Raw genomic sequence first — 65,806 nt, 5'->3', positions numbered from 1 at the left:
GGCAGCTGCGTGACCGCGGCGAGGCTCCTGCCTCCGTCCAGGGCTTGGTGCGGTTCGCCAGGCGCCGCTGAAACTCGCTCCCCCTCCTGAAGGCTGGGTTCAGGGATCAGCGAATTGCGGGGCTGGAAGGGACCTTGGTTGGGCCTCTCGCCTGGTCCCCTGCTCTGAGGCAGGACCAGGCATTACCTAGACCCTCCCCGGCAGGCGTCTGTCTATAACCTGCTCTTAAAAACATCGAATGACAGAGACTCCGCAGCCTCCCTAGGTAACTGGCTCTGGTGCTTATCCGCCCTTGCAGTGAAGTTTTTCCAGATGTTGAACCTGAATCTCCCTTGCTGCAATTTAAGCCCATTGTCCTGAGGGGTTAAGGAGAAGAGTTTATTGCCATCCTTGTTATAACAACCTTTTACATGTTATGTTATTGTGTCTTCTCTTCTCCAGATTAAACAAACCCAGTTTTGTCAAGCTTCCCTCATAAGTCGTATTTTCTAGATCTTTAATCAGTTTTATTGCTCTCTTCTGGACTTGCTCCAGTTTGTCCACAGCTTTCCCGCAGTGTGGTGCCCAGAACTGGACATGGTATTCCTGCTGAGGCCTTATCGGCATGGAGTAGAGTGGAAGAACCACGTCTCATGTCTGGCTTACCACACTCCTGCTCACCTGGAGAGTTACTTTGAGTACGAGCTCTGCCCTGAAAGCCCAGCTCAAGTGCATGGCTTGGAATGATGCTGCACCTTGTTCCAGACCCACCTTCCTCTCCAGTGCACAGCTCTCAGGGCAGCAGTGCTGAGTCAGGGCCTTGAGGCCATTAGGCCATGGCAGTGATGCTCCGGAATTGCTTTCAGCTCCCTGCTCCCTAGGGTTCTCCTTGTCCCCCCTTTGTGTGGGGAGGGGATCCGAACCCCTTGGAGCTGCCAAATTTCCAGGGTGAAGTTGCTGTGCGAAGTCTCCCAGGCTCCAGCCTAGTGGAAAATTCAGAGCTCATCCCCTGCTTCCTGGAACTGGTGCTGCCGACAGCTGCTGCTGCTCTGCAAGCAGGATTGTTCTGACGGGCATTTTCTGCCTGGCTGGACACAGGCAGGTCTCCTTGCAGCAAAACACACCACCATTCTCCCCCCATGTCTGTTCAGTGAGCAGCACCTGCTTCCAGTTCTCCCCACTCTGCCAGGCACAACAGGAATCTGGGCTGCTGTAGAAAGGGGGCCACCCCTTGCCCGCACTGACCCTCTGGGAGGCTTCTCTGCTCTCCGGGATTAGGAGCAGTGAGCCACCCAGCCATCATTTATGTTTTTAATCCCTGGGGGACTTTGGTGGAGAGAGCTGAGGCTCCTAAACAGGGATGATGAAGGTGGGCAGGAGCAGGGCCACGATAGTCCCAAAACCCAACCCTGCGGCAGCACGTCTCAGACCTCAGCCCAAGCCTTGACACAGCTATTTTTAGCCCCACAGTTCGAGTCCCTTGGGCCTGAGTCCATTGACCGGGCTCTGTGGGTTTTTCTTTGCAGTGTAGACACACCTTAGAGCTGAGGGGGGGGCGGGAGGGGCACAGAAGTGATGCTGAAGTGATTTAACTGGAGGTCTCCCCCCACCAGTCAGGTGGGCCCAGCTGTGGCATTCCCATCCTTCCCGTGGCATGTCACGTGTGCTTGTCTGAACACACAGACAAATGGAACTTGCCCCTGGCCTTGGAAACCAGCGCCCGCCACCTGGCTCAGCTCAGCGAGGGCTCCGGCTCCCAGAGTTGCAACCATGAGTCAGCATTTGCCACGGGCAAATGGTGTCCGGAAAGGTCACTGGAAGCTGGAGTGGAATTGACAGAGACAGGCTGGGGGGGATCCAGCCTGGGGCGCCTCTCGGGATAGCATCCGAGGCACCTGGCAATACCCACGCCTCTCTGTGGGCTAGGGCAGCTTCCCACGGCCAGCCATGGGATGCCATTTATGTCACCCCATGGCAACATGAGCTGCTGCCAGCTCCCTCCATCTCCCACTGGGGAACGATCGGGGGGGGGGGGGAGTGGCTTTTTGGACAGACCCCACCCAACTACAGCAGGGTTAGGGCTGAGTGCAGTCCCCCATGGCCTCTGCTGGGAGTAGACAGAGTGAGTCTGCAGCTGGCAGAGGGAGGGGTTTCCCTGCAGGACCAGTCCTGTTCAGTCAGGCTCCACCATGACATGCTGGAAGTGCGGGGGAGACAGAGATGGGAAGAGGTGGGGGCAGGTCCACGCTGAGGGCTGGCAGCCGCAAGGAAGCTGTGAACTGACAGCTTTCCGCTTGGCTGGCTGCTTCCTTACAGGCAATGAATCAGTGCTGCTACCCCAGCCCTGGGCTCCCTCCACACGGAGCCCTACCAGCCCCCCATGTAACCCAGACATGCCCAGGCAGTTAAATCACACCTGTGTCCACCCAGCGCACAGGGGACAGCGTGGGGCATTTCCACCAGCGGGCAGCAGGGGTTGAGCGTGACCCAGTCCCCTGGCAGGTCTTCCACTCCCTGGGCTCTGCTACGCTTGCCAGCCTGGACAGGGAGAACCTGGTGCCCAGGTGCTGAGGCTGCATCCAGTGTCCCTGCCTTCTGCCAGCCCGGCCGTCCAGCAGCTCCACCCCAGTGCGGAGAGATGGGGGCGTTGCTCTGCCACGTGGGTACTGCCCAGCTTGGACAGCTCCCACGGCTCCTGCCTCACCTGGCCGAGGGGCGACACTCTCCTGCCAGCCTGAGCAGGTGCCATTGCCAGGGGTGGCTGCGTCCTCCAGCCCTGCTCCTCTCGGCGGTTCTCTCTCACGTTGCCTGGTGCCAAGTCTCTGTGCTGACGGGCCTGGTCTGCCAGTGGGACAGGCTGGCAGTGGTGGAGGGGAGACGAGACCTGGAGCTAGATACACCCAGAGAGGGAGGGGAGGAGGCGTTTGGTCGGCGGCGGGGCGGGAGGGAGCAGTCAGATCCTGACCTTGTCTGTGCAGAGAAAGGTCGCAGGAGCTGCTGGCTGCGGTATTGGAGTTTCTGTGTTCAAGGGACCTTGCCGGCAGCAGGGGGAGGGGGACGCCTGGTGCTGAGACTGGCAGCTTCACGAGCCACTGGGGAAGGATTTGTGACCAGCCACACAGACATGCTGGAGGCCCCTTGCTGTCACTCATAGGCCAGGCTCCCGGCACAGATCGGGGGGCCCCGCCTGGCCTGGGCCCTTCCCCGCCTCGCTGGGCCGGGAGCCGCAGGGCAGGCGGGAGATGATCCCACTGGCTGCTCCCAGCCATGAGCTGCACTGGCTGGCACGTGGCAACCTGGCACATGCATATGACGCCCCTTCCCCCGTGGCACAAAGCGAACCCCTCCCCCAGCAACAGTGCAGACACGGGCTCCGGCTCGGGGGTTTCTTGGTCACTTGCCCCAGAGGGTGGAGCCTGGGGCTGAATGAGCCTCCACTGACCTTGGGGCAAGGCTGGGAGCCCCCTCACTGGGGAGGTTTAAAACTAGACCAGAGCCTGGGAGAATAGACTGTAGGGACCGATGCTGCTCCTGGGCACGGGGTAGACGGGGCTTCTCTGGGACCCTCGGGAGCCCTGCCCTCCTTGATCTTCTGCATCTCCGGTAGGGAAACAGGCAGGCCTGGCACGGCCGTAGCATGGCATGGCTGTGGGGGAGCTTCCCCCCAGCTCCGCTGGGGATTCAGAAGGCCTGAGCCCATGTAGAAGGGCAGAGTGGAAACTGGGGACAGAGGGAAAACAATCCCGGCTCTGCCCCCTGGTGCTGAGAGCACCCTGTGCGCTGCTTGGCCTGGCCCTGCCCTGCTCACTTACCTGCCCTGGGTGAACCCGCCACAGTGCCCTGCCTGTCCCCATCCTGCAGCCAGCTCAGAGCCTGTCATGGAGTCCCCGGGCGATGCTCTGGAACAGCTCCCCATGAAGCCAGTCAGGACTCTGGAGCAGTCGCCTTTCTGTGAGCAGCCTGTCTGCAGGACACACAGCTCACCCGGCTTCCACCTTCCTGGGTCTAACCTTGGAGCATTCAGCCTCCTCTGCCCCTCCGTGCGCTTCCCACAGCGAGTCCGCCCAGGCAGGGCTCCTGGGGAAGCCAGAGGGTCCTGCCCCCCAACTCCGCAGTCAGACGTGACTCTCAGCCAGCCAGTAACACAGAAGGTTTATTAGATGACAGGAACATGGTCTAAAACAGAGCTTGCAGGTGCAGAGAACAGGACCCCTCAGCTGGGTCCATTTTGGGGGGCAGTGAGCCAGACAACCCTGTCTGCCCTTCACTCCATGTCCCGGCCAGCCCCCAACTGAAACTCCCTCCAGCCCCTCCTCCTCTGGGCTTTGTCCCTTTCCCTGGGCCAGGAGGTCACTGGATTCCTTTGTTCTCCAACCCTGTAGCTCTCACCTTGCAGGGGGGAAGGGCCCAGGCCATCAGTTGCCAGGAAACAGGGTGTCGGCCATTCTCTGTGTCCAGACTCCTGCACACACCTGCCCTCTAGGGCTCTGCAATGATCATACACCCTTACCCCACCCCCTAGATACTTAAGAACTGCCTAGGGGAAACTGAGGCACCCCCACACTATTCAGAGGAAACATTTGCAAAAAGAAAAGGAGTACTTGTGGCACCTTAGAGACTAACCAATTTATTTGAGCATGAGCTTTCGTGAGCTACAGCTCACTTCATCGGATGCATACCGTGGAAACTGCAGCAGACTTTATATATACACAGAGAATATGAAACAATACCTCCTCCCACCCCACTGTCCTGCTGGTAATAGCTTATCTAAAGTGATCATCAGGTTGGGCCATTTCCAGCACAAATCCAGGTTAAGAACAGTCCCACTTCGTCACAGAGCCCTTTACACATGTTAATGGAGGAGGCCTCAACTCCCCAAGACGGCATCATCCTACACATGGAGAAACTCACACAGACGGGATGGGACATCCTTCCAGGGCCCTGAGCGAGTCCGTGGCAGAGCTGCAAATGGAACCCAGGAGTCCTGCCTCCCACTCCCTTCTCACCCCCCCCCTTGCCTGGTCTATCCACTAGGCCTCACCATCCTGTGTCATGGGGCTCTGAGCTGCTTGTGCCCCTTGTGTTCTCCCCCCACCCCCACCCCAGCCCTTGCACCATCCTTCAACACCAGGGGCTGCTTCATGAGGAGCCCCCGGGGCAGGGGACAGAAGGACACAGGGCCTGGAGGGCGGAGCCCCGGCACAGGGGAGCACCAGCCAGAGGTGCTAGGCCAGGGTGCAATGCATGGTTAGGGGGAGCTGGAGGAGCCAGAGGAGGTGCAGCCTAGGCAGGGTCCTGCTGGAAAGGTGGCCCTGTGGGAGCCCACCCCTGGGCATGGCCCAGCCAGACGTGCCAAGTACTGTCTTATCCATCTTTTATCACCCAGCCAGTTGCCACGTCGGACCTGCACTCACATGCACGATGCTGCAGCTCTAGGGAGCTGAGCGCTGGGTGACTGAGCAGCGACTCGGAGGTGGCGAAGGGGGCAGCTGGGAGGAGGGCGCCAAGCTGCGTCTGGAGCAGGAGCCCGGCAGCCACCAGGAGGGGGGTCCCGTCTCCACAGCACTGAGGGGACCAGCAGGGTTCTGCTTTCCTCTGCCCAGAGGGGAATCAGCACGTTCAGAGGCAGGCGAAAGTGCAGGGGAGGAAAGAGGTAAGCACCAGCTTCTGTCTGTTGGGCCTGCAGGGAGGGGGCAGTCGCATCTGCCCAGGCATGTGACTCCCCACATTATTTGGGGCCCTGCCTGTGTCACCCCTCCCTAGGCCTGGGCAGCTCTCCAGGGTCGGCCTCTCCTAGGGCCCCTCGCTCCCTTTATCCACAGGAGACAGGGAACTTGGAGCCTGGGATCACGCCTTGCTGAGCCAGCCTCTCCCGGCACCTGCCTCACTGACTGACCTTGACTGACTGAGCGCACGATGCAGAGCGGTGGTGCCCCTGGCAGCCCCTCTCCAGGGACACGCCTCGCTCCTTTCAAAGGTGCTGCCCCGAGTCGCTGCCCCACACCCAGCACCCCCATTTTCCCAGCTCAGATGCTCCCACCCAGGGACACGGAAACACGAGGGGGCTGTATTGGAGGGAAAGGAGCAGCGCCAGGAGTGGTTTCCTTTCCTAGGCAGAACTTGACCCATAACCTAGAGGAAGAGACCAGTTCCCATTGTGAGTTGAGGTCACCTAAACGCCCACCAGGCAAAGGCTGAACCCAGGCCCGCTGGAGTCCCGGGATGTTTGTCATTGATGCCAGCAGGACCAGGATCGGAATTCAGATATCCACAGGCCACAGTTCTCCACCTGCAGACTGCAGCTATGACCCTTTCTTCCTCTGTTTTGGCTCCTTGGGGCCGGGAGTGCCTCTCACTTGGTGTCCACAGAGCTGACGGGTGGGTGCTACGTGATAGAAACAGATCTGAGAACGACACCATGGCTAATACTTCTAGGAGCCGAAAGGGTCTTAAAAGAGAAAAAGACGTAAGCAGGTTAGCCAGCCTTTGCGGGACCTGAGCCAGGATTCCACTGAGGGCAACAGGGATGGTGGAGGAAAGTCGGAGCCAGGGGAGGAAGAACAGTCCGGTGACTCACAGCGTGAGCAGGGCAGAGTGGAAGCAGTGGCAGATGGGAGAATCTTACCCTGACCAGCTGTGACCTGCCTTCGGGGGGCAGGGAAGAAGCTGCAGTGGGAAGCAGCTGCCTTTGCAATCTAGGGGCGGCACCTCTGCCAAGCAGGAGCTTGGAGGGTAATTGACCTCAGCTGCAGCAGGATGGAGCTGTGAAGTCACAGGAACCATCCTGATCACTTTCTCTCTGGGGTCACGTGGTTCCGATCCAGTCTGAAATCCAGCCCCATTCCAAAAAGTACCAGGGGCCAGGGCTCGTCACACCAAGAACATTCACAGAGTTGTGCCCGATCACTGTTGTGAATATCTGCATTGTGGTATGTTACAAATTATACCCGATAGGTCACGCACAGGAACTGCTGCGAATTATACCCGATAGGTCACGCACAGTTCGAGTCTAGGCTGAGGCACACGAACAAAGTCCACAACTGCAAAGTTCCCAAAGATACTAAGTTTATTACGCTCGAGCGTGGTGCCCCCCTGCTAATCAGGAGGGGACCCCGAATGCAGGTTATACAGAGATTATAGACCTTTTAGCAAAGTATGTTGCCCTCGTGCATTGGAAACCTTAGCCAATAGACAAACCTTTCCCTTATCTACCACCTATCCCTGCTAAGTGCACCCCTCGTGCTAAACCATTACTTCAGCTACACAACATGGTCCTAAAGCCATGCACCAGTAGCCTTTCTTAGCAGGATGGGAGGCTCACATCAAGGCCAGGAGGCAGGGAGTTAGGAACAAAGAACAGAAACCGGGAGTCAAGACAGGCTGGAAACAAGGGGAAGGGGGTTGGTTTTCACAGGAATGCAGTATCTAAGGAACACTCCTCCTGGTGCATGATGTATTTGCTTTTAGACAATGGTGGGCCCCAAACCAAAATGGAGTCACATATGCTAACTTTTCCTTAACAGGTAGCACCCAAAGACCCATTCGTACCTCACTGTGCTGGGTGCTGCAGTGACAGAAGAGAGGCAGCGGGCCAAGGATCCAAAATAGCATCTTTCGCCCACACATCCCACAGCACCAAGGCCCAGGTTATATAGCTTCACGATCCCCTGAAATGCAGCTGCCTCTGGGGTGGGGTGTGGCAACTGTTTAACAGCCACACTGCACAGCAGTTTAGAATATGAGCAAATGAGGCACACTCATGCACATGAAGCTACCTGGGATTTCAGGGAGGTGGGAAGCTGCTGTCCTGGTTGGAGTTTATCCAGGACACTGGGGTTTATGCCCAACCCTTGTGAAAAGCATCAGAGGATTTTTAAGATGGAGCAGTCAGGACCTGCCTTTCCTGTCCCAGCCCAAAGATGAAGCCTCTCCCGGCACAGCAGCCCCTTGCCCCATGCTGGGGAGATGGAGCCGTGCTCAGAGCACCCTGCTCGGGTTCCGATGAATGGACCATGTGACAGGTTGGATCACAGAAACCCCCTGGGGGCTGCCACCTGATGCATCAAGACCACTTCTTCACCTGCTTTCCTGCCCTGGCAGCTGAGGACTGCAGCGCCCTCCCTGGTTTGAGCCAGACCTGCTAGCCTGCTGCAAACCCAGACTTAGGTCTGAACCATGTCCCCTTACAGCTGTAGGCTAAATTGAAAGCAACTTAAGAAGTGTTCCTGTCTTTAACACTCAGATGCCCAACTCCCAGTGGGGTCCAAACCCTAAATAAATCCATTTTACCCTGTATAAAGCTTATACAGAGTAAGCTTATAGGTTGTTCGCCCTCTATAACACTGATAGAGAGATTTGCACAGCTGTTTGCCCCCCCCCCCCCAAAAGTATTAATACATACTCTGGGTTAAGTAAAAAGAGATTGTATTAAATATAGAAAGTAGGATTTAAGTGGTTCCATGTAGTAACAGACAGAACAAAGTGAATTACCTAGCAAAATAAAATAAAACACACAAGTCTAAGTCTAGTAATGAAACTGAATACAGGTAAAATCCTCACCCAGTAAACTTCCTTTTACAGACTAGTCTCTTTCTAGTCTGGGTCCAGCAATCACTCACACTCCCTGTAGTTACTGTCCTTTGTTCCAGTTTCTTTCAAGTATCCTTGGGGGTGGGGAGGCTCTTTCTTTAGCCAGCTGAAGACAAAATGGAGGGGTCTGTCAGGGATTTAAATAGACTTTCTCTTGTGGGTAGAGACCCCCTCCTCTCTCCTATGCAAAGCCCAGCTACAAAATGGAGTTTTGGAGTCACCTGGGCAAGACACATGTCCATGCCCTGAGTTCCTTACCAGCCAAGCCACATTCCTGGAAAAGCTCAGATGTGGATTGGCGTCTCCAAGTTCATTGTTGGCTTAAGGGCTTCTTGACAGGGCACTTACTGAGAATGGTCTTTTCTCAGGAAGCCGACCAACTGCTTCACTAAAACCTACTCAGAATCAGACAAGTACACAGCAAACATTGATAACTTCGAATACAACAATGAGACATGCACACAAATAGGATGAATAGATTCAGTAGATCATAACCTCTACAGAGATATGTTCCATGGCATATTTAGCACAAAACACATTCCATTATGTCATATATACATTCATAAGCATATTTCCATAAAGCCCTATGCGGGGGCACCGTCACAGTCCACAAGTGCTGAGATGACCTACCATGGTGACAGGGCGACGTCTGGTCCGCACTTTCCCCCACACTGGCACCAGGCAGTGCAGCAGAGGGTGCAGACCTCTCACACCGCAGCAGCACCTGGACCCAGCAATGGGGGCCCTATCCACAAACACCCCCCTCCAGCCCTGCCGCTGAGCAGGTGAATTTCAGTCTCATTCAGCCAAGGCAGCAGGCAGATGCAGGCAAGAGAACATGATTAACCCCATATTGAAATGCCAGATGATGTGAATTAGCAGGAAACCAGGCTCCTAAGCTGCAGGGCTGATTAATCATTAAATAGCAAGTACACCTGTAAACAGAGGTCTGAGCTCCTCCTGGCAGGCCCTGTCCCGTGTCCCAGCTGGGCGCTGGCAGGGCTGAGGGACAGATGCAAATGCCCTGGGGAGTGGTGCGAGGGCTCACTTGTCCCACCCGAGACTGGGGGACATGGGGAGCTTGCTGGGGTCTCTTCCCTGTGAGCACCTTCCCAGGAGAGCAATATCTTTCCATGAGGAACACCCTCACCCCACCCCACCCCCGTGGCTTGTCCCCTCCCCCTAGAACAGCCACCTCCCAGCTCCTCTCTGCCCTGGGCCTAAGAGCAAACCCTGGCGAGAACCGCCAGGGCCTTGGGCTGGTTTCTCCCCCCACGCTCAGCGTGCTCAGGACCAGGGAAAATACAGTCACTAGCTCCTTGGGCAGGTCTGCAGCAGGAGCAGATCAGCAGAACTCCTCTGGAGTCGGTGGGGCTCGGCTGGTTTCCAGCCACTGGGGAGCTGGCCCATGGTCTCCCCTGTGGGGCCAGGTGGCCCATCCCCTTGCACCCATGTGATGCGGGAAGAGAAAGGCAGGGGGCATCCAGCCGCACCAAGGGGTTCTAAGGCCAGCACAGCCATCTGTGACCACCAGGTCTGACCTCCTGTATAGCACAGGACTTCCCTGAATGAACTCTGCCTCCAGGCCAAGCGCTGGGCCTGCGCTAGGAAGTATCGTGTGGGAAAACAGACCAGCTCCATTGAAACCTGCCAGTGATGGAGAATCCCCCTGGCCCTTGGCCAATCATCCTCCCTGGTACAAAACTGCACCAGGAATCCAGCCAGCTCCAGCTTCCAGCCATTGGATTGTTCTGCGAGCCCTCTCCTTACCCAGCTGTACGTCAACACGATTGCAGGTCACGTGGCCTCTAGCAACCGCCATCGCCACGCTTGCTAAAACGAGGTCACAGAGCAGCGGGAGGAAGGGAGACAACGACTTCTCAGGCTGCAGGGCGGGATTAGCGATAACGAGGACGGCGGCCCCTGGTGAGCGGGGAGGAATGTGCTGCTGTTATTATTGACTGGTGTGGGGGCATTCAGAGTCGGGGGGCCCTTAGTACAAACACGTCAGAAGCACCATTCCCATCCTGGTCTATGCTAGAGTTTTCAGGCAGCTTGGCTCAGTGGCTGGGACATTGCACAGAGAAGCAGGAGGCTGGGGTTCTTCCCTGCCCTGTTGGGTGACCTTCGGCAAGTTACTTCCCCACTCTGTGCCTCAGTTTCTCCTGTTTCCCCTTCGTCAGTTTTGTCTATTTAGACTGTGAGCTCTTTGGTGCAAGGGCTCTGTGCCTGGCACTACAGGGCCCAGATCCCAGCTGGGGCCTCTAGATACCACTGAGCAAACCACCCATAGAGACACCCCCCTCCCCATAGGCTGGTAAGGGAAGCCTGGCCAACAAGGGGTGTGCTCTGCAGGAAGCAGCCAGACCTGGCCTGTGGCTGGACCACAGAGCTGGTGATTCCACACCTGATGCTAGGGACATGCCGGGCAGGTGATGCTTAAAGGAATGTCACCGAGTGGCAGGGGAAAGGGTGACCGGGACATGCTCCGCAGGAGGGTGTGAGCACCCCAGATGCTGTGCGGGTGACCTGGGCCCTGTGCAGCCAGTTAGCAGGAGGCCTTTGCACCAGCCTGTCTCAGAAAGGGGTGGGTTTGTGCTGGCCCCTGCCCAGAGACAAAGCCTGCCTGATAGGCATGAACACAGATTGGCTTGCTATTCTGCCTCCCGCGCCTTGGCCTGCCTCTCCTCCAGCTCTGCCTCAGTGCCCGTCCCCCTGGTATCTGAGCGCTCCCCAGGTGACCAGCCCAGCAGGCTGTTCTCCAGGGGAAATGCTGTAAGATTTCGCTGCACTATTTCATATGTGGCTTTCAAAGTAGGGAGCATCCCCTGCCCCCATCGTCGTAGCCAGAGCCCTGCGGAGCCCCCCTGTGCTAGGCCCAAAATTACCCTGGGAGGAGGAATGTGGCAAAGGGCCAACGAGCTCCATGAGTTTCTGCCCCATAAACACGCTTCTCCTGCCGGAGGGTGCCGCAAACCTCCCTCCCCTGGCTCCAGCCCTGCATTTGGTGCTGTTTGCAGGTAAGTCCTTACAGGAAGCATTTCACCAGTGCCAGCCCCCTTCCCCCCCCACAATTGCCCAGCCGAGCCCCATGGGGGCTTGTTTGTGCCATGCTCTGGGAAGCCTCCCATTGCTGCCTTGTCTAGTGTGTGAGCCCGGCTGACACAGCCCCACTGACCTGCACAGTGACCTCTGGGCGAAGCAGAAGCCGGGTGGTGCCCAGACAGCATGGGGCACCCTGCACCCACTGGAGTAAATGACAGCCCCGAGCGCCGAGTCCCAGCACCCCAGGGTGTTGTCTGGTGCCCAGAGCGACAGGACCAAGTCAAAGTCAAGTGGGACATGAGCAATGTAGGTGGGTCTGTGGGGCACGCATGCCCCCCCATACACACTCATATTCACACCCACACAATCAGTGATCACACACATAGTAATTGTATGCACCCCCTCATGCAGTGATCACAGGCATAGTGATCTCACACACGCACACACACTGATCTCTCTCTCTCACACACACGTGCACACACACTGATCTCTCTCTCTCACACTCACACGCACGCGCATCCCCGTGTGCTCAGCCCCCTGCCAGCCGGGGCGGGGGCCGCCCGCCCCATCGCTGCTCCGCGGAGCGCTCGGTCCCCAGCACCGGGCAGGGCCGGTCCCCGCCCCGCCGCAGCCGCCCTGCGCAGGCAGCCGCTGGCCCGGGCAGCCCCGCTCGGCGGCCGCGCAGCGCAGCGCAGCGCGGGGAGGGGAGCCCGAGCGGCTGCGGCGCGCAGAGGGCGGCGCACGGGGCGGCGCAGGCAGCCGGGGTCTGAGCAGCGCCCGCGGCCCCGCCGACTTCAGCACCCGGGACAGAGCCGCGCAGGGGCCGGCGCAGCCGCTTCAGCACCGGGGACAGCGGCCGCTTCGCGCCGGTCCGCGGCCCGGGCCGCCCCGCTCCAGCCCGCAGCCGGGTCCCCGCCGCGCCGCCCGGCCCGGCCCGGCCCGGGGCCATGTCCCGCCGCCACGGGAGGATGCAGCCGCCGTCCGCCCCCCTGGCTTCGCTCCTGAGCCTCTGCCTGCTCGGGCTCCTGCGAAGTAAGTGCCCGCCGGGCCCCTGCGAGCCCCGGCCCCGGGGTGGGGGGCCGGGCCGGGCGGTGCAGCCCTGGGCCGGCATGGCCCCGTTTGTGCCCGGGCTGGCGCAGGGTGACCGGAGAGCAAGTGGGGGAAATCGGGAGACTTTTCGGGGCTGAGGGAGCGTTGTGTATATAAGAGAAAGCCCCTAATAACAGCCCCAGCCCAGCCCGGTGGGTACAACGGGCCCCTTGGGGCTCCCATTCACCAGGGGCTGGGGCTGACAGGGCCTTTCCTTCTCTGCGTGCCCCCAAAGGCGGAAGCTCACCTGCCCCCACCAGGCTGGGCTAAGGGGGCCAGGGCTGAGAGCGCCTTGGCCTCTCCGCCTGCTTGGGTTGTCCAAGTCCGCTTTGTCTACCGGGTTAGTCCCAGCTCCGCTGCCCCCCGTGCGGGGTGGGCGCGTGTTCCCAGCGGGTGTAAAGGGCCATCGCTCCATGGCTCTCCCCTGGGCTCTGTGCACCCCTGAACTGCTGGTCTTGGTTAGCTGCCTGCCTGTTGCTAAAGAGAATGGCGGCGGCCCATGAGTGGACTTGAATTTTCCAAATCTCCTCAGTCCAGAAGAATTGACTGCCAGGGAATGTTTCCAGTTCTAGAGCGTGTGTGTCTAGCGGGCGCACACCCAGGCCCACAGATACACCCCCCCCAGACACACTCACCCCGGGCAACGTTCTGTGCCTCTGACTCCAAGCAGCAGCAGGCCGCCTCTGTTCAGTTAGGCGCGAGATCATATTAATTTCTAGAGGAACAAGGGAGATTAGAGAAAGTCAGCTCTCCCTTATTAGCCAGGCACTTTCAAAGCCCCCCTCCCTCTCCCTTCAGCTAGAAACGGTGCTTGGATGCCACAGCACGGGCTGCTAGACAGACAGACAGCGGTGGGGTGCATGGAGATTTGAGAGAGAGACAGACAGTGTCTGGGCCTATGCCTGGGGCCAGACGCAGACTCCATGGTCCTGTAGCTCTCGCAGGGCAGGGTGGTGCTTAGCCCCAGACATGTCCCGCCAGCTCCTTGCCCTTCCCCCAGCTTTTCTGCACCAGGCTGGCTGCTCCACGTGATTTATTGCGCTGACTCCCATTAGTCACAGAGCCTGGGCACCCCGGCGTTGACAGCGGGGTTTTGTGTTAACAGCTGTAACACAACGCAGGCGTCCAGCTGTCAGGCCACACAGAGAGACAAAGCTACTGACAAGCCCTGCCGGGCCCAGGCTGCTGGGGACTCTCCCATACGGTGCCGACTTCACATTCAGTTATTTCCCAGCCTGAGTCATCCCTGGCTGCCTTGTGCTCCGGCAGAGCCAGAGGCTTGGTTATATCTAAACACGCTCTCTGGCTGTACATCAATTGCGTGTGCACGCGTGTGCATCTTTATCATCTGTCCAGACTCCCCAAAGGTGGCCAACACCCAGCACTCCCCAGCTGTGACCAAAGCAGCTGCTGGATGCTGAGCAGCTCTGGAAATCTGAGCCCCAGGTGTGTGGGGGTAGGTGCGTACACACACATGCATGCACTTGTAATTGAATGGCCAGAAATGTAAAACTGAGAAAATAAATTTTCACGGTGCATATATAGCCTGTGGAACTCCTTGCCACAAGATATAACCAAGCCTGAATGTTTAGCAGGATTGCACACTAAGTTGGATGATGACAGCCGCTGCCATTACATTAGACAGGATAAAAATACTGCGGAAGGGCCCTAAATTCTTTTGCATGAGCCACACGCTCACTGACAGGGGGCGGGGAAAACGTACTTCGCCTTTGGGAAATTCTCCCCCACCCCGGGGGGAGGGGGGGCATCTCTTGCACATTGGGACTCAGCACTGTGGCTGTCTGGTGAGTGAGCTAGGCTGGTTGGGGATGGCAATTCCTAGGTGTCTTGCGTGGCCGGACGAAGCCCATCAGAGTGACAAGCCACTTCCTTCCACCCCAGGCCTGCTCACCCTGGTTCCCAGGGCTGGGCGCTCCTTGCTCCGTTGCTGGAGGCTGGATTCTTGCCTGGCTCCGTGGGTCTGATCCAAAGTCCACTGCAGTCCATGAAAAGGCCCCCAGTGGCTTCCGGGTGCTTTAGTGTAGTGCTGGTCGAAGAGCACAGACTGGTGCTACAAACAGCTCCGTCCGATACAGGGCCCCGGGAGCTGCTGAGTTGTTACCCCTCACCCTGCTGGGGAAAGTGGAGCTCTCCTGGGTGTGCGAGGGTTAATACGTTTCCAGTGCTGCACCGGCCGGCAGTGCTAAGTAGAACGGTTCTCCGAGAAGCAGCTGCCCTTGCAGCTTGTTTCTGGAGTGAGACGACGGATGTAGCATCGACCTTCACCCCACCCCACCTCTGCAAAACCTGAGGTCCTCCAGCATCACAGCCAAAAGGGTCTCCAAGAACATGACAACCCACTAAAATGCGGCTGTGTCTGGGGCAGAAAGCAGCAGCCAACTAGCACCACAGTGCAGAGGGGAGGGGACATTCGGTCTGAGGCCGCGGCTGCAAACCGTCTGCTTACAGAAGTCTGCTGCAGGGACCAGAGCGGATCTGGGGGTTAAGTTCTCACTCAATACGCAGTAGAGCGGAAGGGACACAATTTGCCTGGGAGGCGTGAAGCGCTGCGAGGCAGCTGGGCCAGGGTCTGCAGCTGGGGTGATTCGATATTTCACACCTTGGACATTCAGAACAGGCTGTGCAGGGAGATTCTCCCCGCTCTGAGCTGCAGCTGACACAGACTAAGGGGATGCCAAGCCCTTTCTTAACCAATGGAAACTTTAGCTTCGCTGCAGCCAGCAGCGTCCAGGAGCCCTGGGGACCTGGCGACCCCCGAAGCAGCCTGGAGATGCCCCTGGCTGAAATACATCCAGTCTCACACTGTGCCCTTCCTGCTGGGCCCTGGACCATGGCAGCCCAGGAGCAGAACCCTTCTGCTCTGCCCTTTTCCTCCTCAAACCCACATTTGCTTCTCAAGCAATTTGCAGGCTGACCACAGCAAGGCCAGGGTTGAGCAATATCGACCTCGTCCCTGCTGAACTCCACCGGCAAGGCTCGCCCAGCTCTGCTGAGCTTTTCTGTTTCTTCCTTGGATCAATAGGAGCTTTTGGGGAAGTTTATCACCTGGTGTTTGACACTTGGGACCAAGGCCTTGGCTTGGGGAGGAGCTCCCAGATGCACTCGGGAGGGGGGGGGCCTAGGAAAAGTGGCCCCTTGCTGCTGGAGAGGGCAAAGCTCAGCGGGCATTCATTCTGCACCTGCTGCTTCCCTCTGTGAGCCCCATCCTGTAGCCCTGGCTCACACCACCCGCTTTGGTGGGACCAGCTGGCTCGCAGGATTGGGCCCTTCGTGTGACGCAACACGGCCCCACGCAGGAGAAGCCAACTCATTCAGGAAGGGCCCAGCTGAGATGGTGGGGGTGGGGGGCAGGGCTCCCTTGTCCCCCAGGTCCCACTGTCCCTCATTTACTCTCTCTTCTGCCCTAGCTGGCAACACTTGGGGGGCGGGGTGCTGGAACAGGGGCAGGCCCTCAGGCAGCCCCTGGGTGTTTGGCTGTATCCCCTTAGCCTCTCACAGTCTCACACCCCTTCCCGGGTTTACCTTCCACTGCTCGGCCCGGGGCGTGGGTGTCTCCGGCAGCGTCTCCTCCTAGGCAGGGCAGCCTTTCTCCTGTAGCATGGCCCCATCCCTGTGAAACTTTCCCCTGTTCAGCTCCTCCAGGCTCCGCAAGCCTTGCAGGTGTGCCTCGTTAGCGCACGCAGGCCAAGAGGAGCTCGTTAGCCTCCTCCCTCCCAGCATGAGGGCAGGTCCCTTCCCAGATGCCCAGATTCCCTCCTTCCCCTTCACTCCCCGGGTGGCCTCGCAGGCTGGCAGGACGTTAGCTAGGGCCAGGCAGGCCAGAGCCTCCCAGATGAAGCCTGAGGGCTTAATTCTCAGTGTCCCTGTCCGTGTGCAGGGGGGCAGGGCAGGGCGGCAGGTGGCTTTAGGCCCCTGGCATAAGTAAGAGCAGCCTCAAGGCTCTTCTGCTCGGCTTCCGCTATGGGCCCCTGGAAGCAGAGAATACCCAGAGTGCAGTGCGCTCAGCAAAGCCCCGATCCACCCCTCTGGGAGGGGCCTGGCTGGGGAGGTGCAGAGCCCCACATGGGGGAGTGTGATTCTGAGGGGGTCATTTCCACCCACTTTATGATTCGGAGCCAGTGCCCCCTACAGGGGAAAGGCCCCATGGCCCAGTCCCGGTCCTCAGCCTCTCACAGACCACCCCCTTGTGCACATATTCCCGAGCTCCGGTCAGAGCTGGCAGGGAAAACGGGTCTGAGGAATTCAGCTTGTTTCTGTCCCCCTCCACACGTCTCTGTCTGGAAAATGCATTTTCGGGGCTGGCATTGTTCCTGGATTGATATTTCAGAGCTCTCGGTAGCAAGCCCTCGCTGCACTTTGTGGCCTGCCTGAGCCCTGGCCCAGAGACACGGTTACACTGTCAGGAAACGTTTCTTGTGTCCTGGCTTCGGAGCAGAGCGTGATGGATCGTTAGCGAGCGGAGTGGGGGGCAGCTGAGCAGAGACTTACCAAGGCTTGGACCAGGGGCGTCAGCTGGAAGGGGAGAGGCCATGTGGTTCACTGGCCTAGCCCACTGGACCGACACTCAGGCGACACCGGTTCCAGGCCTGGCTCCGTTGGGCAAGTCACTTACTAGCTCTGTGCCTCAGTTTCCCCACCTATAAAATGATACTGGCCTCCTGTGCCAAGTGCTTTGAGAGCCATTCCCTCCAGCACCAAGCGCCCAGTCCCAACCAGAGCTGCATCCCTCCCTGCCACTGCTCCTCTCCTGGGCCCGGGAGCTCGCCCGGCTCCCCCTGCTGAGCTGCCCATGTCCTCTGGGGGCAGGAAGGACGGAGCAGCAGGGACTGGGTGGAGCGGATTGACCCGGTGACGTGGCAGGGGAGTTTACTGGGGCTGTCTGATCGGGGATGAGATAGCACTGGACAAAGGCTGGAGGAGGAGCTGGGGGGAGGCCGGGTGAGCCGGCTGGAGGGAGTTTCGTTTTTTGGGGTGGGCTGGGGAAGAGGAGAGAGCCCCAGAGCTGGGGTCTAAGCTCTCTACCCCCCAGAAGGGCCGGACTAAGGGGTCCTGTTTATGTCTGCAAGCTCTGGTCCGGACTGTGTTCCCCTCGTCTCTAATAAACCATCTGTTCTACTGGCTGGCTGAGTCACGGTGAATCGCAGGAAGTGGGGGTGCAGGGCCCTGACTCCCCAATCTCCGTGACACCTGCAGCCCTGCGCTCACCCTGGAGCGAGCTCTGTGCTTGGCAGGCCCTGGGCCAGCTGCCCCTGTGGCTGAGAGGGGTCATCTTGAAACTCGGCAGCCACTGTAGCCTTTGCAGCCTGGCAGGGAGGCAGCAGGGATCCAGCTTCGGCAGCAGCTGGGGCAGATGCTGGTAGGGTGGGGCAGGCTGGAAGGGCGGGAGGCTGATTGACACTGTCAAGCAGCGAGTCTGGAACGAGGGGGGCGGTGGATGCAGAGCGACCCGGCACCAAGGGCGGGCAGCGCTGGGCCCCTGGCTGGGCCAGCCCCCTGCTCTGCCTCCCTCTCTCCCTCCCTGGCTGGGCTGCTGAGATCAGCCCCCTCAGCCCCACGTGGGGCAGGATGGAGCCGCTGCTGACGCTGATGGGGGGATGCAGGCTGGGCCCCTTCAGCTATTGAGCCCCGTCCCCCGGGCTCTCCCCTCACGCCTGCTGGGGCTCCCGGAGCCGGCGACATGCAGCACGGGGGGAGTGACCGGGGGGGGGGCGCATGGATGGACGGATGGACACACCCCTGCACCAGGCCAGGGAGGCGTCCAGGGTTGCAGAGCAGCCGGCCCTGGACATGGGAACAAGGGAATGAAACCCACAGGCCCAGGGAAGGCGGGAGGGTGAGGCTGGCATGGGGCTGAGCACAGGACACCCTCCAGACCAGAGCCAGCACCTGGACCAAGCACCCCTGCAGCCGGGCCCTCCCCCGCAGGCACTCACCCCCCCCCGCCCGCTCCCCTCCCCCAGCAGCCCCCAGACCCCACTCGCTGAGGCTCAGAACTGGGGGGGGGGGAGGCCTCCTCCCTGCCTGGCGCCCAGCCTTGAGCTTCTGCACTCACTGGGCCAAATCCCCCAGGGCGTAACCCTGCTCCGGGCTGGGTTTGGCTCCTGGGCGATTAGTGATGAGGACGGAGCCGGCTGCGCGGGCTGGCTACAAAGGCAGCGCGTGATGGGGGCAAAGGGCCAGCGAGCCCAGCGCTATCAGCAGTGCCCAGGAGGAGACAAGATGAGACGGCGCCCGAGAATCCGCCGCAGGCCCGGACCCCGCGGGCGAGACTCATTACAGGGCCTTTGAAGCGGCCTGTCAGTCACCAGCGCCTTCATCCCCAAGGACGGGCGGGCGCCGAGCGCCGCCGGGGACAAAGGCCCCGAAAAGCCAGGGCTGCGGCTTGGCGCACGCAGCAGGGTGGGGGCTGATGGGGCTGGATCTGTGTGCACATGGGGGAGGGCATTCCCAGCCAGGGGGCTCTGAGCACAGGGCGCTGGGGGTATGTGGGACCGGAGGGGGCAAAGTTGGGGGGCTGTATAATAAGCCCCATTTCTTGCTCGCTGTCTAGGTCTGCTTCCTCTCTGTCTGTCTTAGCTGCAGGACCCGCTACTGCAGTTGTATTAATGGGTCACATTTCTAACTCCCCTTTCATCCCAGACTGCTTTACAGATAGAGGGAACTGGTCACCCAGCACTGAGCTGCAGCTGCCTCTGGGGTGGGGCGCACGGGCTAGTTAAACAGGGATTCCTCGCCCGGCACCGAGATGCAGCTGCCTCTGGGCTGGGGCGTGGGGGCTGTTTCACAGCCAAACAGCAACGCTGCCAAGAGTTTTACAGGAAGTGGCAAATCCTGTATCTAACGAAGCCTGTTGGGGCGGTTTAGGGAGGGCGAAGGGCACACCCCTCACTGAGATTTGGCTGGGATACCAGGGTTCACACCCTGCCACTCACTGAAAAACCGCTCAGACTGTTGGCCCTCCCTGCCAGGGGCTGGTGATGAGGGGGCTGTGCCCCAAGATGGGCTAAAGGGCCCCCATAGCTGGAACGAACCCTCCACGGGAACAGCCTGGTGCTCCTCCCCCCCACCAGAGCTTCTGCCCAGAGCACAGGGAGGAGGGTGTATGGTGGGGGTCAGGGAGAGGTGGGGGACTTGGGGGTAGGAATTGCGGGGTGCTGGGGGACCGGTTCCAAGCTCTCTGCTCGGCCGCTTTCTGCAGCTTTGTTTAGAGCTTTGCAGGCCACACTTTGTCCAGCGCAGAGGGGGCGGGGTGGGGCAGACAGGGATCACCTCTTCACCCCCATTTAGCAACCAGACCCCTGGAAAGGCCACTCAGCCCCCTCCTTCCTTCCAGGGGGTTGAGCCCCAGGGGCGTGGTTAGCCGAGAGGGGCCAGCATAACCCCCTCCCTCCTGGCACCGGTGGGGCTAGCGAAGCTGCCCGGGGAGGTTCCCCCACACACATGTTGGCCCACCCTGGTCAGGGCACCTGGGCATGGGCCTCTGCACCAAGGGGGGCACTGAGCCAGTGCCCAGCCCCAGCCCCACCCTTCGCGTGCAGTGACCCAGGCTCAGGGCCCGGGTACAAGGCCATTGTAAATACTGAGAGGACGGGCGGCTGGCCTTGTCCCTGCCCCAGCCATGCCAGGGTCCAGAGCGTGCGGCTGCCAGGCTCGGCGTGGTCTCTGCCCTCCCCCCGCAGCCCTCGGGGGCTGCCCCACGGCTGGTGCATCCGGCAGGCTCAGGGGTGCGGGTCGTGCTCCTGGCTGATGAACGGTATCAGGTCAGTGTTATTGTCCGGCCTGCCCGTCGGTCCGGGCTCTTCCTGCCAGGGGCCCAAGTGCAGTGCCCAGCACTCGGCTGGGGTCCCGCCCCTCAGGGCAGCGGGGGTAAGGCCCCCGCATGCGGACTGAGCTGGGATCCCCCGCCGTGCTGGGCTGGGCGAGCCGTGCGCTAGGCCCCCCCCGGGGCACCCGAACGAGCCCTTCTCGGAGCAGGTGGCTGGCATTCCAGCAGCCGCTGCCTAGCTGCCGTCTCCCACCAGCTGAGCCTTCTCCAGACACCACGGCTGGGACCTGGGGAGGGAGGAATATTTGGGGACAGACCAGCGGCTCAGCTCCCATTGCCAGGACCCGGCCAGCGGGGGGCTGCGGGCCAGGCCAGGCTGGAAGGGGTGCTGTGTGGGGACAAGGAGGCTGGGTACTCGGGGTCTCACCCCTTTACCCCCCTGGCCCTCAGGAAGCCTGGGCACCGACACAGAGGAGCGGCTGGTTGAGCACCTCCTGGACCCATCCCGCTACAACAAGCTGATCCGCCCGGCCACCAACGGCTCGGAGCTGGTGACGGTGCAGCTCATGGTGTCGCTGGCCCAGCTCATCAGCGTGGTGAGTTTGCTGGGTCTGCAGCACAGTGCGGGCCCCGGGCAGAGACCGGGCGCCGGAGGGGTGGAGGCACTTGGCATGGGGGGGGAGGGGGCTGGGCACAAGGGGCTCCTGGGCTGTGCTGAGCGCCTGTCTCTCACGCCGGTCACAGGCCGCAAACACCCCGTCCAGGCACAGTGCAGACCCACCACCCGGGGGCAGCCCCGTGCGCAGGGAGACGCTGGCTCGCTGTGCACGCTCCTGCACGTGCCCGCGGGGGGGGACGGACGGACTCGCTCCCCTACGTCCGGCCCAGCGCTGCGGCTGGAGCACCCCTCGTCCCAATCCCCTCCCGGCGCTCCCCGCCCAGCCCGCTGCAGCGGGGGCTGTGGCTGAGCTGCCCGCGCTGGGGGGGATGCGATTTGACCTCTCCGAGCTCTCTCTCCTGGCTGCCCCTCCCCACAGCGGCCAGCCCCAGCCCTGCCCCCCGCGCCCACGCCATGCTGAGGCCTGGGCCTGGCTCCCTGCTGCTCCCGACCCTGCTAACGGCGCCGTGGTTCCGTTTGCAGCACGAGCGGGAGCAGATCATGACGACCAACGTGTGGCTGACGCAGGTGAGACGCCTGGCGTGGGGCCCAGCAGAGCCGGGCAGGGTGGGGGTCACCCCTTGCCCCTGGACAGCTCACTCTGCCCCCACCACGCTGCATCCCCCTATGCCCTCCCCCCAGCCTCCTGCCTGCTCCAGGCACGAAGCGGGGGAGGGTCCCGACCCTACGCCAAGCAGGACTCTCCCCAGCCAGCGCCCTGGCCCCTGGGGGGTGGGGTGCAGGCCCTAGGGCGGAGGGAGCCCCAGCCTGGGGTCCCTCCCGTTGGCCCAGAGCTGGGGCTGCAGAACCTGGGCCAGTTGGGCGGCAGGGGCAGGGCCGGGCTGTTGGGGGGCCGGGGCGGGGCCGGTTGGGCGGCAGGGGCAGGGCCGGGGAGTTGGGGGGCAGGGGCAGGGCCGGGCCAGTTGGGCAGCAGGGACAGGGCCGGGGAGTTGGGGGGCCGGGGCGGGGCTGGGCCAGTTGGGCGGCAGGGGCGGTTGGGCAGCAGGGACAGGGCCGGGCAGTTGGGGGGCCGGGGCGGGGCTGGGCCGGTTGGGGGGCCGGGGCGGTTGGGCAGCAGGGACAGGGCCGGGCAGTTGGGGGGCCGGGGCGGGGCGAGGCCCGTGCTGAGGTTGTGCCGTGCTCTCCGCAGGAGTGGGAGGATTACCGCCTCACCTGGAAGCCAGGGGACTTCGACAACATGCGGAAGGTGCGCCTGCCCTCCAAGCACATCTGGCTGCCGGATGTCGTCCTCTACAACAAGTAGGTCCCACCCCCAGGGTCCCACCCCCCAGCGGCTCCAGACTCTATCCCCACTCACTTTGGCTGAGGGTTCTGCCCAGGGTGGACTTGGCCCGATTTGTGGGGGAGCCTCAGGGGTGAGACACGGGTCCCCTGTGGGAAGAGGCAGCATCTTGTTCCCCCGCTTCCAGCCGTCCCAGATCTCAGCAGCTCCACCCAGGCCCACAGAGGAGCTGTAACTGCCCCCCAGGAGCTGGGAACCCAGTTGGGTGTTTCCCACCTCTACCCCCAGGTCCCAGTGGCTGTTGCCTGGGGAGACGGAGCCCGGGTCCACTGGGCAGGACAGTCCTGGTGGGGCGTGACATCCCTGCTGCCTCACGGCCCTTCTCCTGCTCCCCAGTGCCGATGGGATGTATGAGGTCTCCTTCTACTCCAACGCGGTGGTCTCCTACGATGGCAGCATCTTCTGGCTGCCCCCGGCCATCTACAAGAGCGCCTGCAAAATCGAGGTCAAGCACTTCCCCTTCGACCAGCAGAACTGCACCATGAAGTTCCGCTCGTGGACCTACGACCGGACGGAGATCGACCTGGTGTTGAAGAGCGACGTGGCCAGCCTGGACGACTTCACGCCTAGCGGCGAGTGGGACATCATCGCTCTGCCGGGGCGGCGGAACGAGAACCCCGACGACTCCACCTACGTGGACATCACCTACGACTTCATCATCCGCCGCAAACCGCTCTTCTACACCATCAACCTCATCATCCCCTGCATCCTCATCACCTCGCTGGCCATCCTGGTCTTCTACCTGCCCTCCGACTGCGGCGAGAAGATGACGCTCTGCATCTCTGTGCTGCTGGCCCTCACCGTCTTCCTGCTGCTCATCTCCAAGATCGTGCCACCCACCTCGCTGGACGTGCCGCTGGTGGGCAAGTACCTGATGTTCACCATGGTGCTGGTGACCTTCTCCATCGTCACCAGCGTGTGCGTGCTCAACGTGCACCACCGCTCGCCCACCACGCACACCATGCCGCCCTGGGTCAAGGTGGTCTTCCTGGACAAGCTGCCCACCGTCCTCTTCATGAAGCAGCCGCGCCAGAACTGTGCCCGCCAGCGGCTGCGCCGGCAGAACCAGGAGCGGGCCAGCAGCAGCTGTTGCCTGCGGGAGAGCACCCGCTCCTGCACCTGCTTCGCCAACCAGGCCACCATCAAGAAGCTCGGCGTGGGGGCCGGCCGGCAGGTCACCGCGGCGGCTGACAGCGCCAATGGCTACCGGGAGCGGCAGGGGCAGGCCCCGGCGCCCAGCCAGAGGTGCTGCTGCGGGGTGGAGGAGGCGGTGGATGGGGTGCGCTTCATCGCAGACCACATGAGGAGCGAGGACGAGGACCAGAGCGTGAGTCGGGGGAGCTGGCGGAGGCAGAGAGGGAAGGGGGAGCGTGTGTGGGGAAGGGGGGATGGACACGTCTGCGTACGAGGCTGTACAGGTGCACAAGCCCCCATGGAAGGCTGCGTGGGTGTGGGATTGTGTGCCAGCCGGTGTGTTTATATGTACAAAAGCACACGTGTCCCTGGCACTGCCCGCCCCAACCCTGTGCATGTCGCTTTCTTTTGCTGGCCCCGCTGCTCTGGAGCTGCTGGGCAGGGCCTCTGCGCCATGAAGTGATACCTGGGTACGCGCGTGGCCATGCAGGGTGGGCTCAGGCCTGGGCACGGAGCAGTCCTGCCCCAGATGAGCTGGGCTCCCCCTGCCCCCTTTGCTGCCAAGCCTTGGGCAGAGACAGGGTGGCAAACCCGCCTGCTCAGAGCAGGTCTCTGCACCGACCTCTCCCCAACTGTGATGGGCAAAGTTCATCCCTGGAGTCAGTCAGGGTCCCCCAGGGAGGTGGTGAAAGCGCTGCACCCCCTGCGCATCACGGTACCCCAGGCAGTACAACCGCCTCCTTCGACTCCCGCGACCGTGGGGTGGACCCTGTGCCCTGGGGTACAGCCCCCTCAGGCCCAGCTTCTGAGTAACTGCAGGGGAGACCCCCCAACTTCCACCCCTCTGTGTCAACCATAATTCACCTAAATGTTTGCACAGGAGCACTGCCAAATTCTCACGAGCCCTGCAGGGATAAGCAGCAAGGTGCGCCCACGCCCCGTCACCCTGCTGTGCTGTGCTTGGAGGCCTGGAGGGAGGCGACCTGCACAGGGCACAGCTTTAGTGCCAATGGGGCGGCAGGCAGAGCTTCGCTCTCCTCCAAGCCCGGCCTGCAGGGCTGGCGGGAAGGAGCCAGCCCTGAGCTCTCAAAGCAAATGGCAAGGTCCAAAATCAATATCCTCCTTCTGCTCTGCTGGGTCCCTGTGTCGAAGGCCCATGAAATATTCATGGGAGATGCAGGCAGGGGAGGGGGCAGGGAAGCTGGCTGTCTCTCCTTTGCAGGGGGGGAACTGGAGCCAGCTGGTGGGGGATTTCTGCCAACACACAGAGGGTGGGGGGCTTCTGAAATGCAAATGTGCAAAGTGCCAGGGTAACCCTGCGGCTGGATTCCAGCAGGCCCAGGCCCCCGGCCCCCCTCCCTTCTTCCTGGGCCTTGCCAGACCATCAGCACCTGCCCCAGTGAGTCACTCCCGCATGCAGCTGGAGGGGGTCAGGCCCCGGTTTAGGAGTTGCTATAGTAACCAGAACAGTCTCATTTGAGAGCAGCCCAGCCCGGGTCAGGACTTGGGCAGCACCAGGAGGCTGCAGGTTTTAGATGAGGGGTGCGTGGGAGGGCGGGACAGATCCGGGGAGGGAGGCAGCCGCTGCTCTAGGCCCAGCTCAGAGGGGCACCGGCCCGTGTCACAGCACGGTGCCTAGTCTGAGATTCTGGGATTTGGGGGAGACGCGGGTGGGCCTGGCCTGGCAGGGGAGCTCTAGGCACCTGCAGCTTTGCAATGGGAGGTGGGATGGAGGCACCTCGGGGGAGACGCGTGTACGAGGGTAGCCCGGGGCGCGTGCGCTGCAGGTGGGGAGCGTGGGGCGTTGGCAGAGCGGTGGGGTCAGGGTGCCAGTGTAGCCCAGGGGTTGAGTTCCACGGCCCTGGAACGATCCCGACTTTACAGAGGGGAACCAAGAGGCCTCGCCAGGGGAAGTCACTTCCCAGAAGTTACGTGGCAGGTCCAGGGCAGAGGTGGCACTGCCCAGAGCTACACAGTGCCAGAGCCAGGCCTAGAGCTGAGGCCACCTGCTCCTGCCACTTAGCTGCACTCCCCCTGCCTAGGCCTGGTTCGCCGTTAGCACCGAATCCAGCCCTGGGGAGGAAGCTGCTGGTCCCAGGGCCCGGGGGGAGCGAAGGTGAAGGCTGCTTACCAGCCTCCTCTTGTGCCCGCCTCCAGGACAGGCTGATTTTCGGGTCTGGCTGCGATCTCTCAGCAGCAGGATTCATTCGCTCCCTGCCTGCCCCTCTCCTGAGCTGTGCTAAGGCCCCACCTGTCGCGTCTCAGCCAGGCTCCCTGCAAGGCCAGGGACAGAAATGAGAGCACGATTCAGGCATGAAATTGCTCCCTCCCAGACCCATAGCAAGAGGGGAAAGCGGCACCGAACCGGTGTGTCTGCCAGGCCTCAATGCTGCTGTACGGGCAGGGGCGAGACAGCAGCTGATGCAGCCTGCACGGAGCAGGAGGGAGCCGCTTTCAGATCCGCCTGTGGGGCAGCCCCGAACCCCCACCAGATGGAGAGGTGCCCAGAGACCACGATGATGGGGGCACCAGAAAGGCCCTGGATCCACGGGCTGCTGTGCGAGCTTCCTGAGAGAGGAGTGGGCGATCGCTGCACGAAGCCCGGGGCAGGCAGACACAGCAGGCAGAGCACAGAGCTCTGGGGGCCATTCCCCACTCTCCTGCCCACCGCTCCCTGCCGAAAGCGGAATCTCAAGGTCTCTGGGTTGAGAACCCATCTGTGGCCCTAGGCCTGCCGGGCAGAGTCTGAGGCCATCACTGCACCAGCTGGCTCGGAAGCAGAGGTGACAAGCCAGCCGGGGGGCAGCAGGCCTGGCCCTGGTGCTGGGCTCGTGGGCCCAGGTGGGTTGAGGGGGAAGGAGGTTTGGCAGGAGCGACGGTGGAGGCTGGACTGGCGCCCTGTAACCGCCCTGTCCTGGAGTCTCTGCCTTTGCTGGGACTGAAGCTCCTCAGCCACACACAGCTTGGCCACGGCCCCATTTCCTCGCCCCGCCTAGGTTCAGTGTGTGGGGTGGGATGGCCGTGCCCCGGATTCTGAACGCGCCGTCTCCTTCCAGGTGAGCGAGGACTGGAAGTACGTGGCCATGGTGATCGACCGCCTCTTCCTGTGGATCTTCGTCTTCGTCTGCGTCTTCGGGACCATCGGCATGTTCCTCCAGCCGCTCTTCCAGAACTACGCCACCAACTCCCTGCTGCAGCTCAACCACGGCCCGCCCAGCTCCAAATAGGGCTGGGGGAAGGCAGGCAGCCCTGCCCCGTGTGTGCGGAGCCATCACCCCCGGGAACCTTCGCAGCCACATGGCAAAGACAGGGGCCTGGAGCACGTGGCTGGAGCACGCCGCCCTGGGGGGTTCCCGGGGCAGTCTCGGGATGGGGGTCTCAGGGCCTTGCTGCTGTTTTCAGTGCTGCCTCCACCCAAGGGCATCCTGGCTCCCGCTGCTGGGGTGGCTCCACGTCTGCCCCATTGAGAGCAAAGCCCCAGGAGCTGATGGAGGAGACCGGCCATGAACCGGGCGCAGCTCTCAACCCAGACCCAGGCAGGGTGCAGCTCGAGGTACCCCAGCCCTTCCTGGGAGGCATGGGACTGCTCCAGCAACTGCACTGGGGGGTCAAGGAGGGCTCCCCTCCCCCCAGAGGTTAGTGAGGCCAAACGATCCCCGCAGTAACGAGGCATGAGTGGAGTGGGGTGGTTGATCTCTGCTGTGAAGTCTGCTGCCAGGGTGGCTCGGTGCCATCCAGTCGCACGCAGCAGGGGCAGGGCTGGCGGGGGGCGCTCCAGCTCAGCACGGCAGGGCCCAGGCACCATCTGGGGGTGAACGGGCCCCAGGCTGCAGTGAACTGTATCCCTGGAAGCTGGGGGGGGGGGGAGGGTGCGCTACCATGGGCGGCCTCAGACATCAGTTGCTGTTTCCAGTGTCACCGCAGTCCAATAAATAATCACACGGACACCGGGCGGGGGGGAGGGGGGGAAGAATTGTTTAAAACCTGGTTTAATTTGACCCCCCTTTATTTCTAAGCCCGTCTCCAGAGCAGGGGAGTGGCAGGGACGGCAGGGCACAAGGAAGGGCTGCAGTTCTCCAGGTGTGCTGGGAACTTTAATGCAGCGGGGGAAGGGGAGATCTGACCCCCTTAAAGGCAAAGACCTGGGACAGTGTGGACGCAGGAGCGAGCCCTGCAGGGACAGGCCGCCCTGGGCTGAGCAGCCCTCCCCGTTCCAGCTGAAACAATCAGTCGGGGGCAGAACCGTGGGTCAGGCTGGAGCGAGAGCTCAGCGGGTTGTTGGGCCCAGGGATTGCCAAGAGCATCCCTTTCTCGTTGCGATTTACATGCTGTTCAAGCCGAGCCAGAGTGCAGTGCCCCTGGCCCTGGCCGGGAGAGGTCTCGTGCCGCTGCAGATCACGGTCAGTGCCGGTGGAAGATGTCGGTGAGACGTGGGCGCGAACGTGCAGCGAAGCGGGATTCCCCCAGTGTCACAGAGCGTGTAAAGTGCGTCGTGCGGGCTTAGTGCTGCGAGGCAGCGCACTGGGCAAAGGGGCGCCCGTTTAGCTGATGGCACTGGGACCTCCATAGAGCCATCTCTCCATATTACAGCCACGAGCCAGCTGGATCGGGATCCTTGCAGAGACACCCAGGAGTCCCCCGTGGCCCACTGCTCTGCTCCTCCTCTTTTTAGTTTCCCTCTGCAAGACTCCAAGGGTGGCTCATCAGATCTCCGTAGAACTGTCAGGCTGTGGGTGAGAGATCCCAGGGCCCGTTCCTTCTGACAGAGCCCTCGGCCATTCCCTCACGGGTTCCAGCTCTGCTGGGGGGCGAGAGGCAGCAGATACAGCCGGAGCTCGATCAGATCATTATAAACTGTGTCCAGGCCCCTGCCTGGTGCCCTGGAACTGCTGAGGATAGGAGTGGGGTGGAGGGAGGTGGACAGTGCATGTGCAGAATGGAAACCCAAGGCCGGTGCCACGGTCCCTGTGCAGGCAAGAATTAGCCTCCTGGGTGGAAATTTTAAATCAAAACATCTCCTATAAATAGCGTGAATCCTCCAGGCTGCTTGGAAGGGCACCACGGAGCAGATGGACAGGCTGAGCACGTCATGCTGCTGCAAGTCTTGCTCTGTAAACAATCGCAGCCAGGAATTTCTCAGCTTTTCCCCCAGCAGGCACAAAGGGTCCCGGCCTGCTCCCGAACTTCTGACTGCTGTTAGATTGCCACTTACACTCCACCCAGCTTTGCCCCCCGGGGGAAGCGGGAGTAGATTTTAGTGATATTTCAAATCAAAAGATGTTTGAGTACGAAGCGGCCACGACAGAAGAGCCCCCGCGGGCCGGAGAATGCCGTCCTGGCTGCTCAGCTGCCCACGGAGCGCTCAGGATCACTGTCCCACCTGCCGGACATCTTCCCCGGGCTCTGCTGCAGAGCGGCTCAGGGACAAGCCCTCTCCCCGCTTTGCATGGTGGCAGAATCCAAAGTCCTGGAGACCAGTCAGAGCAGAGCTCTGCAATGCCAGGCTAGCGTTCGGGAGCGGGATGGCTCAGAGAGGGAATCCAGCCCAACCTTGCATGCAGCACCTTGGCCCATGCCTGGAGAGAAAAGGCAGCAGCCCTGGGTAGCCCAGTGGGATGCTGCCTCCATGTGCCCTAGGCTGTTTCAGTCAGACTGGATGCAGGAAGACAGCTCCCGTTCTCTGCCTACTTCCACCCCTTCGCTTTCAACAGTGGCTCAGTCACGCTCTTGGGTTCTGCTTCTAACTCCCCCCTCCCAGACACAGGAGGGAGCAGTACCAGGCCTGTACTCACTGGGTGCGTAACAGGGTCCCTTTATGGCGGGCAGGGTGAGCTCTGCTCGGGCACTGGCTGGCTGCTTTGAAGGAGTCTCTTTAGCCCCTTTCAGCCGTTGGTTTATTTTTTGCATCATGTTTTCACCGAGTCATTGACAAGTCCCCCTTTGCTTAGCTTTGAAGGCACCCGGTTTCCCAGTGGTTACAGTGGGACCCTGTGCAGCCACGAGGCGTAACCCTACCCTGGAGCAATAGCCAGGGGCCCTGCAGGCGCCTTCTGCTCCAGCTGGCTGCAGCCAGGAGCTCCAGGCCTTGGCAGAGTTTTGCTGTTCTCCTCAGTTTTCAAAATGGCCTAAGCGCCCATCACTGGCACTATACCTCGCAGGCCTGGTCCCCAGCGCCGTCTACTGCTCCGATCGAAGCGAGAGCCAGCGGTGCTCCAGGAAGGGGCTGTAATAAAATGTAATAAAACTGCTCTTGGGCAGGACAGTCTCTGTCTGAAATAAGCTTGAGCTCAAATGTAACAGCAGCAGCCTGTGCTATGGGGCCCGCGCTGGGCAGATGCTGCCCTCCCAGCGCTCCCACGGCCCTCCCAGCCTCTCTCCAGTCGCCCTGTTAACCAGGAAGGTAAGTCACAGCCACGGCACTTTGTGGATACGTCCTTTGAGTGGAGCACATTAGCAGCACACCTGGACTTTGAACCCACAGGGCTGCGACTCACATGGTCAGAGCTGTCTGGTCAAGGGAGCTCCTTCAAGTCTAGCTGGGGGGCTGCCTGACAAGGCTCCATGCCCCCAGGGCCCTGGGCTTGCCCACTCTGGCACTGCTCGGGAGCTAGAGAATTACTCCCCTCCTCACCGGGAGGGGGAAGCCCAACTCCTCAGCCAATCCCCAAGGCAGCCAGGCAAGTTTAGGGACAGATTGTTAATGTGGAGGATGATTAGCCACTGGAACCAACTACCAAGGGGAGTGGTGGAGTCGATCTGCTGAGGGCTTCAGATCCAGCTTGACATGTGTTAGCCAGACACAAGTCACTGGGCGCAATACGGGAGCACTGGGGTGAAATTGCCTGGCCTGTGTCACCCAGGAGGTCAGACTGGATGATCTGATGGTCCCTTCTGGCCTTTAAATCTATGCATCGCCAACTGTCTCTCCTTTGAGGCGGCGGCAGGGGGGTGGTGGTGGGGGTTATTCCCTTGCTTCAGCACAGCTGGAGCTACGCAGGTAAGTGCCCAGGGATGGACAGAAGGGTGCCCCTCGCTCCAGGGATGGCAGAGCAAGCCGGGGCCAGGGACAGCATCACTTCAGAATTCACTCGAGAGCTTTGAGGGGGGAGAGATTTAACCTGCCCCTGCAGAGCTGCTGCTCAGCACAGACCACCCCCGTCCGGGGGCAGAGCCCCACCTGGTTAGGAAATCAGTGCGGGACATGGTTCAGCCGTCAGCACTTTGTCCAGCTGACGATCAAATAACTCCATCGTTTCTCTTCTGAGCGACTCCATCTCCATGCTCACTGCCATTTAAATTAACACCAGCTTTGGCCCCACTTTCCATCTCCCAGGAATTAAAACCACCCACAGAATGGAGCTGTCTAACAATACAGATTTTTTTTTAATTTTTATGCGGAATGTTAGGACTTAAAATCATCGATATCGAGGGGCCCTTAAAAGCAGACTTACAAAAATTAAAATAAAATAAAAAGGAGGGTTACAGTTCTCCCATGAATAAATGTACATTTGTGTCTACTCAGCTCTCCAGAACCAGTGTGACAAGAGAAGGAATCTAACATTACAGAAAAGAAAGGGGAGTGTGGGTAGGACAAGTATGCAGGAGACAGTCCCCAAATGATGCACAACAGGAATTGCTCTGACCCACTGACAGTGCAACTAATTACAAATAAAATAAATGGGGGCAGGGTGGAGATAGCACAAGGAGATGCCAGAACAACGGAGTAAGAACAGGTCTGGGTCTCTTCAATTACTTCAGAGGGGCAGGCTGCCCCCTGTCCTCGCCCCCAGCCTCCCGCACTGCAACGTACACCCCACGCAGCACCTGACCGTTCAATTCCGGAGCAATCAATTCGCCCCTTCTCCCAGGGCCAGGCTAAATCAGACTAGCTTCTGACAAAGCCCAGGCCAACTCAGGTCAAACGCAGCCGACATCTGGATCAAACTGATCGCATGACCCGGGGCCTTGGATTCTAGGTCTAGCAGGGCAGGCAGGCTGGATGGGACTGGGTCCATTAGCCAGGAGGCCTGTGCTTCTTCCAAGAAGGAAGAAGAAATTTGCTGGCCCTGCTAGCGCAGCACCAGCCCCATGACCCCCATCCCCCAGGGCTGCCAGGACACTGCCCTGCAGAGAGGGCAGGCTGGAGCACAGCCACCATTCAGCGTTCCCAACACAGACAGAACCTGCCTTAGATCCCATCACCCAAGACAGTGGCTTAGATTCCTGCAAACAAAGAGGAGAGGCTGGCTGGGCCCGAGGCCTGTAGACAAGACACAATTCATGACCGTTTGGTTTGAAAGCAAAGATGCCAGGCTCTAAAAGATCCCTGGGCCCGTTTCGATGCCGAACCAGCCATGGGCTAGTCATGAAACTGGTTTGAAGGGACGTTTGGGGAAAGGAGGAAAAGCTCCACTTCACTGACGTGAGTCTTAAAGTGGTGCCACCCTGCCTGGCAAGACTGGGACACCCAACCCACGGGTGAGACTCGCCCCATCTCGCAGGGGGAACTGTCAGGCAGGGTTTTAGAATGGCCCGTCTCAGCGGGACTCCAGAAACCAAGACCCAACCCTCATAATCAACAGGGTATGTCAGGCGAGGCTACTACACCCAACCCAGGAACACTCCTGCTAACTATGGAGATCTAGATCAGGTAGTACACGCAATCTGCCACTAGCCCTGAGCCACACATGGCTCGTGCTATGCCCTACAGGCAGATCCCAGAATTAAATAGCAGCTGCAAGAGATTGCCTTGTCTTCAAATCGATTTGTGCCCACCTGGCAGGATTGCTGGGAAGGAAAAGTCCCGGGGAGTTTTGCCAATAGCTGCAGGAGTCATCTTGCAAATCAGAGGGAAGTGTTCTGGGAGAGGATAAGACGCTGGGAAGTACACACATACCATTTAAAATGATCCAATTGAGACAATGCATCTGACAAGTGAAAAGCTGAGTTCCCCCAACGGCTGTGATGAAGGGACACAGGGGAGCGGGCTCGCCTGTGGTTTCATTTAAATGCGTGGACAGTGTGGATTCTCTTGTACAAACACACTCACACACATGCTCGCATCTCCTCACCACCATGTGCTGAGTGTTCACCCACGTCAAAAGAATGCAATATGAACGCAGGAGTCCCTCCTAGCAGAATCAAGATGTGCTGCCAGGATGACCCAAAAGGAAGAGAGACCCAGGGGAATCCACAATCCTAGTCAACATTCCTGGCTCCAGTTAAAAAAACAAAAAAAGAAAACAAAAGGAACACACAGACACACACACAGAGGGCAACTCATTACGCATCGGAGAGAGAGAAGTTCTCCTCTTCCTGGGGTTTGCAGATCCAGCTCCCATAGCTCATCTCCTCCAGTGCCCTGAAGAAGTGCTGCTTGGCTCCCTGGTAGGCCGAGGCTGCCTCCTTGGCATCTGAGTACAGCGCGGCGCTCTGCAGGTCTTTGCGGTCAGCCTTGGCACAGAGCTGCTGGAACAGGGTGAACATGCTCCTCTTGGACACGCGGGACACCTCCAGCTTTGGTCTGGAAAGGAGAAGAACACGAACAGAATGAGAACCCCAGAGAATGGAGGTGGGCCATGGGGGCAAACAGCAGCTAGGGATGTAGGACGTGGTCCTGCAATTGGATCCACGTGGGCAGAGCCCAGTGCTTGGACAGAGTCTCATGGCAGGATCAGGGCTGTAAACCGAACCTGTGGGCAACAACGAGCAAAGCGATGCAGCAACCAGGATCTCAAGGTGCTACACACACAGCAGCTACGCCTTGAAGCCCGCTGGAGGCCTCACTGGCAGGACTGCTCCATGCGTGGGAGCGATTGGAGCAGTGTGCCCAGCGAGTGAGAACAGCGGGCGGATATTCTGTTCTGATTGACGTGAATCCCCGTTTTAGCTGGGGTTGGGGCTCCAGTCCCCCAAGTCCTCCCACACACCAGGGCACACAGCATGACAGCACGGAACCGCCCCTTCACAAGCTCCCCTAATGCCAGCTTCAAAGCTCTTTGCTCACCCGTCTACTTTGCCTTTTGTGCCATCCAGGACTTCCACCTCGCTTTCGTCGGCAAGACACCAGTTCACGCTCGACTCCTTGGTCTTGCCCGTCTGCCTGGCGGAGTCGTACACGCTAACTCTCCCCACCTAGATGGCCAGAAGGAGACAAGAGGGTTGGCTCAGCAGAGTGGGGCACATGCATGCAGCTGGGAGGGGTGTGTGGTTCTCAGAACTGGTAGACAGGTAATGCAGCTGTGGCCCCCACTAGCGACCGGCCAGCTGGAGTGCCCAGCAATTGCTTTGCATTCTAGCTTGCCCCACCAGCAAAGCATTTATTATGTTTCTTAATCTCAGCTACGCCACGCACACCCAATTCAAAGACCGCCCCGCGACAGCCCCTGGAGAGAGACGGCTCACTGGGGCTCTGGTTAGATCTGGCATGCATGGAATCTGGAGAGTTTCCTGAGTCTTGCCCAGGCACCATCGTATGCACAAAGGGCTCATTAACCACTCACACCTGGCCAGATGTGGCAGTGGGCTGAAAGACAGGGAAGCACAGAACCAGCCACTACGATTTCTCTGTCCTGAACCCAGTCTCTGGTCCGACAAATACCAGAAAGAACTTAAACTTTCCTGCTACAGCTGGAAGGTGGCAGGGTCACTGAGCATGAACCTTCCGGCAGGAAGTCTACCGAGCCCCACTAATACAGAATGCACCAGTGCAGATGGTTGGACCCTTGTGCTGAGAGGAGAGAATGGAAACGTTAAGACCTGCCAAGCCTACAGTACCTCAGGATGTTTAACATGATACGGAGCCTGGAGACCTGCTTCAAATGTGCTCCCATCTCTCGACATGCGGCAGCAGATTGCACGTGTCAGGTGACCCTGGCTGTATAGGTAACCTGGGAAAAGACACATGCAGGCATTAGGAAACAGAGCAGCTGCATTGTTAATGGGCAGGCAGAAATCTAAGAAGATGCACCGCTCAGCTCAGAAAGCCGGAAGCCGATAAGGATCAGGAAAGCAATTTTCCTATCACTAGACACTTCCTTGGTCATTAACGCGTGCAGCAAGGAGGGGGGAGTGTTGACCTGGTAATGTGGCAGGGGAGTTTCACTGGGGATGGGAGACCTGAGAGCCTGTAACCTGAGCCAGGAGGGGGATGCCACATTCCCTGGTCAACACTCCCGCCACGCTGCGTCACAACACGTGAAGGGTTCAGTTTTACAGATTGCAAGATCTGTGGCCATAAAACATTTACAGGCAACTTCGATCTCCCCCTTGTCCGCACACATCCAAACCAAGAGCCTAAAATCCACAAGGTCCCATGCGTTTCCTAATGGTGCAGCTCTGCTGGAATCAACATTTTAGCCTTCGGTTCCCATGCCCCCTGGTGAATTTCTTTTCCATTACTGTAGTAAGGAGGTTACTGGCACTTAGCATACACAGCCCAGGTGAGAGCACAGTGCGCTCAGCGCTGGAAGGGGCTCAGAGTTTCATACCGAGCGTGACGGAGCTGAGGTACACTGGCTGCATAAAATGTGACAGCAATGCCCCTTGCAGGCCCAGCACATTCCAGCGCAGGATTTTGTCACTGCAGGACATGGTGCGCAGCCTCTCCCCATGCTGGATCCCATCCCACGTAGGCACAATGTCACTCGACTCCACGGGAATGGTGCCTTCCCCTGTGGGAGAGGAAAGGAAAGGGAAATTGCAAAGAGCCAGCCAGCCCACTCTGCTACAAAACCCCCTTCCACAGAGGGTACACGCCAGGCCAGCACGCTCCACGAGCTCCCTGAAGTGAGCACGCACACCTCCGAGATGGCATGGCCCCAATGCAGATCGAGGACAACATGCTCCTGCACCCAGTGCCCTGCGTCCAGGTCCCGCTGCGCAAGCTCTCGCGTGAAGCCAAGGGAGAGAGGCAAGTTTTCACACGGCTGAAGCCCAATTAGCTTGCGCTTGAGAAGGAGGTCAGTGCCACATAAGCATCGGTGCTGGATTCAGACAAAAGCTGGAAGGTGGAGTGTGACTTTCCACCTACACAACCGCTTACCCGTCCCCTTCACCCATTCTCTAACCCTCTCTGCCTTTGCTCACTTGAGCCTAAGGCAATAACAAGCACAGAGGGGAGAAAGGCCTGCAGGACATCACCTCTCCAGTGCCTAACCTTGCAGGTGCTCAGACTCACAGGAATACACGCTAGCCCCCTCCCCATGCCAGCTCCACTCTCCCACCTCCTGCAGCTCTCTGTCGGACACAGGGGAGTGGAGGGTCCTTTCCTAGAGAGGTAGCTGTGAAACTCCTAGCCTTTGGCCCCAGGGCTCTGATTCTCCAATCACATTACCATGTGGAAGAGCTTAATGGAGCTAAGCCCCCATCTGGCCAGGAGTTACTGGCAGGGAGCACTTCCTGCTGCTGATCCTCAGGGTGACTGGAAGATACAGACGCCAGCATTCTCGGCACTGCAGCATGCTCGGAGCAAGGGCTCTTGAGGTTTTGCAAGACTCACCATTCTCCACCTTGGTGCGCAGTTTACCCTGCTTGGGATTCTCAAAGAGAGGCTGATGCTGGCTTTCCCCCACTGTGCTTGCCTGGTCACTGCAGGATTTATCGAAGAGGGCCCCATCTCCACAAGGCGCCGTGCTAGAAACACACCAACAGCCCCTGCTGAGTTAGCGTAAACCCAAAGGACACGGAAATAACGCGGGCTATGCCGGACTCCTACGCTGGCACGGAACAACAGTTACTGCACCAGGAGAGTTTGTTATCAAGGTTTGCTCAAGTCACTCCCACTCCAGGCTTGCCTAAACATGCAGATTTATCTTTACTTCCCTAGCTCCCGGGGGCATGGGAGGAGAAATACATTAAAGATTTAAAGCCCTTTAAACGCTATAGAGGAGTGAGGTATCATCAGTATCATCCAGCACTCTCAGAAAGGCATTGCAACTCCTGCTATCCAGCCCCCAAACCTATTGGTACATGGGGATTGGGAAGGTCAGGGGAGAGCCTGGGGCTCATGCCCATTAGAGGACACAGATCAGCTGGGGTAGAGTAATGGGGCAGCCTCAGTAAAGGTTAGCAACACTGCATGCCGCACAGACCTGACGTAGAGGTGAAAGGTCACGTCATCTTTTATTTTGAGCCTGTTTTCTCCTGCTGACTCAAATATGCTCTGTTCTGTGGAGGAGGGATCGGCGGGATTGTACTTCATCAGCTCACTGTAGAGAAACCTGGAAACAAACACAATGGGTCAGAAGACGGCCTTGTTCCACCCCAACGCCCACACGTGACCAGGACAGGCAGTGCCCCAACTGCAGTCTCTGATGAAGGTGGAAAAGAGCTTCCGTGAAACACATGATGTGGTTCGCTGTGTCTGTCGGTTTGGGAGCATGAGGGCGGGACACCCAGGAGAGGTGTGTCACGGAGTCCCTGGGCGATGCTCTGGAACTGCTCCCCATGAAGCCAGTCAGGACTCTGGGGCAGTCGCCTTTCTGTGAGCAGCCTGTCTTCAGGACACACAGCTCACACCTTCCTGGGTCTGACCTCGGAGCCTTCAGCATCCTCTGCCCCTCCGTGCGCTTCCCCCAGCGAGTCCGCTCAGGCGGGGCTCCTGGGGAAGCCAGAGGGTCCTGCACCCCAACTTCGCAATCAGACGTGACTCTCAGCCAGCCAGTAAAACAGAAGGTTTATTAGACGACAGGAACATGGTCTAAAACAGAGCTTGCAGGTGCAGAGAACGGGACCCCTCAGCTGGGCCCATTTTGGGAGGCAGTGAGCCAGACAACCACGTCTGCACTTCACTCCATGTCCCAGCCAGCCCCAAACTGAAAAACCCCCTCCAGCCCCTCCTCCTCTGGGCTTTGTTCCTTTCCCGGGCCAGGTGGTCACCTGATTCCTTTGTTCTCCAACCCTTCAGCTCTCACCTTGCAGGGGGGGAAGGGCCCAGGCCATCAGTTGCCAGGAAACAGGGTGTTGGCCATTCTCTGTGTCCAGACTCCTGCACACACCTGCCCTCTAGGGCTCTGCAATGATCATACACCCTTACTCCACCCCCTAGATACTTAAGAACTGCCTAGGGGAAACTGAGGCACCCCCACACTATTCAGAGGAAACATTAAGAACAGTCCCACTTCGTCACAAGGTGACTCTGCGGAGAGTACTCTGGAGCCTGGGAGTGGATACCTGCATTGGCAGCCCCCGCCCAGAAGCCAAGGGCCGAAGAGGTAACAGATCAAAATCCCCCCAGGTCAGTGGAGAGGGATACTTGTAGGAGAATGTGGGGCGCTTACCCGGTTGCGGCTTGCGTGTACTCATCCTGCGGGGAAGGCAACGCCAAGCTGCCAACCTAGCAGCTTTCATCAGCGCGAAGCTCACTGAAGCCGACACCGTCCCAGCGAGGGCTGAGCGCTGGCTGTGTCATTAGCACAGCCACAGGAATGGGCTGCAATCCCCGGTTCTTTTATTGCTACTTTTGTCCAAGCGCAGGGGAAACCTTGAGGTTTCTTACACTCTGCCAAGCACTAATGAAAACTGCAGCTCCAGCACAGTCTGCGTCGAGACCTCCCAACTTTGTACGGTAAAAGGCAAAGTTCAGCTTGAACCACGTCCCCCGCTCCCACCTTGAATGGCGCGTGCCGTACCAGAGCAGGCAGAACAGCCGGCCCACCACAGCCCCAGGGATTAATGGGAAGGACAAGGCCGCAGATCACAAGCCCACGGTTGCGCTAACTCACTGATCTGCTGGGGACCTGCTCCCCTCGTCCCCGGGGTGGAGGAACACACCAAGTGTAGTGACAAGCACAGACAGAGGTGCAGGCTATCAGTGAGGGGCTGGCATTGTTCTGAATGGCTGGATGGGGTACGGATAGGGACCGGAATTAGCCCAGATTCTCTCTCTCGCTGTTTAAAAGGTGCAATGCTAAATGCATGAGGGAGGAGAGAGCAATCGGGGTTGTGGGACTTAGCCTGGAAAGCCTTGCCCAGCAGCCTGGGCTGGGTTTGTTACCCCCTATGGCAAGATCGCACCGATAAGGTTGGATGGAGCAATTAGAACTGGAAGAGCCTAAGTGTGGGGGTTGGATCTGAAGAGACACTCTGACTCAGAAGACAGTGCTCCATCTATAGAGCCCTGAGCGGATCTGTGGATATAAATCTGTATCCGCGGAACTGCAGGGCTCTCCTGGGAACCTCAGTGGCAAAAGGAGCAGAATGTGGGACCACTGTTGCCAGGAGTCAGCGCCCCACGCCGGCAGCTCCTCTGGCATGGCTGTACCGGATATAAATATATAAATTTGTATCTGCGCAAGGCTCTATCCATCTTGGGCGGAGCAGCGCTGTGCTTGGATTGAGAGGGTGCATGGTACCATGGGGCGTGCAGCTTCTGCATTGCTCTCCTTTGTACTGCACGAGTGTGGCTGCAATCTGAACCCTCCTAGGGATGGTAAGTACCACCTGGGGGTCCTGACAAATTGCCAACATGGCAGTAATGTGGGCAACAGTCATGCATGACCCTTCCTTGTAAGACACAGCGTCGCTGTGCTTCACAGCCAGATAGATAAACAGCGAGTGTTGGAAACCACAGCTCCTATGCACCACAGCACTCTCTGCAGACACTGACACTGGTTGTGCTCCTGGAGAGGGGTTTGCCAGCTAGGCAGAGGTCCCAGGACAATACGGGCAGCTAGGTGTTCCCTTTCATGCCTTTCTCCCAAGACTCCCTCCAAACAGAGAACAAAGATTCCCCCATCCCTCACCTCACGAAGCCTCGTCGGGAAATGATTTCTGCATGGCAGTCATTCACAGTCTCTCCCTTCAGGCTCAGCTCCTCCCCCTTCACGCAGCGATTACCTAGAGGGCGAGGGAGGGAAGAGTCTCACAATGCCAACGCATGGGCTCCTCTGAAAAGGCAGTGTTTTATCTCACCAAATCTTACTGCTCTGGGCTCCTGAGCAGCATGGCCCCAGTTACCGGGGATCATTATCCTGGCCAAGTCAGTTAGAAATGAACAGGACAGAATTCCACTCCACACAGAAATCGCTTGCCTCTTTTTATGAGCAGCACAAATCTAGATCTACCCAGCTTGATGCCAGGGTCCCTTCAAACCTGGAGGCCTCATTTGCCCATCCTCTGAGAAGCAAAGCAGTGCCAACCACCTAAGGAGAGGGGGATATTTGAATCTAAAGCTGAGGTAAGCCGTAGGACCTTGTGCTGTTTGACACCAGCAGCGAAAATCCAGGCTCTGATGCACAGGCTAGCGTGTAGCAGTCCAAGCAAAGATTATGAGCGATATAACTGAAGGCACGTTCGCTTTGTTTTCTCCTTTTGTAACTAGATTACTGGTGACAACGTGTGAACCCTGGGAACGTTCTTTAACCCCGTGGGATGTTGAGTGGGGACTGTATCACACTCTCCCTGAAGGAGCCCACAGGATTGGCCAGTGCCTACTTCTAGTAAGAAATGTATCTAGCTAGGGAGTCTGAGTTCAATGCATGCTGGAAGTAGTGGCTCATACCTGTGCCAATGCTGACCACAACTCCCAGGCCCTCTTCTCCTCGCCTCATGATGATTGCAGCCAGGATCTTCCGTCCGAGCAGGCTGTGCTGGATGCGAGCAGTGAGGGCGTTGAAGCGCTGGTGGCTTAACATAGCTATCTGATCATGCAGGGTACTGCCGCTCACAGGGAGCTGGAAGGGGGACACAACACCAGCATTGCTAAGAGATTCACAGGCGGGTCATTCCTTTACGTAAACAAAGGATCAAGAAGGAAGCCGATAGGAAACACAGCTGTTCAGTGGGAGGGTAGAATCCAGAGCACACAAATGCCAAGGGAAAGAGCAGGCGAGTATATAGAGGTGAGTTTAAGAGCAGGCGAGTATATAGAGGTGAGTTTAAGAGCAGGCGAGTATATAGAGGTGAGTTTGCCATGGGCTGGAACAGCACAAAAGGCCAATGCAATTTTGGGCTACAAATGCAAAGAGTACCACGGCGTGGAGGGGACACCTCCTTAGAGAACTCTGCTGTACACATGCTCCAAATCTCACGCTCAGCTCTGAGCCCAACATCAGTGGATAGTCTTGCTTCCTGACAGCAAGATGGACTGGGGTGAGGAACAGTCTCCCCAGGGAAGGAATGGAAACCCCATCACTGAGAACGTTTAAAACTGAACAGCAAGGAACAATTCTGCCCCAGCTCCCCAGGGCTTAGCTCGTAGGACTTTGTCTGTCACAAGCACCTAAGGAATTCTTTCTCTGGGTGCTTGTGGGGAGAGTTTATGGTGCGCACCTGGCTGCCTTCTCTGGCACTGCTCTGGATCCCCTTTTACTAGGCAAGATCTCATCTGCCAGGATCAGCTCTGCAGCAGGGAACACACATCTTAGGAGACTGCAGAGCTCAAAGCAGGACTCAGAACGGCACAGAACTGGGACAGCAATTCTGCCAGAATTAGAGCTTTGTTCACAACTGATGTGCTGTTTCGGAGCTGCTGTGCAATATCTGAAGGTGCCACAAGGCGGTGTAAGAATGATTGAACTTGGAAAGCGGAATCACACTGTGTGCTTACTCTTACCCACGGGACCATGCTTCAGCTGCTCATGGATCAGAGTTTGGGGTTAGCTCAGTCCAGTACCAGATGCTGGCAGGAGGCAGGCTCAGAGTATGTGCGTGTCCTACCAGGAGCAGCTCTAGCACAGGCCAGGAAAGGATGAGAAAGCCAGCCACAAGGATAACAGACCCAGCTTGGCTCTACCGTTACAAGTCACTGATCAGCACAGCGCTCCCACCAGACTGAACAGCAGGATGACAAATGACACCCTAGCTCTGAGGAGAGAGAAATTACCTCTGTGATGCTCAGTCCTTCGGTGCGCTCAGCCTTCTCCGTTTCCCCAATCAGGACTCTGAGCGCTGCGTCGGCCGCTTCCTGCTTGCCTTGCTTTTTGTTGTGTGCAGTCACAGCTGGGAACCAACGACCTCCAACCTTGGCTTGGTAGACAAACCTACAGAGGTAGCAGCAGCATGTCACTGGGAGAGCAATGTTTAAAAACCAAGTGGTTTTTATTTGTACCTGCCAACTGTAAGGAGGCAGAATGAAGCTCTGACAGTAGCTAGCTCTGTTACCAGCTTGCAGCTTCCCCAGGAATTTGCTATGCTAGGCAGGAGTCTGTGCCTACTTCAGGACAGCACAGACAGTGCCAGTTTTGTCATGGACATTCACAGCAACTTACTTCGGATCGTGAGGAGGTCCCGTCTGATCGATCATTTTGAACTCTGCTGCAAACCCATTGGAACGGGCATATTCCAGCAGGCCACTGACGGGATTGGCATTGAGGTATTTGATCAGCTCCCCAATGCCCTTGGCTGTTGCTGCTTTTGACTCATCTGGATTCAGGGGCTGAGCAACAGGCGGATCCAGGGACGGCTCGCTTGGGACCTCTACGGAAGGCTAAAGAAGAGTTAGACAAGAGGAGCCAGATAAATATTTAGGAGTACGTACTACGGCAGGGTAACTGCACACAGCCAGCCTTGGCTACTGCCGGCTGACCCATCCGGGGTAAAATCCTACTGGAAGAAGGAGTAAAGGTGCAAGGGTCTCTCTACCTGTTCTGGGAAGAACTGCCCCCCAGCCTCCCCGCGGAGGATCTTCACAGCAACCTCAGCTGCCATCTGCTTTGCTCCCTTCTTGCTGTTGGCTATCACCACGGGGAAAGTCTGCTCACCCACCTTCACGCAGTATTTGAACCTGACAGGATGTTACACCATGAGAAGAATGTTAAACCCAGAGGCTTCAGTCTGTTCTTTGCACCAACTCCCAGTTCAAGTCGGGCTAAAGATGCACGAGGAACATTTCCAAGTTATCAGCAGTTTAAGAGCATCAGGATGACTGGATGCTCCAAAACACGGGCATGGCTCTGCCACGCACGGTATTCAGAACTGGCCCCTGAGCTCTGAGCCTGTCCTTGGGTTGGAGGCACTCAGCCTCCCAGGAGGAAGGCATTCCTTGACCTCTTTCTGGGGTGCACAGGACCTCGAGGGAGCTAGGTCCAGTTGTCCTGGAGCAAGATGAGCACTCAGATAACACAATGAAGTGTATGGGAACCTGGACAGATGGGGCAACCTGGCTGGTTCCTCTGATTGAAGAATACCCCTCCCCCCCAATTAACATGATGTGCCATACTTGGGGTCATGGGGTGGTCCCTCCTGGGACAGCAGCTGGAATTCGCACGTGCTCCCTGACTTCTGTCCATATTCCATTAATATGCTGATGGGGTTCTTCCCAGAGGACAAGTGTAGCTGTGCCGCGGCAGATGGAGGCTCTGGTTCTGGGCGTGCAGGCTACGGCAAGAAGCGGAGAGGAGACCAGAGCACAGATCTCAACCTCTGACAGGTTGCTGCTGTCAGGCACTAGACCAGGGGCTGCAACTTTCTGTCAACTCAGCGATGCTAACTACAGGGTAAAGCCAACCCGGCCAAGAGAACGAGCACCAGACTGCATCAAGAGCACGTCAGCTTCGCATAGGTGGTTCTGCTGCTGCACCCCTTTTTATACTCATAAGAAGCCACTTTTGCTACAAGCAAGAGAAGCGTGGGGCTCTTCGTGGAACGTTCAGGCCATTCTGGGCAATACCCAATTAGCACCTGAGAGGGCTAATTCCCGAAAGAGAAAGGCGGTGGAGCCCTTATACAGGCTTGAATAGTTTCCCCACACACAATTTGGAATCACATTTCCTTTTGGGATCTCTAGCTTGTTTACTTCACCCTCCCCTGCCAGCTAGTGCTGGGCCAGCCCATCCCAAACCCTGCCTGCTTTGCACTGCGTCTGTGAATGGAAAAACTCAGCAGCAGCAGAGGACAGCTCTTTCGGGAGAGCAGGGCTGAGAACACAGGCATCAAGGCACCGATTTCAGCCTGAATGTTGCCCAGAACAAGCAGCACGGGACTCACCAACTCTGCTTCGGAGCTGTCTGGGACAAATGACTCCTCCCCTTCCATGCCATCCTCCCCTTCGTTCTCAGCTTCGCGCATCAGGATTTTCATGGCGTTGGCAGCTGCCTCCTGCTTGGCCAGTTTTTTGCTACCTGCTTCCGCTGGTGGGAACCGGCGCCCATTTATAACAGCCTGGAACTTAAATCTTTGTAGAGGAAGAGAGAAGGACAAACATGTGACCGGTCACTCTGGATACCAACCTGCCCCTCCTGCACTACACCTCTAGCCCAGCTCTTGGAACTCTAGTGGGAAGGAGCTGCTGGTCCCCACGGTGTAGAAGCAAACAAGCCACAGCTGCAGAAGGGCCAGACGCACCAAAGATGCAATCTGACTTTGGTGCAAGCCTTCAGAGGCTTCATTTAGAAGTTTACACCGCCTTCCACCGCAGATGTAGTGGCAGAGACCCCAGGGAGTTTAGCCCTAATGCTGCAGAGTGAGTCTCCTTGGTCCAGAGACACCAGAGGCTGCATGAGTCATTAACTCATTGGCTGCTCTCACCGCACAGAGTGCAAATCCAAGACAGTCTCCTGCACGGGGGAAAGAAAGGTTGAGAACCGGTCTAGTGGCAGCCTGAATCGTCACGTCTGTGCCTAGTCACTTTGGGTCAGTTTGTCCCTCAAGCAGGATCTGCCCTGCCTGCCTAGAGGGCATTTAAGAGCTGCCAGCCAACTCTCTGCACAGCATCTTTGCCAGGCACTTCCTCGTTTAAATCTTTTGTCTTTGACAGATGTGCCTGCCTCTCTCTCAGGGGCAGACCCCAATGGCAGCTTACACCAGCTAGATTCCTTTCTGGCACCCAGCCTTTTGCAGAGGCGGTCTCCTCTTAGGAAAAAGCAGGTTGAACTGCATCTAGGGACAGGTCGTTGGGGCTAAATCCATTCAGACCTTTCCCTAAAGAGAAAGCTTGGATTTTGTCTTTGGGAAATAGGCCGATTTTCCTGTCTAGTAAGCCTATTGACATATTCCAGTGTGGCATAAATGGTGCCTTTCCAGTGCCCAGGAATGGCCACAATATCAGAAAGTATCCTCAACAGACTAACCATAAAGCCCAGAAAAAAATCGCATTCTATGACTGCAAGTTACGTGCTACGCTCCGAACTGCCACACCAATGAGACACTTGCAGCTAGCGACTCGCTGCAGAGCTGCTAATAATAGGTTCCAGGAGGTTAAATCCCAGCAGTGCAAATGGTGTTGGGATAAGAAAACAGACTCAATGGCACGAAACCATAGGAAACCTAGAGTACATTTCTCCCCCTCCCCCAGTAAGTTGCTGCAGAGGATTTCCCACTCCTGGACAGAGACATAAGCTTCTGTTCATCCGTTTTCAGGGGGAACGCTCTCTCTAGAAGTTATCTTCCTCTATTTCCCCTGCCTTTACTGACTTCCCCTCATTTTACTCTTATTCCAGTCCTTCTAGAGGCAACTCTAGAGTCAGTGGGAGTTGCAACTGCGTAAGTGAGAGAATTGGGCTGTTTAGATGCTCAGCTGCTTTTGGTTTCCATTCCAGCTGAGCAATTCAGCAGAGTAAAATACCAGAAAGGACAGCACTGTGTGTTCCTTTTCTGTCCTGCTCACTGGTGGCTGTGGGGTTTCGGAGGGAAAGAGCTGGTCATGTTGGCAAATGGTCTTTTCTATTTCCTAGTTAAGAGGCCTTGAGTCCTTTGGGTGAGGCGCATGAGCCTTGGAGGTGATTAGACTCGTTGTCCCAGGAGGAAGCATTGCAAATACTGACACCCTGGCCCTGCAAATCTAGGATGAGGCAATTAGATTGGAAGTTCATGGAGGCCAAACAGAATCACAGGAATGCGGTGCTGACAGGGACCTCGACAAGTCATCAAGTCCAGCCCCCTGCTCTGTGGCAGGGCCAAGTAAACCTAGACCATCCCTGACAGGGGTTGGTCCAACTTATTTTTAAAAGTTTCCAATGACGGGGACTCCATGGCCTCCCTTGAAGCCTATTCCAGAGCTTAACTCTCCTTAGAGTTAGAAAGTTTTTCCTAATATCTAACCTAAGTCTCCCTTGAAGATGAAACCCATTGCTTCTGGTCTTACCTTCAGTGGACATGGAGAACAATTGATCACCAGCCTCATTATATCAGTCCCCACAAGACTGAACATTCCCAGGGTTTTTAACCTTTCCGCATAGGTCAGGTTCTCTAAACCTTTGATAATTGTTGTTGCTCTCCTCTGGACTCTCTCCAATTTGTCCCCATCTTTCTTAAATTGTGGTGCCCAAAACTGGACACAGGACTCCACCTAGAGCCTCACCAGTGCCAAGTAGAGCGGGACAATCAACTCCTGTGTCTTACATACAACACGCCTGTTAATACACCCCAGAACCATATTAACCTTTTTGCAGCTGCATTCCATTGATGATTCATATTCAGTTTGTGATCCACTATAACCCCCTGATCCTTTCTAGCAGTATAACCACTCACACAGTTATTCCCCATTTCGGAGTTGTGTGTTTGATGATGTCCTTCCTAAGTGAAGTACTTGGCACTTGTCTTACTTGAATTTCATCTTGTTGAATTCAGACCAATTCTCCAATTTGTCAAGGTCATTTTGAATTCTAATCCTGTCCTCCAAAGTGCTTGCAACTCCTCCCAGCTTGGAGTCAACTGCGAATTTTATAAGCATGCTCTCCACTCGATTATCCAAGTCATTAATTAAAATATTGACTAGTATTAGACCCAGGACTGACCAGTGCAGAAACCCCCTAGATGTGTCCTCCCAATGTGACAGCAAACCACTGATAATGATTCCTTGAGTTTGGTCTTTTAACCAGCTGTGCACCCACCTTATAGTACTGTCATCTAGACCACATTTTCCTCGTTTGCTTATGAGACTGTCATCAGGGACTGTGTCAAAAGCCTGACAAAAAATCAAGGTATATCACGTCTACTGCTTCCCCCCATCCACTGGGCCAGTAACCCTGTCAAAGAAGGAAGTTAAGTTGGCCTGGCATGATTTGTTCTTGACAAATCCATGCCGACTATTCCTTACAACCCCATTATCCTCCAGGTGCTCACTAACTGATTGTTTTATAATTTGCTCTAGTATCTTTTCAGGTACTGATGTTAGGCTGACTGGTCTTATTATTCTCCACATCCTATTCCTTCCCCTGTTTGCAGCAAGGTATTACATTTGCCCGTCTCTAGTCTTCTGGAACCTCTTCCATCCTCCAGGAGTTCTCAAAAATAATTGCTTCAGCTAGTTCCTGAACTACCGTAGGATGAGTCTGATCGGCCCTGATGACGTGAATACATCTAACTTATCTAAATACTCTTTAACCCGTTCTTTCCCTATTTTGACTTGCATTCCTTCCCCCCAGTTGTTAAGGGTATTTGTGTTGAGCATCTGGTCACAATTAACTTTTTTAGTGAAGACTGAAGCAAAATAGGCACAAAGCACCTCAGCTTTCTTGATGTCACCAGTTATTAGCTCTCCTTTCCCAAGCGAAAACAACGAGGCGGCCTTGTGGCACCTTAGAGACTAACACATGTATTTGGGCATAAGCTTTCGCGGGCTAAAACCCATGTCATCAGATGCATGGAGTGGGAAAAAAAACAGTAGGCAGGTATATATACACAGCACATGAAAGGATGGGAGTTGCCTTACCAAGTGGGGGGTCAGTGCTAACGAGACAATTAAATCAAAGTGGAAGTGGGCTAATCTCAACAATAGAATACCAAGGGAGGAAAAGTTTCAGAGTAACAGCCGTGTTAGTCTGTATCCGCAAAAAGAAAAGGAGTACTTGTGGCACCTTAGAGACTAACAAATTTATTTGAGCATAAGCTTTCATGAGCTACAGCTCACTTCATCCGATGAAGGGAGGAAAAATCACTTCTGAAGTGGTAATGAGGCCAATGTAAATAGGGTGGCCCATTTCAAACAATTGACAAGAAGGTGCGAGTAACAGTAGGTTTCAGAGTAACAGCCATGTTAGTCTGTATTCGCAAAAAGAAAAGGAGGACTTGTGGCACCTTAGAGACTAACCAATTTATTTGAGCATAAGCTTTCGTGAGCTACACCTCACTTCATCGGATGCATACTGTGGAAAGTGTAGAAGATCTTTTTATATAAGTGTAGTTTTTTTTATATAAAAAGATCTACACTTTTCACAGTATGTATCCGATGAGGTGAGCTGTAGCTCACGAAAGCTTATGCTCAAATAAATTGGTTAGTCTCTAAGGTGCCACAAGTCCTCCTTTTCTTTTTGAGTAACAGTAGTAACAGGTGAGTAACACCTTCTTGACAATTGTTTGAAATGGGTCACCCTGTTTACATTGGCCTCATTACCACTTCAAAAGTGATTTTTCCTCCCTTGGTATTCTACTGTTGAGATTAGCCCACTTCCACTTTAACTGAATTGTCTCATTAGCACTGACTCCCCACTTGGTAAGGCAACTCCCATCCTTTCAGGTACTGTGTATATATACCTGCCTACGTTTTTTTTCCCCCCACTCCATGCATCTGATGAAGTGGGTTTTAGCCCACAAAATGTTATGCCCAAATAAATTTGTTAGTCTCTAAGGTGCCACAAAGACTCCTTGTTTTTGCTGATACAGACTAACATGGCTGCCACTCTGAAACCTTTCCCAAGTAGAGGACCTACGCTTTCCTTCATCTTTCTCTTGCTCCTAATGTATTTAAAGAACCTCTTCTTATTGCCTTCTATGTTTCTTGCCAGGTGGCACTCATTTTGTGCCTTTGCCTTTCTGATTTTGTCCCTACACAAATTTTCTGATATTGTGCTGTTCTTTTGTACTCCTCAGCAATGTGACCATGTTTCCACTTTTTGTAGGATTCCCTTTTGATTTCCAGGTCATTAAAGAGCTCCTGATGGAGCCATGTTGACCTCTTAATGTTTTTCTTATCTTTCCTTTGCATTGGAATAGTTTGCAGTGGTGCCTTTAATATGGTCTCCTTGAGGAACTGCCAGCTCTCCTGAACACCTTTTTCCCTTAGATTTTCTTCCCACGGGATCCTATCTACCAGTCCTCAGTGTCGCTTAAAGTCGGCTTTTTGAAAGTCCAGTAGCCTTGTTCTGCTGCTCTCCCTAGACTCATGAAATCTGTCATTTCATAATCACTGTTACCCACATCACCTTTCACTTTCAGATTCACTACCAATTCCTCCCTGTTGGTCAGAATCCAGTCTAAAATGGGTGTCCCCCTGGTTACTTCCTCACTTTCTGGAACAAAAAATTGTCTCCAAGAACTTATTGGAAATGTTGTGTTTTGCCATATTACATTCCCAACAGAAGTCTGCTTCGTTAAAGTTCCCCATTACTACTAGGTCCTATGTTTTGGATATTTCTGTTATTTGCTGTAGAAATACCTCATCTACCTCTGCTCCTGACTGGGTGGTCTATAGCAGACCCGACTAAGACATCATCCATATTTTTTAACCCTTTTATCTTTACCCAGAGACTCTCAACTGGTCTGCCTCCCACCTCCTTCTGGACCTCAGAACAAGTGTCTATATCCTTTATATACAATGTAACCCCCTCCTCCCTTTTCTCCCTGCCTGTACTCTCTGATCAAGCTATGCCCCTCTATACCAATATTCCACCCATGAGACTTATCCCAACAAGTCTCTGTGATACCAATTAAATCATAATTTAGATTATGTACCTCTCTTTAATCAGAAAATAATAGCAAAGGAAACCCATGTTCTCTTTCTTACCTTGGTTCATGTGAGGGTCCGCTCTGCTCCAAAAGGGCAAATTCACAGCGCTGGTAAGTGTACTGGCTATATTCGATGAGGCCGCTGACTGGGTTCTTCTCCTGACAGGCAATCAGCTTTTCTAAGGGCGTACACTGGAAAGCAGTATCAAACTGGGCAGCGTAGCTGGGAGATGAGGGGGATTCCATGATGCATCTCCACTCATCCGCCTGCTTATTGATGGCATTCAAGTCATCTGGAATGTCATCTGTGGCCCACTTGCCATTTTCAGAGTTGTCATAGTTCATGAAGCGGTATCTGGGCTTCCGGGCTCGCAGGCCTGGGTCAGGAGTGTCAGTCTGTTCTGTTTGCTCAGAGGCTTGCTGTCCATTCTTTACATTTTCTTCTTCTTCCATCTTTACCTCTGTGAAAGGCAACACACTCTCCTGCAGATCTGGTTCTACGCAGGCAGCTGGAAACTCTGGCTCTGGGGCGGGAGGTGCCATTTCCGTTACTTCATTGGCTTTTACCTTGATCTGCATCCGCTCCCGTTTCTTGTCAGTGAGGGACCATTTTGGGGGGGTTGTGTTCTCCTTGTGGACCTCTCCCAGTTTTTCCAGGGCACTGAGAGTGGCGTTAACATCCTTGGCCTTTGAAAAACCAATGTTTTTTGCAAGGTTGTATGCTGTGGAGTCTGTGACATTGAACAAATAGTTACAGATTTTCTCCTTGACTTCAGCCATGATGGGAGATTCGGTATTGTCTTCTGAGCTAACCGTGGAGCTTTCCTTTTCTTGACTCTCAGAAGCTGCGTCTTTGCAATGATTCCCGTCGGCGGTGGCACTTCCTTTGTGCACGGCCCCTACAGAGCCAGATCTGTGTGCGATCCGCCACAACGGGGGCGTCTCTCCTCCTTTATGCAATTTACCTTCCTGGAGAAGTTTGTACAGATAATGATTGACTTCTTTCTTTCGGGTTTTAAGTTTATGGGCGAGTTCGTGAACTGTACAGGACTCCCCCCGCCTAAGCTGCCCTAAAATTGTCAAAATTTCTTGCTCCCTGTCTTGCCCAGCAACAGTCAGTCTCTGGAAACTCAGGTTGAAGTGGTCAAATTCCCTTTCTGATTTTCTGTAGTTGTACTGAGTTGGGGGATAAGACGGTAAACTTTGCGTTTGCTGACTGATATACGGGGGTCTAAATCTCCCAGCTGTGCCCCAGCTGTTGTGCCCACTCCCTCTAGGAATTGGTACAGCAGCTCGCGGACCCCTGATGTGTTGTTCTACTTGTGGCCTTTGTTCGCAAAATGGGTACAGGGGAGCTTCAGTGATTCGCCCCAATAGGAACTGTATCTGCTGGTTTCTGAGTCTGTCGAGATTACTTCCCTGTGGGACGAGAGAGTTATTAAAAAAGGCTGGATTAGGACTGCAGTAGTTATGTTTTGGGGGTGTTTGATAAGAGCCTTTGCTTCGACCAAAACCTGTGTTCATAGCGTGCTGCTGGAATGCAAGTGTGAATCTGGGCTCTTGCACACCAGAAGAGAGGCAGCTGTGGTTCACTTTCCACTTGCACAATTGCTGCACAGCGGCCTGCCAAAAGGAAAGAACAAGGGTTCAAAACTCAATTACACTCCCAGAGGAGCCCAGAAGTACAGTATGACCAGCCTCTCCACTCCAAGACAATATATAACCATCTTCTTTCTAAGCTTGTCTACAAACCCTGTTGCTATGCTACTCATGCATGCCAGGTAAATGAAACTGACAAAGTGTTTGTCCAAGCCCCTGCCCCAAACACAAAACTGACCTGAAAGGAATTCTGAATGAGCCTAACAATGAGAAACAACTTCATTCTTAAGACTCAGCACCCTCACTGGTTGTTGGATATTTCAGGCTGGCTCAATCATGATCATATTTTGCCCATCCATTGTGCCCTACATCTAAGGATCTCAGTGCGCTTTCCAAGCACGATTCTCCCATTTCACATATGGGAAAACAAGTCCCAGAGAGGTCAAGTGGCTTGCCAAGCATCACACAGTGAGTCTGCAGAGATGGAAATAGAACACAAACTCCTAACTTGTGGCTCAGTCCACAAGAACATTCCTTCCTCCCTTGATAGAGTGTGACCTATACAACTCATTCTCTCATTTCACGATGCTTTAAAGAGATAAGATACATGGGAACCAGATAGCGTAGAGGGTTGGTAATAGGATGCAGAGCCTTTTAGGACTGCAGTTCAAATCCAGCTCACACCAGTCACAAACGTGGCAACATCATTTGATTACAAATGAATTTTGGTCTGAGTGGTCAGGCTGGAACCTGGAATGATACACTCGATTTTTTAAAATTAAAGAAAAAGCTAGCCACTACTATTGATGGGATGCTCTAATCCTACCCAAGCGTGACAGCAGCCGAATGTGAACATAAAGTGACAGAAACCATATCCCCAACAGAACATTTACACCCCAGATCTTTATAAGGGAACCTGTGCAGGAACAGAACTGATTACTTACACCCCCACACAGAAAGCGACCAAGTGGGGGATGTAAGTGGATAGATAATTACATCGCCTTAAAAATAGGGAGAAAAACACAGGACACTGCAAGTGAGCTAATTAGTAAGTGCTTGCACAATGACTCAGCTCAAGAGTACCCCAGACACCAGCCATGCCACTTAGCATCAGCCTTATTGTGCAGAATCAAAGGCCATGTCTACACGTGCAGGCTTACTGCGGCACAGCTGTACCGATCCAGAGAGAGAGCGCGCTCATTGACATAATAAAACCAGCTCAACGAGCGGTGGGATGACAGCGCTGTCCACACGACTGTTTATGCCAGCAACACTGTCGACATAAGTGCTAGTATAGACATGGTCAACGTTCTAAGGCCATTTGAAATTTCACTTGCACTAAACAGTGTCACAAACAGCCCCCGCTTGCATTTTTTCCTGGTTCACCCCATACTGATACCAAGTGATGTGCTCCGGATTTTGAGTGCAGCAGGTAGGAGCGCTACATCTCCTTCTTAAAAAGGAAAGGAGGACTTGTGGCACCTTAGAGACTAACAAATTTATTTGAGCATAAGCTTTCGTGAGCTACAGCTCACTTCATCGGATGCTTATGCTCAAATATATTTGTTAGTCTCTAAGGTGCCACAAGTACTCCTTTTCTTTTTGCGAATACAGACTAACACGGCTGCTACTCTGAAACATCTCCTTCTTGTTACCCAAGGGTAATGAGCATCCCTTTTCCTGCACACGGCCATCACAGTTCTATTAGTTACTAGGAGACACACATCTGTTCCACTGGCCAAGTTTAAAAAGAAATCCTTAGAACACACAACATGCCTGGAAGAGGAAGGAAGGGTTTAGAAGTTGCTCTTACCTTGTTGTTGCCCAAGCTGACAAGTACAATTCATTTAACTGATCAGAAGGTAAAGAACTGTTCCCAAACTGTAAACTATCTCCACTTCACCTTGAATGGTCCCTTAGAATATGAGCTAATTACTTATGCTAAACTATCTGTCTGATCTTGTACCTAGCTGTGACACTCTTACTGCCGTTCCCAGACCTGAAAAAGAGATCTGTGTATTTCAAAAGCTTGTCTCTCTCCCCAACAGAAGTTGGTCCAACAGAAGATATTGCCTGCCCCACCTTGTCTCTCTAACCACAGACACACACTGCTAGGAGAAGTTGAAAGGCAACTGAAACACTGACGGGAGCAGCTCTTCCCTGTGCCAGCCAAACAGTCGCAGGCAGAGCTCACAAATGGCTGCTAGATACAGAAAAGCTCAGTACCTCTGCACTTTTTACAAACAACAGAAACAGGCTAATCACCCCTTCCCCTCTGCCCAGCATGGAGCTAACAACTAATCAGCCACTCGGTCAACTTAAAATGGCTCCAAGCTAAGTTTCGGTTTCATTTTCTTCCAGCTAACTCTCACTTCTCTGTTTTGCCTGGTGTCCTGTTTCACTGAGGGTTGGGCAGCCCTTAGCGCCCAGGGCACATCTGTTCCATAATCCCAACAGGAGAGAGCAGGGCTTTCATGCAGAGCCCACACATACATCCCCTTCTACCCATCTCCTGCTGCAGCTGGCTCTGGTTTAAAACAGTGGCTTACAAACTTTTAATCAAACTGTACTACGCAAAAACAATGAGGAGCCTGGTGGCATCTTAAAGACTAACAGATTTATTTGGTCATAAGCTTTCGTTGCTTTTGTGGATACAGACTAACACGGCTACCCTCTGTACTCTGCAGTCAGGAACTGTCTCTCATTCCTGGGCACATTCCTGGTCCTCAAGACAGCTGGTTCTAGTTTCCCTTTTGTTAGAACCTGGTGAAAGAAAGGGTGTGCATTTCTCCACTCCACTTCCAAGTGGCAGGAGTGGGGGAGACTTGAAAAGGGCTCTTTGGTGGAAGATTTTGTTTTGCAGGAATTTAAAGCCATAAATCAGATTACTGAGAACATTCCTCTCTCCGTTCCCAGGACACTCGCACCTGTGTTCCTGAACTGTGGTGTGAAGCTGACTAGAGTCTGGCAGGGATGCTAGGGGCTGAACCGCGCTCTGAGGAAAGCTCTGGCCTTGAGGAAATCGCTTCTCAAGCTATGTCTACACTACATTATTTACAACTGCGCTGCTGCAGCACTTCTGGTGAAGACGCTCTAAACTGATGGGAGCCAGCTTTCCCGTCAGCTTAATACCTCCTTCCGTGAGAGGCAGTAGCTACGTTAGCGGGAGAAGCTCTCCCGCTGACACAGCACAGTCTACACCGGTGCTTAGGTCAGTGTAACTTATGGTGCTCAGGGGTGTTGATTATCCACAACCCTGAGCAACGTAAATTATACCAAGGTAATTTGTAGTGTAGAGAAGGGCTAAGAGCTTGATTCCCTGGCTGTATAAAAAGGTTACATGACTCCCCTAGCTGACAGGAGTGTTGTGAGGATTCATTATGTATTGTCTGTACGATGCTTTGAAGGTAATGAGTGCCAAGACCATTAATTACATTTGTAGTTTTTAAGGGCACATCTACCCATACAGCACTGCAGCACGTCTGGTGAAGTCACAATAAAGCTACTTCTTGTCCCTGATGCATACCCTGGATTGCCAGCAATTTCAAGAGCCTGGGATTCTGCCAGCCTTTCCTTTGAGGAGGCAGTGGATCAAGTGGACAGAGCACTGGGACGTGAATCCAGAGAACCACTGACCTCCTGTGTGACCCTGGGCAAGTCACTTCCCCTGTCTGTGCCTCCTTTTTCCCCTCCCCCACACCCTTTGTCTTGTCTATTTGGACCGTAAGATGTTTGGGGCAGTGACTGTCTCTTACTGTCTGAATGCACAGTGTCGGCTCTGATCTCAACTGAGGCCCCTAGACACTACTGTCGGCAGCCTCTATTGCAGAGATCCCCTGGGGGGATGCAGAGGAATGTTTGGAGGGAGCGTGATGGAAGCGACACCCAGCTCCGCTCCTGGCCCAGCCCCGGCCACCAGCCCCTCACCCAGGGCACCGGCTGCGGGCCTGCACTCAGGGCACTAGCTGCCAGCCCTGCTTCCAGGTCTCTGCTTCCAGATGTGGCTGCTGGCCCCGGCCCTGTCCTGCCCCAGCCCCCAACGGTGGCCCCAGCCTTGGCCCCCTTACCCGGTCCACGTGCCTCTCCCAGAACCAGGGGGAGGGAGGGGGGAGCATGCACTAGAGTAAGGGGGGACATGAGGTAAAAAGTTTGGGAACCACAACCCTATTGGCAACTGTGGGGGTGCAGAAGAGTGAGTTTTATTTTCCCTCTACAATTTATTCATTCTTTCCCCTTCTAGTGAGCAAACAGATTGGCAAATGAATTTTTCTCTTAAATTATTGAGAGATGGCAGGCACAAGGGGACTGTCACCCCAGATCAGTGGTCCATCCATTTTGTATCCCGTGTGACATCAGCCTAACCTTGCTCTCAGTAAACCTTATCAGTTAAACAAGGGTTGAAATTTCATCCTGACCACAGTTTATGCTCTGAAGCAAGATCAATGGCCCTGGTAACTTTATCTTAACGTTACACTAGCTAAGTGTTTGATATTCATATAAACATCTAATCTTGTTTTAATCCTGCTAAACTATCTGAATAAATATTGTCCCAACAAGTTCTGCAATTTAATATTGATGTAAAAAAGACGTTCTTTTACCAATTGTAAGGTATGCTGCTTTTTAATTGCATTGAATTTTTCCTTGTTGTGTTAAGGAACCAAGTGAAAACATGAAGCCTTGCAACAGATATTTATAAATTACTCTTGGGGTGGAAAGCAGCTACATCTCCCTCTCTGGATTAGGAAAGGGCTCTCTTTCACAGTGGAATGATGATGTCTAGGGCTCTCCATCTATCTCCACTCCACTTCCTTCTGACAGCTGGCCCAGCCAATCGCTAACCTGCCACCTGCTCAAGTGCACATCATTCTATTCCCTCAGCAACCCGGGGCAACTGTTCATCTCTCCTGCATCATCCTGCCTCTGAGCTGATGTGTTTGGTGCTGAGGGAGGATGTGCTAGTGAATGAATGTGGTCACATGGCAGTTCCTCATACGGGCATTTCATAAGGAAAGAGCATGAATTTCTTCAAATCAAATCCCTTTCCCAGCCTTGATCCCACACCACCATTCTTAATTACTTGACCTGCTCCTTTAGGCACACCCCGGTGACATTAAATGTATCTGCCCCACTTAAACTGATCTGTGCGCCCCACTGCGGGACACTGCGTGTGTGAAAACCCAGGAACATGCTCCTTCCATCATAGGTAAGTATATCTGGGCTCCCTCCTTCCATCATAGGTAAGTATATCTGGGCTACCTGTGGGGTGCAGGGAGGGAAATGAGCGGGGGAGGGGTGCCATACACCAAGGAGGGGGGAGAATGAGTAAGGGGAGGGGCAACTGAGCAAGAGGAAGGGTGCAATGCACTGGGGGGAATGAGCAAGGGGAGGGGTGCCAGGCGGTGGGAGGGGGAGGCAAGAGCGAGCACGGGGGGAGGGGTGCCAGGCGGGGGGGAGGGGGAAGCAAGAGCGAGCACGGGGAGGGATGCCAGGTGGGGGAAGGGGGAGGCAAGAGTGAGCATGGGGAGGGTACAAGGCGGGGGCAGGGGTGCCAGGCGGGGGGAGGGGGAAGCAAGAGCGAGCACGGGGGGAGGGGTGCCAGGCGGGGGGGAGGGGGAAGCAAGAGCGAGCACGGGGGGAGGGGTGCCAGGCGGGGGGAGGCGGAGGCAAGAGCGAGCATGGGGAGGCAAGAGCGAGCACGGGGAGGCAAGAGCGAGCACGGGGGGAGGGGTGCCAGGCGGGGGGAGGGGGAGGCAAGAGCGAGCACGGGGAGGGTACAAGGCGGGGGGAAGGGGAGGCAAGAGCGAGCACGGGGGGAGGGGTGCCAGGCGGGGGGGAGGGGGAGGCAAGAGCGAGCACGGGGGGAGGGGTGCCAGGCGGGGGGAGGGGGAAGCAAGAGTGAGCATGGGGAGGGTACAAGGCGGGGGGAGGGGGAGGCAAGAGCGAGCACGGGGGGAGGGGTGCCAGGCGGGGGGGAGGGGGAGGCAAGAGCGAGCACGGGGGGAGGGGTGCCAGGCGGGGGGAGGGGGAAGCAAGAGTGAGCATGGGGAGGGTACAAGGCGGGGGGAGGGGTGCCAGGCAGGGGGAGGGGGAGGCAAGAGCAAGCACGGGGAGGGGTACAGGGGAGGGGGAGGCAAGAGCGAGCACGGGGGGAGGGGTGCCAGGCGGGGGGAAGGGGGAAGCAAGAGCGAGCACGGGGGGAGGGGTGCCAGGCGGGGGGAAGGGGGAAGCAAGAGCGAGCACGGGGGGAGGGGTGCCAGGCGGGGGGAAGGGGGAAGCAAGAGCGAGCACGGGGAAGGGTACAGGGGAGGGGGAGGCAAGAGCGAGCACGGGGGGAGGGGTGCCAGGCAGGGGGGAGGGGGAAGCAAGAGCGAGCACGGGGGGAGGGGTGCCAGGCGGGGGGAGGCGGAGGCAAGAGCAAGCACGGGGAGGGGTACAGGGGAGGGAGAGGCAAGAGCGAGCATGGGGGGAGGGGTGCCGGGAGGGGGAGGCAAGAGTGAGCATGGGGGGAGGGGTGCCAGGCAGGGGGGAGGGGGAGGCAAGAGTGAGCATGGGGAGGGTACAAGGCGGGGGGAGGGGTGCCAGGGAGGGGGAGGCAAGAGCAAGCACGGGGAGGGGTACAGGGGAGGGGTACAGGGGAGGGGGAGGCAAGAGCGAGCACGGGGGGAGGGGGAAGCAAGAGCGAGCACGGGGGGAGGGGTGCCAGGCAGGGGGAGGGGGAGGCAAGAGCAAGCACGGGGAGGGGTACAGGGGAGGGGGAGGCAAGAGCGAGCACGGGGGGAGGGGTGCCAGGCGGGGGGAAGGGGGAAGCAAGAGCGAGCACGGGGGGAGGGGTGCCAGGCGGGGGGAAGGGGGAAGCAAGAGCGAGCACGGGGGGAGGGGTGCCAGGCGGGGGGAAGGGGGAAGCAAGAGCGAGCACGGGGAAGGGTACAGGGGAGGGGGAGGCAAGAGCGAGCACGGGGGGAGGGGTGCCAGGCAGGGGGGAGGGGGAAGCAAGAGCGAGCACGGGGGGAGGGGTGCCAGGCGGGGGGAGGCGGAGGCAAGAGCAAGCACGGGGAGGGGTACAGGGGAGGGAGAGGCAAGAGCGAGCATGGGGGGAGGGGTGCCGGGAGGGGGAGGCAAGAGTGAGCATGGGGGGAGGGGTGCCAGGCAGGGGGGAGGGGGAGGCAAGAGTGAGCATGGGGAGGGTACAAGGCGGGGGGAGGGGTGCCAGGGAGGGGGAGGCAAGAGCAAGCACGGGGAGGGGTACAGGGGAGGGGTACAGGGGAGGGGGAGGCAAGAGCGAGCACGGGGGGAGGGGGAAGCAAGAGCGAGCACGGGGGGAGGGGTGCCAGGCGGGGGGGAGGCGGAGGCAAGAGCAAGCACGGGGGGAGGGGTGCCAGGCGGGGGGGAGGGGGAGGCAAGAGCGAGCACGGGGGGAGGGGTGCCAGGCGGGGGGGAGGGGGAGGCAAGAGCGAGCACCGGGGGGAGGGGTGCCAGGCGGGGGGGAGGGGGAGGCAAGAGCGAGCACCGGGGGGAGGGGTGCCAGGCAGGGGGGAGGGGGAGGCAAGAACGAGCACCGGGGGGAGGGGTGCCAGGCGGGGGGAAGGGGAGGCAAGAGTGAGCACGGGGGGAGGGGTGCCAGGCGGGGGGGAGGGGGAGGCAAGAGTGAGCATGGGGAGGGTACAAGGCGGGGGGAGGGGTGCCAGGCGGGGGGAAGGGGAGGCAAGAGTGAGCATGGGGGGGGGAGGGGTGCCAGGTGGGGGGAAGGGGAGGCAAGAGTGAGCATGGGGAGGGTACAAGGCGGGGGGAGGGGTGCCAGGCGGGGGGGAGGGGGAGGCAAGAGTGAGCATGGGGGGAGGGGTGCCAGGCGGAGGAAGGGGGAGGCAAGAGTGAGCATGGGGAGGGTACAAGGCGGGGGGAGGGGTGCCAGGCGGGGGGGAGGGGGAGGCAAGAGTGAGCATGGGGGGAGGGGTGCCAGGCTGGGGGGAGGGGGTGGAAGAGCGAGCACGGGGGGAGGGGTGTCAGGCGGAGGAAGGGGGAGGCAAGAGTGAGCATGGGGAGGGTACAAGGCGGGGGGAGGGGTGCCAGGCGGGGGGAGGGGGAGGCAAGAGCGAGCACGGGGGGAGGGGGCTCCCCCGCCCCGGTGCTGCCCCAGGCCCCCCCCCGCAGAGCCTCGGATTACAATGCGGCCAGGGCTCCCCGCCCCTCCCAGCGGCCTCCTTACCCCCCTCGGCCGCCGCCGCCGCCTCTGTTGTGCGGAGGGAGACCCGGCCAGGAGTGATGACGCGCAATGCACGCGACCCCCCCCCCGACTGAGCGGAGCCACGTGCGGAGCCCAGCGCCTGCCTCGCTCCTGCTCGGCGCAGCGGGGCCTTCGGTTCGGAGCCTGCCCCAGCCTGCGAGGCTCCTGTTCCTGCAGCCCGGGCCGCTGGGTTTCCCCCCCTCGCCAACGGGGAGAGTCCTGCCGGGAGAACAGTCTAGCCAGAAGCACCCATCAGTAAGACCCATGTGACTTGGAAGACCCCCGCCCCCGCCCCAGATCTCCTCCAGCTACCCTCCCCATGGTCACCACCGCTCCGTTAACGACAGACACACAGGCCCTTCCAGCTAGATACGCTTTGGGGAAAATCCCTGTTTAAGTCAAGACCAAAAAGTCATCTCACTGGGAGAAACAAACCTCACAGCTGCTGGCTAAGTCTCTGACTAAAAGAGAAAGGGACGATGCAGAAGTGCCAGCAGATTTCACTGTCCCATTCCCAAACCAACTTAACATGCCCTTTACAAAGAGCAGGAATAAATCCCCTTCTGTGTCCAGCTCTGCCTCCTTTCGCTGTGGTTCAGATTCACTTTTGTTTCCCCAGCTTGCTTTTACTCTCACTTCGATCCCACAGCTCAATTTTTTTCACAGAAGAAGTGGAGCTTGGGAGGCAAGCGACATTACAGATGTCTTAGCTACCACAAATTACTGTCTGTATTGGGCCACTCATTACCACTTCAAAAGTTATTTTTCCTCCCCTGGTATCCTGCTGTTAATTGATTTATCTCCTTAGACTGACCTCACACTTGGTAAGGCAACCTCCATCCTTTCCTGTATTTATACTTGTTCCTGTATTTTCCACTCCATGCATCGGATGAAGTGGGTTCTAGCCCACAAAAGCTTATGCCCAAATACATTTGTTAGTCTCTAAGGTGCCACAAGGTCTCCTTGTTGTTTTTGATAATACGGAAGTTAGAGATGGACAAACTCTCAAGACACAGCTGGTCTTCCCCCAGTCCCACCACCAGTCCTGGGTCAGTGCAGCAGTTTCCCTGTTCTCTGACATGCCGAGCACCAGCTCTCAGCTATGTATTTTAGGAAGCCCATTGTGTTTTGTTCTACGTATCCAGTAATTTCAAGAATGATCAAGTTACATGAGTAACAAATTATGTGCAGTGTATATTACTACACACAACTTCTATTTGTGGTCACCAACATTTACTAGCCTTGGAAATAACTGCTGATCTAGGCCTCAATCAACATATACCTATATTCATCCTCAAAAGGAGTCAATATCTGATTATTTCACTACGAACAGATGTGTTCCTCTAATTAGAAACGGTCTTCATGCACATTTGCTACTGAAGCGAACGAACTCACCAAAGAACTCATCTGTTTTTCAGACCAGCCATCATTACTGAGGATAATAATGCTTTGCTGGCTCACAAAGGTGTTGTGAGGAGAATTCTTCAGTTCCTGAGTGCCTCACAAACATGACAGTGATGGAGGCCACAACACTATCTAGATAGGAAAAACATTTTAGCCCTTTTAAAAAGCACATGCCATATAATCAGTCCTATACTGCCACCATCTGTTCATTTTGTAGTTTAAAACAAAAAAACACAATCTGAACTTTAAAAGGACCATATTCCATTGCAACAGGTAACATTTAGCTAATCTGTGTCTCCAAAAGGTCCACTTGAGGAAATGTTTCAGAGTAACAGCCGTGTTAGTCTGTATTCGCAAAAAGAAAAGGGGTACTTGTGGCACCTTAGAGACTAACCAATTTATTTGAGCATGAGCTTTCGTGAGCTACAGCTCACTTCATCGGATGAAGAGAGAGGTCCTGGTTTCCCAGCCAAACACTGTGCTTGCTTCCTGAAAGCTTCCACATCAAGTAGAAAGTGACAGTATCTCCCATTCTTTTCAGATCAAAATAACCATGTTGGCGCCTATGAGTTTCCGTTACTTGGATAAATACCCTAAGAATAAGACAGGCTAGACAGCACGTTTCCAGGTGGTTACCGCTCACCGAGGAATGCACTCCTTGGAGCATCTTGTATGGCTATTATGAAACAAAACTTTGTAAAATTGGGTATATAAGTTTACCTGACCTTTGTAACACTGAAAATCAGGCCCTGGATCTCCATGACAACCAGAGATGCTGAGCATCCAACATCAGCAGTCAAAGTCAGTGAGAGCTATAGGTGTTCAATACTTCTGCCCCAAAACTCTGTTTGGGTTCCCCATACCCTGTTAGCATTCATAAGTTATAGGTCTGTTACATTCAAGAAACCAAAAATAACTCCGAACAAATCAAAACAGATCTGTACATTCAGGAAGATGGACATCCTCTGCTCCCATCTCAGAAATCAAACTCTCCCCCAGGGCTTTAAACTCCAGGCCTTCCTTTCTATCCCAACCAAGCAAAAGATCCACTAATGCCCTTGCCTGCTAAGCTCACTTGTACACCCCAACGGAAAATAATCCCTAGTCTTCCATTCGTCCTTTCAAGATGCTGGGGACCTTTGAGACAACAAGTGTCACTTCCTCCCTCTAAGTCTCTCCGAAGAGCACCCTCTTAGGCTGTGTGCAAGGGGACCGCCCGACCCTCATTCTGGCGGCGGACAGGCCTCTTCTCCCCCTGCAAGTCAGGAGAGAAGCGTGGCCGCTGAACACTGCGGTCTGCCTGGCCGGTTCGGTGACAGCCGCTGACTGGGACGCGCCAAGCTCCATTTTAAGCTGCCCACCCCAGCAGAGGGAGGAGATTTAGCGGCACCAGACGATTCCCTGGGAGCGTTCAGCAGGGAGCACTTGGCCACCCACTCCCCCGCCCCGCCCCACCCCACCCATCTCTCCGCAGCAACGGGACCCCGGGGCGGGGCAGGCAGAGGCCCCCGAAGGGCAGGACGGGAGGCCCGGCGGGAAGGGAACCGCCGGGTCCGGCCGCTGGCTTCGCGCCCCTCCTTGGAAGCGGGTTTCGGCGGCGCTGGGCGGTTGGGGGTGGGGCGGGGGGGACCGGACGAGGCCCCCCCCCCGGCGCGTGCTGCAAAGCCCGGGGGGTGAGGGGACGACACGAGCCCCCTCCCTAGATATGGCCCCTCGCCGGCCACACCGCGCATGCGCCCCCCCCGTGCAGCCTCACTGCGCACGCGCAGCCTCGAGGCGCTTCCCGCTTCTCTCCCCCCCACCCGCCCGCGCGCGCCATCCCCGCCCGCATCTCGCCCCCGCCCGGCCTCTCACCGCTGCGCCGCTGCCGTCCGGGGACGCGGGAGCCGAGTGGCTGCGGGGCGCCGCCTGCTCCGCCTTCCCCTCCCCCCGCCGGAGACCCCGCTCTCCTCAGCGCCGCGGAGCCTGGCGCGGGCCGATGGCGTCACAGCGCGACGGGGCGAGGGGCGGGCGCCGCGGCAAAGCACGTGACCCCGCGTGCACCAGGTGATCTGCCCCGCAGGGACCCCGCCCCGCCTCCCTCCCCTCAGGGACCCGCCCCCGGAACAGACCCCGCCCCCCGGGGGGTCCCCCCTCCCCTCAGGGACCCGCCCCGGGAACAGACCCCGCCCCCCGGGGTCCCCCCTCCCCTCAGGGACCCGCCCCGGGAACAGACCCCGCCCCCCGGGGTCCCCCCTCCCCTCAGGGACCCCCCCGGGAACAGACCCCGCCCCCCGGGGGCCCTCCTCCCCTCAGGGACCCCCCCGGGAACAGACCCCGCCCCCCGGGGTCCCCCCTCCCCTCAGGGACCCGCCCCGGGAACAGACCCCGCCCCCCGGGGTCCCCCCTCCCCTCAGGGACCCTCCCGGGAACAGACCCCGCCCCCCGGGGTCCCTCCTCCGCTCAGGGACCCGCCCCGGGAACAGACCCCGCCCCCCGGGGTCCCCCCTCCCCTCAGGGACCCGCCCCGGGAACAGACCCCGCCCCCCGGGGTCCCCCCTCCCCTCAGGGACCCGCCCCGGGAACAGACCCCGCCCCCCGGGGTCCCTCCTCCCCTCAGGGACCCGCCCCGGGAACAGACCCCGCCCCGCCTCCCTCCCCTCAGGGACCCGCCCCGGGAACAGACCCCGCCCCCCAGGGTCCCCCCTCCCCTCAGGGACCCCCCCGGGAACAGACCCCGCCCCCCGGGGGTCCCCCCTCCCCTCAGGGACCCGCCCCGGGAACAGACCCCGCCCCCCAGGGGTCCCCCCTCCCCTCAGGGACCCCCCCGGGAACAGACCCCGCCCCCCGGGGTCCCCCCTCCCCTCAGGGACCCGCCCTGGGAACAGACCCCGCCCCCCGGGGTCCCTCCTCCCCTCAGGGACCCCCCCGGGAACAGACCCCGCCCCCCGGGGTCCCTCCTCCGCTCAGGGACCCGCCCCGGGAACAGACCCCGCCCCCCGGGGTCCCCCCTCCCCTCAGGGACCCGCCCCGGGAACAGACCCCGCCCCCCGGGGTCCCCCCTCCCCTCAGGGACCCGCCCCGGGAACAGACCCCGCCCCCCGGGGTCCCTCCTCCCCTCAGGGACCCCCCTCGGGAACAGACCCCGCCCCCCGGGGTCCCTCCTCCCCTCAGGGACCCCCCTCGGGAACAGACCCCGCCCCCCGGGGTCCCTCCTCCCAACAGGGACCCCCCCGGGAACAGACCCTGCTCCCCTGGGGCCCCCCTCTCCTCAGGGACCCCCCACAGACCCCCCCGACACCCCTTCCCCTCAGAGACCCCCCCCGGGAACAGACCCCGCCCCCTGGGGCCCCCCTCCCCTCAGGGACCCCCCACAGACCCTCCCGACACCCCTTCCCCTCAGAGACCCCCCCGGGAACAGACCCCACCCCCCGGGGTCCCTCCTCCCCTCAGGGACCCCCCAGGATCAGACCCCACCCCCAGGGCACCCCCCCGACCCCCTTCTCCTCAGGGACCCCCCCAGGAACAGACTCCCCCAATACCCCCTCTCCTCAGGGACCTCCCTACCCCTTAGGGCACCCCTTCCCCTCAGGGACCCCCCACAGACCCCCCCGACACCCCTTCCCCTCCAGGACCCCCCCACAGACCCCCCCTCCCCTCAGGGACCCCCTGGGAACAACACCATCCCCTGGGGCACCCCTGACACCCCTTCCCCTCAGGGGTCCCCCAGGAACAGATCCCACCCCCTGGGGTACCCCCTGACACCCCCTTCCCCTCAGGGACCCCCCACAGACCCTCTGACACCCTCTCCCCTCAGGGACCCCCCTGGAAACAGACCCCACCCCCAGACACCCCTTCCCCTCAGGGGTCCCCCACCCTGGAACAGGCCCCATCCCCTGGGGCACCCCCTGACACCCCCTTCCTCTCAGGGGCCCCCCAAAAATTGGCCCCACCCCCCAGGATACTCTCCCTTGGAATGCCCCTGGGATATTTCCCCTTCCCTTCAGGCCCCCACCACCCCTGGTGGATATCTCCGTTCCCCGCAGGGATCCCCCCTGGAACGGACCCCAACCCCTGGGATATTTTCCCTTCTCTTCGGAATCCCCCCACAGGAACAGACCTCCCCAGGATACCCCCTCTTTCCCTGTACCTCATGAGACATCCATCCGTTGATGGACAGGCTTCCCCCCACTGCTGGGTGCCATCTCTGAGGTACCGAAAAAGGGACATGCGAGATGATGCTGAGCCCATAAAATTGGCCTGCTGGGAGTGTGTAGTGAGCATCCCGACAGATTTCCCAGGAGAGCAACTTCAGAAAAGGGATGATCCTGAGCAAACCTGGATAGATAGCAACCCTACGCTCCTCACTCCCACAGTCCACGGCACTCTCCTACCCCCCTTCAGCCCCCAGGGGAAGGCGCTCGCCTCCCACCCAACTGGAGCCTGCCTGGGGTTGCATTCCCCCCGTACCTCAGAGGTGTGCTTCTCGCCTTCCCCTGCTGCAGGGTCCGTGCAACGTGACAGGTTAACAAGCTTTTAAAACTGTCAGATGTTTCTTGGTCTTTCTCTGGAGTCTCAGAAGTGAGGGGTCATCAGCGACACTGAATGCACTAAGGATGCAGATGGGGATCAGACATTTGCATGAATAAGAACATCCACAGTTACATCAGATAGGATCGATGTATATAAGGAATAGACTACCTCTTGGGGCAGGGTATGAGCTACACAATGGGCTTCTTTGGCCTGTGTTATGCCGGTGGTCAGACTAGATGACTGTAATGCAGTGGTTTTCAAACTTTTGAACTGGTGACTCCTTTCACACAGCAAGCCTCTGAGTGCAACCCCCACTTATAAATTAAAAACACTTTTTTTTATATTTAACACCATTATAAATGCTGGGGGCAAAGCGAGGTTTGGGGTGGAGGCTGACAGCTTGCAACCCCCCATGTAATAACCTTACGATCCCCTGAGGGGTCCCAACTCCCAGTTTGAGAACCCCTGCTGTAATGGGCCTCCCTGGCCTTAAACTCTGTCAAAGCCAGTTGCTGTGGCCTACGAGGAAGTCTACGAACAGACTGTGTTTGTAATTATCTGCTACGTGGTTTCTTGCTGCTGATCCAGAGTTCTGCGGAACAGGAACTTATATCTCCTCTGGTCCCTACCCTCTGTAATCTGGATGTTTCCTCCTTTATTGAGGTCCTGGCTGGGGAATGTTGCAGTCTATTCTCCTCCCCAGTCCCTGTTTAAAAGGCAACTTCCATCCTCCCTTCCCTGAACTTCTGCCGATAGATGCCCCAGTTCGGGATTTGCCTTTCTCCCTACCCTTCCTCTTCTGTGAGACCGATACCTCTTCTCCCAATGTACAGAGTCACACACTGGACCTTTGACTTTTCAGGGGCAGATGGGATGAATAAATGT

The 65,806-nt window shown here is 57.2% G+C and overlaps 2 protein-coding genes across 4 annotated transcripts; one reads left to right on the top strand and one right to left on the bottom strand.

Moving 5' to 3' along the window:
• The first annotated feature begins 12,457 nt into the window (after positions 1 to 12,457).
• Positions 12,458 to 27,429, top strand: CHRNB2 (cholinergic receptor nicotinic beta 2 subunit). The gene is made up of 6 exons (XM_084614004.1): positions 12,458 to 12,645; positions 20,939 to 21,084; positions 21,630 to 21,674; positions 22,297 to 22,406; positions 22,786 to 23,776; positions 26,640 to 27,429. Exons 1-6 carry the CDS (start codon positions 12,561 to 12,563, stop codon positions 26,808 to 26,810), a joined length of 1,548 nt encoding a protein of 515 aa, XP_084470130.1. The 5' UTR covers positions 12,458 to 12,560; the 3' UTR covers positions 26,811 to 27,429.
• Positions 27,430 to 30,945: 3,516 nt separating this feature from the next.
• Positions 30,946 to 62,419, bottom strand: ADAR (adenosine deaminase RNA specific). 3 transcript variants are annotated; one of them, XM_084614032.1, is made up of 15 exons: positions 62,264 to 62,419; positions 49,244 to 50,808; positions 43,510 to 43,696; positions 42,743 to 42,900; positions 42,166 to 42,307; positions 41,793 to 42,010; positions 41,408 to 41,564; positions 40,085 to 40,256; positions 39,327 to 39,420; positions 36,675 to 36,803; positions 36,083 to 36,216; positions 35,073 to 35,255; positions 34,360 to 34,472; positions 33,590 to 33,717; positions 30,946 to 33,106 (listed from the first exon to the last, which is right to left on the bottom strand). In XM_084614032.1, exons 2-15 carry the CDS (start codon positions 50,707 to 50,709, stop codon positions 32,866 to 32,868), a joined length of 3,522 nt encoding a protein of 1,173 aa, XP_084470158.1. In that variant the 5' UTR covers positions 50,710 to 50,808; positions 62,264 to 62,419; the 3' UTR covers positions 30,946 to 32,865. The 3 variants fall into 3 exon arrangements, with proteins under 3 accessions (XP_084470158.1, XP_084470160.1, XP_084470159.1); XM_084614034.1 differs by lacking the exon at positions 62,264 to 62,419 and adding an exon at positions 58,988 to 59,011; XM_084614033.1 differs by lacking the exon at positions 62,264 to 62,419 and adding an exon at positions 52,598 to 53,185.
• Positions 62,420 to 65,806: the final 3,387 nt, after the last annotated feature.

The sequence above is a fragment of the Lepidochelys olivacea genome (genome assembly GCF_965140295.1).
Source record: "Lepidochelys olivacea isolate rLepOli2 genome assembly, chromosome: 24".
Lineage (NCBI taxonomy): Eukaryota > Metazoa > Chordata > Testudines > Cheloniidae > Lepidochelys > Lepidochelys olivacea.
The sequence above is the reverse complement of the archived record's forward strand: the minus strand, read 5'-3'. Positions and strand labels throughout refer to the sequence as shown.

What these genes read in the sequence shown, in the direction of transcription:
- CHRNB2 (XM_084614004.1), top strand. Translation starts at nt 12,561, where the DNA reads ATGTCCCGCCGCCACGGGAGGATGCAGCCGCCGTCCGCCCCCCTGGCT. An exon ending in GATGTCGTCCTCTACAACAA is followed by an intron (nt 22,407 to 22,785) that starts GTAGGTCCCACC and finishes CCTGCTCCCCAG; the next exon opens with TGCCGATGGGATGTATGAGG. An exon ending in GCGAGGACGAGGACCAGAGC is followed by an intron (nt 23,777 to 26,639) that starts GTGAGTCGGGGG and finishes GTCTCCTTCCAG; the next exon opens with GTGAGCGAGGACTGGAAGTA.
- ADAR (XM_084614032.1), bottom strand. Translation starts at nt 50,709, where the DNA reads ATGAACACAGGTTTTGGTCGAAGCAAAGGCTCTTATCAAACACCCCCA. An exon ending in CCTCAGCTCCGTCACGCTCG is followed by an intron (nt 34,473 to 35,072) that starts GTATGAAACTCT and finishes GTCTTTTCCCAG; the next exon opens with GTTACCTATACAGCCAGGGT. An exon ending in ACAAAAGGCAAAGTAGACGG is followed by an intron (nt 33,107 to 33,589) that starts GTGAGCAAAGAG and finishes TCTCCTTTCCAG; the next exon opens with ACCAAAGCTGGAGGTGTCCC.